Below are 72,089 nucleotides of genomic sequence, written 5' to 3' on the forward strand. Positions count from 1 at the left end.
AAAAACTTCATAGCTTCACATATTATTAATAAATCTGAAAATGGACATTTTTACCAAAATTTAAGCAGAATAACAGCCTGAAAAATGACATTCCTAGATCTGTATAGCATTTACACAACAATTCCCAAACATAGGACAAAAACCATGCTCATCAGGCTCCCAAAATTAACACAAAAATGCCCGAAAACACCACAAAAACACTAATAATCTATCTCAAAAGCTTAACCATGTCCCAATAAATATATTTAGCTCTATTTTAAAATCTTAAAATCTGAAATATATAAGAAAGCAAAATTGATATGAAATACTCAACTGAAAACACCAAACTCTTACAAAAAAAACACACCCAAAAACCCACAAATTTGCATTGTTCGGCACAAGGGAAAACTCTGCATGAGCTTGCACATGGAATTGCTTCAAACTCCTATCCTTATCCTTCCTAGACACCTGAAAACTCTCATCCTTGGGTCTCCTTCTCCACAGGTTTGGCAGCCTTTGAAGAACAACAAAGCAATAAGCGAAAATCAAGTTCTGGAATAAGCCCAAAATGCCTCCAAATCCCTTAAAAGAGGGCATAACCCTAAATCACATCCAAGAGGGGTTAATAAAATATACTTTAATAATAATTTTTATTTATTAGTCCATTGGTTTCCAAAGATTAGCCCCTTTTGCCAAAACTTCACCTTTTTGGAGCCTGCCTGCCTTAGCAAAGTTTATTATTTTTAATTATTTGAAAAGGGGACATGAAAATTTCTCCTCTCCCAAATATTGCTTGTCCTCAAGAAATGAAGGTTGGAATTCTCAAGAATATGTGCTCCTTCCCAAGTTGCATCCTCTAGTGTTAATCTTTTCCATTTGACCAAATTCTCTATGACGCTCCTATTTCTCAATCTTTTCTCTCTTGTATCCAAAATTTCTTCTGGTATCAAAACTAATTTCCCTTCATTATCAAGAGGTGGTAATTCTATAGATACTATAGTTTTCTAGCCTTGAACCTTCTTCAGGCAAGATACATGGAAAATATTATGTATTTTGCTGTTTGGTGGGAGCTCCAATTCATAAGCTACCTCTCTTACCTTCTTGATGATCTTATAAAGCCCATAAAACCTTGGCTTGAGTTTCTCTACCCCACTCCTCTTCAAGGTGCTTTGCTTATATGGATGCAACCTAAAAAATACCAAATCTCACACCTCAAAATATTTTTCAATCCTTTTCCTATCAGCATACAACTTTTGTTGGTTCTGTGCATGTTGTAGATTATCCTTGAGGGACCTTATTATGTCTTGGCTTTTCTTGACAAAATCACTTGTTGCAGGTACTCTACTATCAAAAAGTATTAAATCAACCAATGAAAGGGCATCATAACCATAAAGATCATGAAAAGGAGGCATACCAATAGACATGTGATGAGATGCATTATAACAATACTCCCCTAGGTGTAACCATTTCACCCAAGCATTTTGTTGATTTGAAACATAGTTCCTCAAATATTCCTCTATCCATTTATTAACTATCTCTATTCATCCATCTATTTGAGAGTGATAGCTAGTACTGGGAGTGAGTTCAATTCCTGCCAAATGAAAGAGCTCCTTCCAAAAAGAGCTGAGGAATCTACTATCCTGGTCATTGACAATGTTTCTAGGCAAGCCATGTAATCTAAAAATTTCCTTGAAGAACAATTCGGCCACTTGTGATGCCTTGAAATCAGATGTGATAGGAAATAAATGTGCATACTTAGTCTATCTACCACCACATATATGCAATCCTTACCTTGAACCTTGGGCAACCGAGTGATGAAGTACATGGAAATACTTTCCCATTTTTGTTCAGGAATAGGAAGTGGCTGCAACAACCCTTCAAGAAAATTTTGCTCACTCTTGCTTTGTTGGCATACCATATATTCCTTCATGTGTTTAAGGACATCCTCCTTCATACCCTTCCATGAAAACCACTCTCAAATTTTCCTATATGTCTTGAAGTATCCCTGATGACCAGCCAAAGGTGTGTCATGAAAGGCCATCAATATCCTCTCCTTAGTTTTTGATCCTGGCACTAAGAAGATCCTGTTCTTGTAATAAATCAATTCATTAACAACCTTGTACCTATTATCATCCACTAAATTATCCAAAATCTTGGTGGCAAAGGAATCTTTAGCATACTCTGAAATTATGGAGACTTTCCAATCAACAAAGATAGATGTTAAGGAACACAAAGTGGGCTTTCTTGAGAGAGCATCAACAACCACATTATTCTTTCCTTTCATGTATTCAATATCAAAATCATAAGCTTTCAATTTTCTTACCCATTTTTGTTGACGATCATTCAAATCCCTTTGGTTCAAGAAGAACCTGAGGCTATTATGGTCTGTCTTTACAATGAATCTCCCACATACCAAATATTGTCTAAACATATGAAGTGCATGCATGATTGCCAACATTTCCTTATCATAGATGGAGTAACCTTTCTTTGATTGATTTAATTTTCTACTCTCAAATGCTATTGGATGTCGCCTTTGAGTTAGGACAGCCTCTATACCTTCTCCAGAAGCATCACATTCAACAACAAAAGGTAAAGAGAAATCTGGAATTGCAAGCACAGGGCATGAACTCGTTACCTCCTTAAGCTTATCAAATGTTTTTTGTGCCTCTTCTGTCCAAACAAAAGCTCCTTTCTTTGTCAAATCAGTCAAGGGGGCAGCAAGCTGAGAAAATTCCTTGGCAAATCTCCTATAGTAGCTACACAACTCGAAGAAACCTCTCAACTATGTAAGATTTGTAGGTGGAGGCCAATCCAAAATTGTTTGGATTTTTTGTTGATCAACCTGTACTCCTTTAGAACTTATAATATGTCCCAAATATAGGATCTCTATCAAACCAAACTCACATTTAGATAGCTTAGCATAGAAGGATTGCTGCTTCAAGATTCCCAAAATAGTGTCTATGTGCTTTAGATGCTCTTCCCATGTTTTACTGTAAATCAAGATATCATCAAAAAATACCAAAACAAATTTTTGAAGATGCTGGCTAAATACCTTATTCATACAAGATTGGAATGTTGAAGGTGCATTAGTGAGGCCAAATGGCATAATAAGAAATTCAAAGTGCCCATAGTGACATCTGAAAGTAGTCTTTTCCACATCTTCACCCCTCATTCAGATTTGATGGTACCATGATCTTAAGTCAATTTTTGAGAAGTATACAACACCATGTAACTCATCAATGAGTTCATCTATGTGTGGTATGGGATACCTATTTTTTATGGTCTTCTTGTTTAGAGCCATGTAGTCTATACACATTCTCATTGTACCATCCTTTTTCTTGACAAGTACCACAGATGATGCAAATGGACTAGAGCTAGGCCTTATGAATCCCATGTCCAGGAGTTCTTTAATAGTTTTTTCAATTTCTTCCTTATAACCTCTTGGATGGCGGTATGGGGTTGTTATAACTAGTTTGGCACCCTATTCTAACTCTATAACATGCTCAAAACCTCTATCTAGTGGTAATCTTGGAGGCAAGTCATTGAAAACTATACTATGCTTATCAAGAATATTTTGAATTTCAAAATGGAAATTACCTTGATTCTTTGGAGAGCTTGTTGGATGGATTATGACTCCTGCTGCCCATGCTACTTGTCCTCTTCAAAAAGTCCTCTCCATCCTCTTTGCAGAGATCGCCTTAGGTGCTCGATTCGATAAGCCTCTCAATATGACTTCTTTCCCATTGGAATGGAATTTAAACTCCATAGTTTGATGGTTCATGTAATAGCCTCCAATAGAGTGCAACCATTGAACACCCAATACAAGATCTATCTCCCCAATGCCAACTACATAGAGGTCATCACATAAATCATAATCTCCTAAGGTCATCTTGAGTTGTTTTACCACCCGTGTGCAAGGCATAGTGAATCCATCAGCTATAGTAACATTGAATCCCTCAAAATCTTCTGCTTTAAGCCCTCTTTTCATGATAAATCCCTCATCAATAAAATTTTGAGTTGCCCTACTATCAAGAAGAACTGTCAACCTTTGACCTGCTAGTACCCCTCGAATTTGAAAGGGATGGTATCTTGGGACTCCTAATAATGCTGCTAAAGTGCCATCCTTGCTGATTTCTTTTTCTTTCTCTTCTTCTACCTCCTCCTTAGTGTCATGAAATTTCTCATGCTCATATAAATCAAATTCTAAAGCAACTTCAATATAGTGCACTTGACCTTTCCCCAAACATCTGTGTCCTGGAACCCATGGTTCTCTACAAGTGAAACAAAGGTTTTTCCTTCATAATTCACTCCTAGTCTCTTCATCTACCTTCTTTTTTGCCACATTTATCACATCTTTTGGTGGTAGTGTTGGGAAAGTCTTTTTTTGAAAATTCTCCTTATGTTGCCAAATATTTGGGGGTTTTTGATTAGCGACTGGTTTCATAGACATGCAAGTTACAAGTTGCAAGCTTCTTTTGATAGCTTCCTATAAGGTTGAGGGTGAGAAAGCCTTAACCAAACCGTTAACAGAATCTTCTAAAGAATAAAAAAAAAAGATAAACAATTCTCTTTTCACTCATATCAGGTACCATAACAGCCACTTTTTGAAACTCTTCTATATACTCATTAACTAATTTGGTTTGCTTCAACTTTGACAATTCTGTAAAGTACTCTTCATCATCCTTGAGGTCAAATCTATCTATCACTCTTTGATTGAAATCATCAAATATAGTTACCTGATCATGACCTTGAGTAGTTATTCCATGATACCACCAATCATAGGCTGCATCTTCCAAGTGTAGACTTGCAAATTGAACAACATCACTCTCCTTCATGGGGTTAAGTGTGAAGAAAGTCTGTAATTTTTGTAGCCATGCTCTAGCTGAAATTTTATTTGTTCCATCAAAAGTAGGTGTTGTAAACTTGCTTATTTTATTTTTGAGCTCTCTTCCACTTATGTCATGCTCCCTCCTATTCTCTTTCTTGGGCATCAAAATGTTCATCATATCCACATATTCTCTGAAAGGAACCAAACTGTGAAAGTCATCATCTAAGCCATTGTAAGTAGCTCTTAATGAAATCAAGTTACCTGTAACCTCTTCCACAAGATTAAGGGCTAGATTTGGTACTGGTGTCTCATCTACAGGCAGGAAAATAGTTTTTTTTTGATTTAGAGGGTGTGGGTTTTAGATTTCTTGGCTCCTCTGAAGTGCTCCCTTTCTCATTAATAGATGCAACTCCTTATAGTTTTTCTGTCAATATCCACAAAGCCTCTCTAGTTTCTGCCAAACTATCCACTGTTTGCTTCTGAGTATTTTGGATGTCTTGAAAAAATTTCTTTGCCATCTCATCTTGATCAGCCATGCTTTTTCCTTCCTTGTATTTTGTACTTTTACTTTTAACTGGTGGTTTGATCAAAATTTCTTTATTCTTTTCTCGCTGCAAATATCTCTTTTCTCTTTCAATTGGTTGCATGCAAACTTTTACAAACCCTTAGGCTGGCAAGATCATAGCTCTAATACCACTGTAATATCCTCTTTCAGATTTAATATGATATTTAATGCCTCTAATAATATTTTTAAAATCAAACAACCAATATTTCAAAGATCCACCAATTTCTCAATAAAACCCAAATCGGGTATGCCCGAAATAGTGCCAAAAACTTCATAGCTTCACATATTATTAATAAATCTGAAAATGGACATTTTTATCAAAATTTCAGCAGAATAACAGCCTAAAAAATTACATTTTTAGATATTTATAGCATTTACACAACAGCTCCCAAACGTAGGACAAAAACCATGCTCATCAGGCTCCCAAAATTAACACAAAAATGCTCAAAAACACCACAAAAACACTAATAATCTATCTCAAAAGTTTAACCACATCCCAATACATATATTCAGCTCTATTTTAACATCTTAAAGTCTAAAATATAGCAGCAACCCAAACTGATATGAAATACTCAACCGAAAACACTAAACTCTTACAAAAAAACACACCCGAAAATCCACAAATTTGCACTATTTGGCACAAGGGAAAACTCTGCATGAGCTTGCACATGTAATGGTTTCAAAATCCCATCCTTATCCTTCCTAGAAACCTACAAACTCCTGTCCTTGGGTCTCCTTCTCCACAGGTTTGGCAGCCTCTGAAGAACAACAAAGCAATAAGTGAAAATCAAGTTTTGGAATAAGCCTAAAATGCCTCCAAATCCCTTAAAAGAGGGCATAACCCTAACTCATGTCCAAGAGGGGTTAATAAAATATACTTTAATAATATTTTTTATTTATTAGTCCATTGGTTTCCAAAGATTAGCCCCTTTTGCCGAAACTTCACCTTTTTGGAGCCTGCTTGCCTTAGCAAACTTTATTATTTTTAATTATTTGAAAAGGGGACATAAAAACCTTCTTTTGATTTGATATACATGTTTCTATTATCATCAGTTCTTTCAAATCCTATTTGCACTAGATACTTGTGAAGTCTCTCATACCAAGCTCTAGGGGCTTGGTTTAATCCATATAGAGCCTTATGCAATTTGCATACTTTGTTTTTGTTATTTTCATCAGCAAAACCTTATGGTTGCTCTATGTAGAATTCTTCAAGTATACCATTCAAAAATGCTGACTTAACATCCATTTGGTAGACTTTAAATCCTTTGAAGGCTACATATGCTAGTAAGGTCCTTACTCCTTCCATTATGGCAACTGGAGGAAAAGTTTCTCCATAGTCTAGTCCTTCTTCTTGTGCATACCCTTTACAGACTAGTCTTGCCTTGTTCCTTGTGATTTCACCATTCTCATCTAACTTGTTTCTACACATCCACTTGGTTCCAATCACATTCTTATTAGCTAGTCTTGAGACTAAGGTCCATGTCTTGTTCTTCTCTATTTGTTCTATTTTTTCTTTCATGGCATTGTACCAGTCATCATCTGTTATGGATTCACTTACTATTTTTGGTTCCATTTTTCTGAGCAGACATGTTTCATTTTTGAGTCTATTCCTTGTCATTGGTCCTACCTCTTTGTTTCCAATAATTTGATCTATAGGATGATTTCTTCTTACATACTTTGCCAATACTAGTTCTTTCCTTGTTTGCATGTTATCTCTTTCAAAATCTGAACCCTCATGCTTATTTTCATTAAGTATTTGTTCATTTTCTTCATGTTGGCTATTCTTAGAATTTGAATGAACATTTTTTGTATTTTGCAGCTTGGCTTTTGAATGTGTTTGCTATTCGACATTCACTGTATGTGACTCGACATATGCTGGATATTGATGCTGATTGCCATTTTGAGTTGCAATTTCACCATTATTAGTTATACCTTCATAAAATTATACAAAGGTCTTGTATTCTTCTTCTTTCTTGGTGTTCTCAACACTTTGAACTTCTGCAAGCTCATCAAATTTCACATTTGTGCTTTCTACTATTTTGTTTGTGTTAACATTCAAGCACTTATAAGCTTTTCTTCTAGTAGAATAACCAAGAAATGTGCCTTCCTCACTGTTCGCATCAAACTTTCTATTTCTAGACTCTTTATATATATAGCATTTGCATCCAAATATTTTGAAATGTTTTACATTAGGAGAATGCCCATACCATAATTCAAAAGGTGTTGCATATGTACCTTTCTTGACTTGAACTCTATTGAGTGTGTAGACTACAGTACTTACAACTTCTCTCCAGTACTTGAGTGAAACATTTTTCTCCATCATTAAGGTCCTGGCACAGTCAATAACTAATCTATTCCTTCTTTCTACTATACCATTCTAAGGTGGAGTCCTAGGTGCTGATGTCTACCTTTTGATTCCTCTTTCATTGCAGAACTCTTCAAATTCTCTTGATGTGAATTCACCTCCTCTATCAGATCTGAGACATTGGGCTCTTCCTAGTCTCTTTCTCTACTCTAGCCAAGTACCATTTGAACATTTGAAATGCATTTGATTTTAGTGTTAGGAACATGACTTTCATCATCCTTGAATAGTTATCTACAAATAACATTATGTAGTTGTCACCTTTGTAGCTTTGTACTTCAATAGGACCACACAAGTCAATATGAACTAGCTCTAATTGACTTGGTCATCTTCCCTCATTGGCATTATTTGCATATGGTGTTATCAAGTTTCCTCAACTTTGGTAGACCTCTAATTTTCTTCATTTTTCTGATGCTCATCAGATTGTCAAAATTTACATGACATAGCCTCTTGTGCCATAACCATACATCATCAGTTTGAACAATGAAACAAGAAGCATCTTCCATATCTAGGTAGAACAAATTACTCCTAGTCTGATCACCTTTTCCTATTAGACTTCCTTGAGAATCATAGATCTTTGCAACTCTATTTTCAAATTCAACCTTATATCCTATGTTGCCTAACTATGAGACACTTAATAGGTTATAATTTAGGCCTTCAACATAGTATGCATTCTCACATGTTATCTTTTCAGTAAGCTTGATACTACCTTTTCCTTTGATATGACATGGTGCATTGTTACCAAATCTAACACTATTTCCTTCATATTGAGTAAATTTAATGAACTTACTTTTGTCTCCAGTCATGTGATGAGAGCATCTGCTATCTATGATCCATTTTTCATTCTTGTTCATGTAGGATACCAAGGCCGTTGCTTCATCTTCATCTGATTCATCTTTTATAGCCACATAGACTACTTCATCATCATTCTTGTCAGAGTCTTCTTCAATAATGTAGCATCTTTTGCCTTTACCTCTGTAGTCCTTGTTGTCCTCTTTCTTTTTCTTGAAGTTTCTTCCATCCTTGTAATTTTTCTTTTGTGTGCACTTGGCTGCAATGTGGCCAACTTCGTTACAATTAAAACAAATGATTGGCAGCTCACCTTTGAATTTGCCTATTCCTCTATGAAATCTTCTTGCTAGTAATGCCTCGAATTGGTCCACATCATCGTCATCAATTTTTCTATCACTGGATACATACTTTTCTTTTCCACTCTTTTTCTTTGTTTGCACCTCCTCATTGTCTTTTATTGTCATCCTAGTTTTGAATGTAGATTTAGAGTTTTTTGGCTTGTAGTTGTCAAAATTGGATAGCTCAAAAGTAGTGAGTCTTCCACTTATTCCTTCAAATGACAATGTGTTGCTTGGTACACACCTTAGCTCCTGGATGGCTGATACTCTTATAGCATAGATAAGAAGCAAAGCTCTCAAGTATTTGCTACATACTGTTTCTTCTACTAACTATCCTCCTAGGCTTCTTATGGCACTTACTACTTCCTTCATCCTTGCACCATATTGAGCAGCATTCTCTCCTTCTTCCATTTTCATGTCATCAAAATTTCCTCTTAGGCTCTCTCTTTTGGCTCTCCTAACATTGTCATTTCCTCCATAGATTCTTGATAATGTTTCCCACATTTGATGTGTAGTACCACATTATTTGATGTCATCATACTCAACATAGCTTAGTGCTAAAGCAATATCTAACATAGCTTGATTGTGCTCCTTCTTCTTACTCATGTCATCTGCAGTGAGAGGTCCTGCAAGATCTACATGATCAACTATGATTGAGGTCTAGGCATAGTCACCTATTTATTTGAGGTGTAGCTTCATCAGACTTTTCCATGCAACAAAGTTGTCTTTGTTTAGCTTGGGAACTTCTCTCTTGGACATCTTGATCTTTTTGCTGCTAGTACCTTGAAACAAATCAGCAGTGGGCTTTGATACTAATTGTTAGAATTCTTTAGAATAACGTAGCGGAGAGGGGGGGGGGGGGGGTTAATTAGTTATTCAAGTTTCAATAATGTCCAATACAACTTTTTCTTCTAATCCTTAATGACACATAACTAAAATTATCATGCATGCAATTGAACATTAAACAACCATGAAAGATAACATGCATCACACCATAACACTAAGGATTTTGATGAATCAGAAACCCTCCAGGAATAAGAAGGTAAAAATGGGGTGGGGATGATACCCACAAAATAATTGCATAATTGATTTCAACCACTTCTGATGGTTTGCCCTGTTAAAGGCTACAACACATTGTTAAATGTGACCATGTTAAAGGATTTCTACACCCTATTAGGAGTGTACCCTATTAGAGGACTTAAGAACATTCAACTTGGAATGTCACCTTGTTAAAGGATTTACATAGAGCTATTAGGCTTACCCAATTCCATGGGATTTATAGTCACCTTCTCAAAAGAATCTTTCATCCCTCTTTAAGGATCTCCTATCCTCCTCCTAAGGATCTCTTTATCCTTCTCCTGGGATCTCTTTATCCTTCTCTTGGGGATCTTCTATCCTTTTCCTGAGGCTTATCCACCTAGCTATTAAGCTAACCTAGAATTGTAGGATTTCAATTTCTAATACAATGGTAAGATAGTATTAGAAGGGTTTTGACCTGATAAAGATTTCAACCCTAACCTTGTAGATTTTAGATCACTCTTTAGTTCCTTTATTTGCTTGGCTTTTCTCCTTTGCAGTGCTAACAGCTTGTTCACCCTTCAAGATCTGTCTCCTTGAGTTCTTCTACTCATTATGCCAATGCACTCAATCATCACTTGATCAACTTAGAGTCTTGATGCTCTATACTTACACCCCTTGGCTTCTTTGCACGATCATACTTATGACCAACTCCCTCTCATACATGTGCACTTGATCTCTGACCTATAACTCCTTATAAAGAAGTTATGTTCTTCATTTCTCTCTCAAATCTTTATTTGATCTTGAGAAAATGGTATTGTTTTCCCTCCAAATTGCTTCTTCTAGAAACTTCATGATAAATCCATTAGCATTCACCTTGAATTGGTTTGTATGGTTTACATAGAATTCTGTGACATCTACTCATCTTCCTTATCATCCAACTAATTCACAAAAATTGATGTAACAAACTTATCGTTGCTGATCTGGCAAATCTTTGACTTAACAAATAATGCAGCAACTAAACATCATTGGTTTATTGATGCTCGACACCTGAAGAAATTTTCTCGACATCCATTACCTTTTTCTAATGCTTGACATCTAACCAATTCTATGTTACTTAGCACCTAAATATCACTAAGCTCTTGTATCATGCTTGACACCTGAAGTCACTTAGCACTTGATCTTCACTCGACACCTAAAGGCTGCTCGACACTTGAAGATCACTCGGTACTTGATCTTCACTCAACACCTAAAGATCACTCGGCACACACTAAAGTTGAACTTGCTTGACTTCAACTAAGAATCTATTCGGCTCTAACTAGCTTGCTCAACTCTCTCCAATGAACTTATTTAGGCTTTACAAATGACTTAGTTAAACCTTACATCTTTGATGTGTCTTAGTGTGTCCAACCTCTTAGAGTATGTCATCAATACACTATTTCATCAATGGCTTAGCTGATCCTTATACTTCATTACAACATCATAACTTCAACCTTTCTCTAGGTACTCTAGTTACATCTTATTGATTGCCACCTCCTTGACAATCAACCAATTGATAGTATTTGGATCACTTAAGCAATTGCCATTCCTACAAGTAGCAAGTTTGACATCAATGACAAAAAAATGATTGAAAACATTCTTTACCAGTTCCATTATTCTTCATTCATGATTATTTCAATCATTTCCAATAGAATATCATGGACTTATCCTTTTAATTCATTTAGAGAGTATTTCCATTTAGCTATCTTAACTACTAAGGATTCTTCTATCTACATCTGCTCCTTCTTATTTCTTGTTTCACATTTAAGATATTTGAAATCTACCATACCTCCACCTCCTTTGAGTCAATTCAATATTTCTTCAAAGGTTGGAGTTGACCTTTTGAATGATATCTATTGCTCTTATTCTTCATCTTCTTCTTGAATTCTAAGATTCTTCCTTGACTTGGTGGGTTTTCTAGTGGTAAAGGTAGGTGATGAACTTGTAGCTCTCTGTCTTATTATTTTCCCCTTTTTCTTAGGTGTTTCTTCTTCTATTTCACCTTCTTCTTCTCCATGTTCCTCTACTTCTTCTTCTTCCTCATTACTTTCATCAACCTTAGCTTCTATGAGTAGAAGAGGGGAATCAAATTTCTTATTCTCCTTTTTAATCTTTTCCACTTTCTTCCTTCCTCTCTTTAGAATACTAGGAATCTTGATTTCAAGAAATATTGGTTTTGGATTCTTTATAAGTTTCAAAATAGGGTGCTTGGGGGTCCATAGGAACACTGAAAAGAGCCTTAATGATGTCCTTTATGTCATCAATAGTTACCTCTACCAAGAGGTCTTACTCATGTAACTCTAGGTCTGACTACCTGAATATGAACCTTATCATAGTCTACAAGGAAATGTATGACCTATTCATAATCCTCTACTAGTTGCTTAGGAATCTTGAATCTACTTTGCATCCTTTTCTTGAAAGTTAAAAAATATGCATCCATGATGCCTTCAAAGTTGTCTCCCATTTCAGCTATGTACTCATTGATTTAATATACAATGGGTCTTTCCTTCTTCCATACTATATTACCCTTAGAAGGGAAGAGTTTATGAACATAAAAGAATAAGAAGACTAAAAGTGAACCAAACTTACATGGATTTGTCTTAGATGCTTAGATGCTCTCCATGTTTTTTCTCAACTGGATTAGCTATTATTCAACAAGGTCAAAAGATATATTATTCTTGAATACCTTGAACACCAAATCCATAGATTCACATGGGACACTATTTGGTCAGTTGGAATTGTATATCTTGTGTGCAATCACATGAATACCAAACTTGATCTCCATGTTAGTAGCACCATTTAGTTTCATTTCTCTATCATCCCACTTCACAAGAGTCTTCTTTTATAGCTCAACCTGACTTAGGGTTTTAGTTGTCTTGGATTTTTCAAGCATGGGAAACCCGATAACCCTATGAATCATTTTCTTTGTGAACTTGATGGGTCTGTTGAGCCAGAATTTCATGTCATGAAGATGACTTAGGATGAACCTAATCCACTTAATTTCAAAATTCCATGGCATATGTAAAATATGGGTTAAACCCTTCACTTCTAGGTGTTCATGCTCAAGTTTTAGGTTTCCATCCAAACATAATGCTTCATATACTTGATACAACTCTAGAGTTCCTAATTCTTGAATTGAGTAGTGGTAGAAATATCTAACATCACAAACAAATAGTACATTAGATGGAATATGATAGTGTGCACTGAATGAGTCCAATTCCTCTACAATCATAGGACAAAGCTTGAACTTTGGGGCTTTACATACAATATTCCTTACCAACATCTTGGAACCTTCTTGATCTTGTTGCTAGATGAGGATACCATAATACTCAATGATGGAAGGATAAACTTTGACAACTTCACTTTGAATTTCTTGGGGTCTTAGGATTTCTATTCTCTTTTTGCTTAGAGATCAATGGTGAAAATATGGAATTTTTTGATTCTTCCTTTTAATCAAAATTTATCTTTAAGTTTCCATAAATCTATTGTATGATAGACAACTCAGTGAAAACTTTTTTAACTGGTAGGTGTGAAATGCTCAGCTAAGTCTTCAACTTGGTGGGTATGAGATGCTCAATTAATACCTTCAATCTACAACTTGGTAAGCACAAGCTCTGTTAGGTTGAATTTTGTATATGCCATCTAAGCTTAGTTAGAACTCCAAACTCAATTAAGTCATGCAACTTGACTTTCTCTTGGTTATGTCTAAGTTACTTGACTCAAACTAACATTCAACTTGGTGATCCCAATGCATCTAAAATGCTGATTTGGATCTTCCTATTTTCTTGAGTGGAATTGATATAGGATGTTTCTTCTGAATCATAGCTCTAGTGATCTCCATGGATAACTAGTTTTGAATGGTCAAATCACCCAACTCATTGACTTGGGTGTCAACACTTTCATGACTCTGACTTGCATTTCTTGGATATTTCTTTATGTATTTTTTTTTCATTTGATTTATGATATTATTAGGCTTTGCTTTTTTTCATCTTCAAATATAGCTTGGTTCATATAGTTTTTCACTATATAACCAAGTTCTTTTCATACAAAACATCTCTTTGTAGGGTCTCTTTTCCTCATGTGAGTTCTTATGCAATTTTTTTCTAATGTGTCCATACTCACCACACTACTAACATATGCACCATGTGTTATATAATCCCAAACAAATATAGCTTTCATAATTTGTTCTGCTAGATTCCATCTCTTGGTTTTACATTCTAAAGATTTGTGCCCTTTCTTGTTGCATTTGAAACATTTTCCTTCAAACTTGGTTTTCTCTGTGCATTCACTTGCTCTATGTCCTTACTTTTTACAATTGTAACATTTTCCACTAAATTTTTATTTACCATTTCTCCAACACTTGTTTGATCTATGGCCTTTCTTTGCATAATGATTACATGTAGGCCTTTTTTCCTTCTAAGTTCCTTGCTATGATGATTCACCTTTATCTATATATCCTAATCTTACTTTTCAATTGTGTCAAAATTGAATTTCTCATTCAGTTGATTCATTATTTCTTTATATTTCATCATTCTTTCATTGGTTTACCTTTCTATATTGAGATCATTATGCAATCTTTCATTATCTGTCATCAAGTTGATAAGTTCTTGATTTGCACAATTGAGTTGATTTATCAAATATGCTTTCTGAAGAGATAGGTGATGAATTAAATTATCCTTTTCTTCTAACTTTTTAGTTAACAATATTTTCTTCTCATTTTCCGTGTCCTTTTATTCCATGTTTTCACACATTCTGACTGACTAAATTTCTTGCTCTCTATAAATTTTCTAACTTCTTCATGTAGAGTGAGATTTTTTCAAGTAGATCTATAATTGCTACATCAACTTCATTTGAACTTCTATCCTAGCAAATGTCATTAATTTTTTCTTCTATGTAGAGATTTTTATTGATTTGTGCTTCTAGTTCTTTCCTTCTTTGCAAGGATCTAGGGAGTTTCTCCTTTAGATTCTTGAATTGTTCCATGGCCATTTGTAGATCTAGTTACATGCATGAAAGACTAAAATCAACAAGACATAAGACTTAACACAATAATTGGTAACCCAAAAACCTTCCAAATAGAAACTAAAACTAGGGTGGGGATGATACCCACAAGTTTTAGTATTGCAGTATAAAGTTGTCTTGTTAAGGCTTACAATTTTTCACTTTTGGTGGTCTTCCCTATTATGAGCAATAAGGACTGTTAGGTCCACCTTGTAAAAGGATTTATACAATACAATGAAGTATGTACTTAGTTAGGAGATTTTGCATAAGATTGTTATGTCCACCTTGTTAGAGGATTTGATTGATGCACTTGTTAGGATGACCCAATAGTTGATCTCTTCTCTGCAACTTAGTTTGCTGAATGAGATTCCTTTGATGTAGATTGATCACCTTAATGTGATGGATGAGACTCTACTTTTTCATATACTTCTTGTAGCCTTTAGTCTTCTAATTTTTATTTACACTTATGCTCCATACATATTACTTGATCATTTTGATATCATGAGATATCTTACATTTATACCAATCCAAATAATTATCTTATGGAGTTGGCTATGATACCATATTCAACAATCTTCACCAAGTTGGCTCAATGCAAACACTCAAGTGATGTATTGACACTTGAAATAACTTGAAATAATAGTGAACTCAAGAAGCTCTGGCACTCAATTAACACTGGTGCTCAATTTGCATTAATCACTCAGGAGTAGGCATGAACTTGGTTAACAATGATGACTCAAAAAATATTGTAGAGCTTAGTTGACACTACAATAACTTGGTTAGTATTATAGCTCAGTCAACATTTCTTTTACTTTGCTTGGTTAACATGGCTAGCTCGGTTGAAATTGACTTTCTGTACTGCTCAGTTAACACTCTAGGACTAGCTTAGTTAATACTATCTACAAGGTTAACTCTATGGTGCTTGGAAACAATGCAACCAACCAAATGAATAAGTGTTTTGGAACTAATTGACAACTAGTCTGGCAATTAGGTCATCACATGCATTATCAAAGATAAAGATGGTGAGTTTATTAACACTAGTACAAGATCTAAAGGTAAAGTTTTTCAATTAAATCCTATAGAGATGAATTATTTGGTTGCAAAGGTGGATAAAACATGGTTATGACATAGAATATTCTATCATATAAATCTTGATAACATTGTGAAGGATAGTAGTACATTTTCTATTAGAGATCTACCTAGAATTGTGAACTCTACAAATATTGTGTGCAACGAATTTGTTAAGGTTAAGAAAAAGAAATTTTCTTTTCCTAGCAATAATTTTAGTACCACAACAAAATTAGAGACTATTCATACAAATTTGAGTGTTCCTACTAGAACAAGAAGATTCTATGGTGAAATGTACTTTATGAATTTTGTTGATGATTTCACTAGAATGATGTGGGTAGAATTTCTTAAAGAAAAGTTTGAGGCACTTGAAAAGTTTAAATGGTTCACAAATAGAGTTGAGAATGGATCTAGAGTAAATATAAAATGTTTGATATCACCTAGAGGTGGACAATTTACTTCAAGAGAGTTTAACACCTTTTGTCAAGAAAATGGTATTAAGAGACAACTATCAACACTAAAGACTCTTGAGTAAAATGGGATTACTAAAATAAGAATAGGTCTATAACAAAAGCAACAAGAGCCATGATGTTTAATAATGATTTATCCAAGAAATTTTGGAGAGAAGAATTCAACACAACATTATACATCATGAACAAAATGTAGATCAAAAAAGGTACAAACATGAATTATGGTTTGAGCATACAACTTCAGTAAAATATTTTAAATTTTTTTGGAAGTAAATGTTACATAAAGAGAGATGTTGATATTGGAAAATTTTATGCAAGATGTGATGAATGCATTCTCCTTAGTTATTCATTAAAAAGACAATCCTATGGATTTTTTAATCAAAGAACCAAGGCTATTATTGAGTGCATAAACATGAAAATGGATAAAAAGTTTGGAGTCAAAGATAGAATGATCAATAATAACTATGATGGAGAAGAAGATAATTCTAAACCTGTTAGATAGAATATTGGAGTTTTCTTTGATACTAAAAATGATTTGCAGAATGATGTTCAAGTTACTTTACAAAGTAAATGAAGAATTGTGTTTTATTTCTCAGTTTGAACCAAAGAGTGTAGATGATGCATGCAATGATGATCATCAGATTTAAGTAATGAAGGAAGAACTAGACTAGATTGTGAAAAAATGAGATATGGGAATTGGTTCCTAGACCTAAAGATAAGAATGTTATATGAACTAAATGGGTTTTAAAAAATAAGGTGAATGAAAAAGGTGAGGTTGTGAGGAATAAAGAAATATTGGTATGTAAAGAATATTCAAAGAAAGAATGCATAGATTATAAAAAAACAATTGTCCCTATTGCTTGACTTGAATTAGTAAGAATGTTCTTGGCTTATGAAGCAAGTAAGAAGTTTAAATTATATCAGATGGATGTAAAGGCATCATTTCTAAATAGAGAACTTGAAGAAAAAGTCTACATTGAGTAGCCTAAAGGTTTCCTTTGATAGAAGAAAAAGTTAGGGTATGTAGATTGAAGAAAACATTGTATGGTCTAAAGCAGGCACCTAGAACCTAGTATGCAGGATTGGAGAAATATTTGGGAAAATTGGCATTTTCTAAAGGTACAACATATATTAGTTTGTATCTAAAATAAATTGAGAATGGATTGTTGATTATGAACTAATATTTGGAAGTAATGATGAACCAAGTGACAAATTTTCTGATGAAATGAAGAATTAAATTTGAGGTGAGTATGATTGGTGAGATGAAATGTTTCTTGGGTATACAAATTGTGCAAAATAGAGATGGTATTTCCTTATCACAAGATAAATATTTGTAAGACTTTTTGAAAATATTTGGCTTGGAAAGTTGTAAGCCTATTTATACACCCATAATAATTGGTCACAAGTTATCTAGTAATGACGAGACACCTATAGTTGAGTAGATGAAGTATGGATCTATGATTAGAGGTTTGCAATATATGACTCGCACTGGACCAAATATAGAAAATATAGTTGGGATAGTAGAAAGATTTCAACATGATTCTAAGGAATCACATTATGACAAAGTAAAGAGAATATTCAAATATTTGAATGGTACGCTTGATTTTGGATTATGATATGAAAGATCAAGTGATTTTACTTTGTGTGCATATAATGATATATATTGGGGAGGTAGTGTGGATGAAATAAATAACATGAGTAGTGGATCAATTTTCCTTGGACAAAGACTAGTTTCTTGCCTAAGCAAGAAATAAGACTTTATTTCATAGAGTACAACCAAAGTAGAGTATGTAGCAACATCACATAATTGTAATAAGATCATGTGGATGTAGCGGATGATGAACAATATTGGGATAAAATTATGAAAATATATTGTCATACATAAAGTAATAACACAAGTAAAATGAGTATGTATAAGAATCCAATGTTTCTTTCTAAGACTAAACATATATCTATTAAGTATCATGTTTTGATTGAAACAATTGTAAATAAAGATATTAGATTAGAGTATGTAAGTATAAAAGAGTAGATTGTAAATATATTTATGAATCCTTTACCTAAAGATACATTTAAGTATTTGCAAGGTATGCTTGGGTTTAGGCTCCTTCCTACTTCTTAGTAGATGATGTAGAGAATGTATTAGTCTAGTGGTACATAGAACTACTATTTATCTCAATTGAATGCTAATGATTCCTATATCAGGGAGTATTTGTGATAAGAAGAGTCATCTAAGACTCTTGGTAGTTGGTATTGGACACTTGTGTTGGTTGAAAACTTGGAGCAGATGATTGACATAATGAAGCCTTTGTCATTGATGTTAATGGGGGAGAGATTTTGCATGAAAAAATATCCTATATATAGGGCGAAGTGTTATAAATAGAAAATAAGCTCTCTAACATAATGGGGGAGAGGTTGTAACATAATGGAGAATTGTTCCTAGATAGATTAATGTTAGTGGGGGAAAACATTGACATATATCAATAGGGAAGAAGTGTGAAAATTGATGACTATCCATACCAGATAGATAAGAATGGAGAGTTGTTCTTGTGAGCTAAAGTGTGAACAACTAATGTCAATCCCAAGAATAAGGACACACATAGAGAAGTGTTCCACTAAATTTTTAATTTTATTTATGAAAAGGATTTGAAAAGTAGAGAACAACAACAACATCAACTAAGTTTAATTTGGTATTCTTGGAACTTAGATGTTTTTAATTGATGTTTCCATCAATGAAAAAGGGGGAGATTGTTAGCATGAATGCTAATGGTATTCACTTGGGGGAGTATCCTACACATTGGAGAGACTGTTTAGATGATTGACATGTGGCATTCATCAATGTGTTTGCCATTGATTGTAACATAACATTGTTTCTATGAAGAATGCCATAATAGAAAATAAATAATGAGGTTGCATGAATTGTGTATTTATGATCATATCAAGCATAGTTGAGGATGTATTCTAAACTGTATCCTAGTTCTATGAAAAAGAGCACATATAGAGAGTCAAAGACATGTGAAAGATATTCATGAATTACATAAGACACTAAGCAGACAATGTACTTGATAAGTGGTTACTAATGATTGATTTGTATCTTTTAATTAGGATATAATTTTGATGAGAATAATTAGATAGTGATAATAGAAAGCTTGATAATGATGTCAATAAGTGTGCAAGATCAGAGAGTGCATGTGTGAGAAGTTGCAAATATTGTGAGATGATAATGACTTGTAATTACAAAAAGGCATAATGTTAAGTAATATCTTAATGAGGTCCAATTATAATTAATTGGGAAAGCCTCAAGGCTGACTCAAGGAAATATTTTGAGGATATGGTATATAGGAAGGTTATTTTCCTTATGATGAAGTGTGGTATACAAGTATGAAGTGAAAATTGTACTAGTGATATAGGAAGTTGGTTAATACGTGAAAGCAATCCAAGGGATTATTTGGATGCAAAGTTGGTGATCTAGTATTGAGATCATAAGAGGATTGGTTTGGGCAAGAGGATATAGGAGTTTTAGTTATTTCATTTCTATTATTCTATAAGGAATAATACAAAGGCTAGTTGGATAGTGAGTTCAATGGTCTTTCCCTTGAAGCTATTTGGACAGTGGGTCTGTCTGCCTTCTACAACTCCTAATAGGGTTGGTACAACTCCTAATAGGATTGAAATCTCCTAATATGGATTCAAAGTTTCCTAATAGGGACTAATATGTACTGAATGTATTTCATTGGATCCTAACAAAGTCTATCCTCTTATGAGGAACTTTTATATAAGTACATTATTTTGTGGGCACCATCCCCATTAGGGTTTTCTCTTTGATCAAGGGTTTCTGTAGTTAACATCTTTGGTGTTATTGTGTATGTGTATCTTCTTATAGTTACTAATTATATTATTCATATGGATAAGGATTACTAAGTTGATAAATATTTTAATAGTTGGATAATTGATTCACTCCCCTTCCCCACCTTTCAGTTATCTTGATGGATTTTACTTTCTAACATAATGCACCTACTACTTTCATGAGGTTGATGAATGAAGTTATCAAGACATTTTTGGGTAAGTTTGTGATTATTTGTTTGGATGATATTTTGATATTTAGTAAGACTAAGGAAGAACATCTTGAGTATATTAGGAAAGTATTGCAGAGATCAAAAGAGGAGAAGTTACTAAATAATTTGAAAAAGTGTTCCTTTGTGCAAGAGGAGATTATGACTTTGGGATTTGTGATTTCAACTAATCATTTGAGAATAGATCTTAAGAAGGTTAAAGAAATTTTGGAGTGGTCTACACCTAAGAATTTGGGTGAGGTAATATTATTTCATGGTTTGGTTAGTTTCTATATGAAGTTTGTAAATAATTTTATTTCAATTTGTAATGCTATGCCTAAGACTATGAGAGGAGATACTAAGGATTTCAAGGGGACACATGGATCTGATAAGAGTTTTGAGACTTAAAAAAAAAGGTTGTTGAGTTACCTATATTGGATTTACCTTATTTCAATAAGGTATTTCAAGTTGAGTGTGATGCAAGTGGTAGTGTAATAGGAGCCATGTTAAGTCAAAAAGGTAAACTTGTTTCTTTCTTTAGTGAGATTTTGAATGATGCTAAAGGAAGTATTCTATGTATGATCAAGAGCTCTATGATATTATCCAAGATTGGAATAAATGGAGACATTATTTTGTTCCTCAGGAGTTTATGTTTTATATTGATCATAAAGCTTTATAGTTTTTGAGAATCTAACGTAAGTCTAATCAAAGACATATTAAGTAGGTTGAGTACTTGCAAAGTCTCACATTTGTGATCAAGCATAAAAGTGGAGTCACTAATCAAGTTGTAGATGAATTGAGAAGAAGATATTCTTTAATAACTGAGATGAAGGTTGAGGTTCTTGAATTTTATGAGATGAAGGAGTTGTATGATACTGGCCCTAGTTTTTCTAAGGCATGGAGAGAGTGTAGAGAACCAAATCTATAAGATCAATTGAGAAAGTATGATGAGTATTTCATTCAAGAAAGTATGTTGTTATAAGGAATTTAGTTATGTATACCAAGAAGTTCTATGAGAGATAATTTGATTAAGGAAAAGCATTGTGGTAGATTGGCCAGATATTTTGGAATTGATAAGATATTAAGTTTTTTTAACAATAAGTATTATTGGCCATAAATGTATAGGGATGTTTAGAAGTTTGTTAGGAGTTGTGGAATTTGTGAAATTTTAAAAGGAGGAAGTCATAATACTAGATTGTATACACCTATTTCTATTCTTGAGAAAACTTGGAGTGACATCAATATGTATTTTTCTTGGATTACCAAAGATAGCAAGAGGGCATGATTCTATATTTGTCATTGTGGATAGATTTTCTAATATAATATATTTCATACAATGTAAGAAGACATCAGATGCTATGCATGTTGCTAAGATTTTCTTCAAAGAGATTGTTAGATTTCATGGATTACTAAGAAGTATTTTTTTGATAGAGATAACAATTTTTTTGGCTACTTTTGGAGGACTTTATGGAAGAATATGGATACTGTAAGGCCCACACTCGTATCCTATTATAAACCAAAAGGAATGAATATGATTAGGAGTTAATTAGGTCATCATAAATTTTTTTGTTATTAACAATGATTTATGAGATCCTATTAGACACTAATGTAGATTTTGATTATTATAAGGTTGATATCCTATCCAATAACATTAGATCAATAAGACTAGACCACATGAAAATAAGACTCTATATGTTCAAGCTTGGGACTCGATCAAGGGATTCCTAGAATGATTGACTAGCCAAATTAAGAAAGATGAATTAATATTTTCTCTCGTAAGAAACAACAATGTATGTAGATTATAACAACAAAAAAACATAAATGGTTTCATTTGTAGATTGTTTTTAAATCACGATGACATAATTTTTGAACATTTTAATGGCTTGAAGGATTAAACCTAGAACACACACACCCTCGTAATGTTATAAAGGAGTATTACTAGGAATGTTGTGATGTTTAACTTGATTGAAAGGATATCAATTAACAAGTCTACATATTAGTGATTTTCACTTAGGACATATACTAGGATCCATTTAATTGCTTAAATGATTTAATAGATATGACTTCAGTATTTCATGGTTATGATAGACAAGTATTGAGATAGTGTTTAGAATGGTAATTTCATTATGATAAGAAAGATACATGTTGATACACATATTTTTATATTGCAATGTTTTGAATATATTATGAAAATAATTAGATGGAAGTTAACTGAATATGTTAATGCAAATTAAGTGATATTGGATTATTTTGCACTTATTTGCATGTATTTTTATATTATTTCAGTGGACTACTGACATTAAGTTGAGTGTGTAGGAAAGTGGAACCATGGAAATTATTTGAGGAAACAAGGTTCAAACCTATGTGAACACGATAAAGCCAAGGTGAATCTTTGGAAGATTCAAAACCTTGTTGTATTGTGTTTATTTTGTAATGTGATTGTGCATGGGTGTTATAAATTTAAAGATCATGATTAATTAGAGACATGTCATCATGATGTGTAAAGTGTTTTAATGTGTGTGTGTCATTTGAAACTTGTGTTGTCTATGTGTAAATGACATGTCATATAGGGTTTTTGGGCATGAAGTCACTTAACCAAATTTAATCCCCATTATGAAATTAAGTTAACCCATCTTAGAGAGTGTTAAGATGAGTTACCTCCATGATGGAATTCAAATTAAATTTGATAGGAACTTTAGAGAGCCTAAAAGTGGTTCCCAAGTGTTATTTTGGTGAAAATAAGTCATCGACATGGTAGTAGTATAGGATGGGGGTCAAAATATAACCATAAGTTGGCCAAGGGGACTTAGGAGACCCTCTAAACTAGTCATTTTCAAGACAATTCAAAAATCAAAGTGTCGCATGACTTCTTTCCTCATCCAACCACTTGGTTAAGTTCCTATTGGTAGAAAGGTACAAGGGTGTAAGAGGGGTAGGTGGGGATGGAAGTGGATGTCCTTTTTTAGGGAGCTTGTGCCAAATTTAGTGGTTGTTCACCCACTCTCTAATTGTAGAGACACTTAGGGTTTGGAGGAAGAAACTTGGAAGCCAAGGAAGGAAAAATCTTCATCACCAATCCATAGCCATTAGCTTGGAAGGAGGTTAGTGTTTCATGCCATGTTTTCTCTCATCTCATGAAAGTTGAAGAATGGAAATTAGAAGAGTGTTCTTGTAAGATTTATGTGTTTGCATTTGGTGAATGTAGTAGTTGTTGTGTATGTAAATGTGCATATTGGATCTACTTGTATTTGATTTGGGTTTTTTGATTTTGTGGTGGTGGATTGAATGTTGTGTTGGGTGTGAAGGCTTCACTCACCCTTAGGAGGGAAGATAAGCCTAGGTTGCCAAGGATAGTTGGGCTTTACATTGGAGTTGAGAAATCCTTCTCTTGGAGAGAGGATAGTTTTCATAGAGTATGGGCTCCATTGAAGCCATATGCCTTTCTATTGTTCTATGGGAGGTATAAGTGAGGATATGTGAAGAGGAGTAAGTGTTGATAGCCTTGTTGAGGCATGTGTTATTGATAGCCTTGTTGTGACATGTTTCTTGGAAGTATTATTGAAATATTTCAATTGTAAGATTTGTTGTTTCACAAGGATATTGCATTCTCCTCCTTGAATAGCCCACCTTCACCTATTGTTTATGATTCCATTTGTGAATCATTGTGCAAGCCTTGGTTGGGGATTGTAAATGTGTTGTTAAGCTATGGTATTCATGTTGGTTCTTGTTATTGTGATGTTGTTTGAATGTATCCCAGTTGAGCCTTGTTTCCCCTAGCATGGGAGAGGCCTCCTTGAGTCCTAGGTTGGGAGGTGAGCTTCCATGGTTCCAAGTTTGTGTGCATGTGCAGGTTTTTGTGAAGATGGACTACTTGAGGATATTAGGGTTTGTTCTTGGCAATGCTAGAAATCAAATGTGTGTGGAGATAAAATTCCTCCCTATCATTACAAATTTATTGAAATGTTAAGTCCCCATGGTTATTTTCATTTTCATGATAAGAGGCCTCACTGTATATTGTTGAAAATGTGTAAAGAAAAGAGATTGTATATAGTTCTTGCAAGGAATATGCATTGTAAGTTTTCATTTTTGGTGTTTGGATGTATTGTGTCAGATCATATAAATGAAACATTTCTCCTTATAATTCCATTAGTGTAAAGATTTCATTGTGGTTACATCCCTTTTGATGTAGTTGATTCGATATATAAATGGTTGTAATATAGATATGTATATATTATGCATTTGGGTGATGAAAGAAGGCTACTACATTTCATTAGTTCATTGTTCATAAAAATATGCATTAATTTATTTGGGTTCTAGTTCTAGTAAATTCCTAGATTGAATAACATCATTACATTACCAACTCCTTTCTCTAAAATTTTCATACTAGAAGTAGAAGAGAATTAACCATGACATAATATATGTAGCCAAAATTATATGAGGAAGAAAATAGACATAAGCTGTAGATGCACAATTTATTCTCTAGAATTTGTATGAGAATGAGAAAATTTAAAACTCTTCCTATTATAGACCAATATAAAATTTAGAGGAATGAACCTAAGTTCCTTAGTATAGGACACTAACAAAATAGTAATTTCTATCTAATGAATAGCAACAACTAAAATAAACAACAATATAAAATATAGCTACTCACATCAAAAACACTATACAACATGATGTCCTAAGTATAGGCCTATGAGTATGAAAAGATTATTGATGACAATCATAAGACAAAAAAATAAGACATCCATCCTAAATAATATTATCTAAGTGCCATAATGTAAGATGAGACAAATTTAAATGAAAGTAAATTATAAAAAACACAAAATTAAGGGGGAACATCTCAAAAGAAAAAAAAGGGGGCATACCTATTTTAGGCACTTGTTCCTAAGACAACTAACCACGAGACAAGTGGTGGGAGGGACATGGTCCTCACACAGACTGGGCACATTCACATTTAAAGGAACCCCTATAGTGCATGAGAAGGAGAAAAGGAGTTTGTGTAAAAAGTGTAATGATGGTGGTACTGACAAAAGTCAAAAATTTCCTCCCTAAATTGCCTCCATTCATTCAATAGAGACAATAAATTTTCCTAGGTGATCTAGGTTACTTGGTAAGGAGGAGTAGTGGTAGGTAATCTGACTTATAGTAGACTTGGTTCCTAGAAGAGAACATGGTCTTTTCCATGTCTTGGGAAGAGGGTATTGCGCCTTCCTAGGGGTTCATATTGCTTGGGAATAGAATTAAGATATGGAGTTTAAAGATTATTAAGGAATATAGTAGTAGGTGGGGTTAAAAAAATTGGTAGGTAATTTAGGTGCAGTTTAACATGGATATTGGAAAATAGAGAAAGATGTTAAAAGTAAGTTAAATTAAATTTAAGCGTTTGGGTTCATGTTAAAGAGGATGGCCCTCTTGTATTAAATGTTTTCCTTTTATTAAATGCTTGTGTTTGATGCCATGTTAAGTTAGTGACAAATTTCAATGGTAGTTAGAATGTGTAAAGGGATAGATAAATTTGGACGATAATTGGAGATGTTAATGGAGTGTTAGGATGCTATTAATAGAGTGATGGACTTTATGAACAAGTGATAGATTTTTAGTTAGTACTTAATTATAAATAGTTAGTAAATAAAATAAAATTAGTAATAATAAATAGGGGAATAATTAAAAATATAGCATATTTAATGATTATTCTGGTAACAACCTTAGTTTGTACATGAATTTAATATGTGAAAGGATGTCAGACATAAGGGATACATTAAGTGGTATGTAGATCTTTAATAATAATGTTTGGGTTAAATGTAGGATTGTTATTAGGATTAACTTTAAATATTTTTAGGATTAAATGTATTCGATTTGTTAATTATATATATCTAGTGAATAAGATAATAGAATAATAATAATAAAAAAACATAAATAATTGAGATAAAATATATTAAGGGGAATGTATGACAATTACATTTTAAATGAGTGCCCTAACAACTAACCCACATAATATCAAGATTATGTACACAATACTAAAATATGGAAGGATGCGAAACATGCACGACACATTATAGTGGAAGAAGAAATTTTATGAATGCATCAAAATTAAGGTACTAACAAGATGGTAAATAATAGGGGACAATATAATATTCAAAAAATTAAATAACCCTATGTATATATATGGTGTAGTGATAATAGATAACTTGTTAACATCTTGTTGTAACATATACTAGCTCCTACTCAACACCCTAGTTATGTTCCGAAAATAAGATAAAATTTAAATGAAATTTGATATGCTAGCACCTAACTAATAACTTATCGCTAAAAAATATTTTGGAATACTAGAAAAATAACCCTGACACTTAAGGCCTAGTTAGAATATCCATGTACCTAGAAGTTGTTAAGTATGACCTCCAATCCATGATCAATTTAGTGATACCCTAATGATTCTTAAGAAACATGAATTGTAGATTTCAATCTCTGTGTAGTTCGATAAGGCATATCCATTATACATGGGTACATGTGCATTTATCCTTGATGTACTTTTCCATTTGATACAAAAATAAAATAAAATTTTGTTGTGTTTTTCTTGATTAAATTTAGGGCATGACAAATACTAAGTTAAAGTTTAGTTCTACATTCTATCCAAAAATATATGGGTAGAAAGAGGTTGTGAATAGAAGCTTGAGTAAGTTGTTGAGATGTTTAGTTGGATATATTTTGAGTAATTGGGATGTGGTATGGCACAAGATGAGTTTACATATAATAATTCTGTGAATATGAGTACTAGAAAAATACCTTTTGAGATTTTTATTGGAACTAAACCTAGAGGAGTGTTAGATTTGAGGTCCAAGAGGAAGTGAAGTTGAAGTTGGAATTAATTAATCAGAAATATAAGGAGAATGTAAAAAAGTCTAGAAGATATCATATTTTTTAAGTTGGTGCTGAAGTGATGGGTCATTTGCAAAAAGGTATATTTCCTATTAGATGTATAGTAAGTGGAAAATGAATAAGTCTCAAACTTGTTAGATCTTGAGGAAGTTTGACACTAGTAATGCTTATGAAGTTGAGTTTCTTGATAACATGGATATATCTCCTATATTCAATGCTTCTTATTTGCATAAGTATCATGAGTCAAATGATGAATTTTTTGTATTAGATGATTATCCTAAGAAGGATGTTGAAGAGATTGAACAAATATTGGACAATAGAGTTGGTAAAAGTGCAAGAGGAAAATATTACTATGAATATTTGATGAAGTGGAAGAATAGACTAGTTGAAGATTCTACATGGATTTCTCAATGTGATTTGGATTTAGCTTAGCTTGTAACACTTTCTTGATTTAGGAGAATCATTTCTTTCAACCTTGGTTGCCTAATGTAGGAGCATCCTGGGTTGCCTTGCTCTCTTGATCACCTTTGTTCATTCTACCTATTACCACCAATTTTTAGTGGTTATCGAGTTTCAATTGTGCCGCCTAAGTTTTGATCCATATGTTTTTTTCTTTAGGGTTAAAAGTTAAGTGTCAATGTATTGAGTCTGAGAATAGATTTCCCATAGGATGACATTTCTTCTCATCTTACCTTTGAGATAACCTAATGAAAGAAATCATATGAGCAATACATTGAATCTTGTCTATGTGATTAGGTTTGGGAGGGTTTGTTATGCATTTTCCTAATGAGATGAAGGTTTGAATATCTCTAATGGTTCATATTCTTTGTTCCTAATCATATTGAATACAAGATCCATGTTGAGAAGCAGCTCTTTATGAAAGCATTTCTTCACCTTTGAAAGTGTCTAACTCCATGGTCAAAGATCTATATCTAGAGAAGGATACATTTTCACAGGTATATGAAAAAGAGAACACTGAAGACTAAAGTTGAAGATTGATATATAGATCATGAGAATGGTTTATAATAGAGTTCAGTTGAAATTAATACAGAATGAATGCTTAAAAATGTAGACATAATGAAAGAAAACAGTCAAAGGTGATACCACTTCTTTTGAAAATAAAATTGATGGTTCAGATTCAAATCATAATAAATTACACGATGGAGAAAATTCAAATTAATGAAAAATTGCATGACATTGGCCAATTGACAAGTCAAAATAGTTTAAAGAAAGACTGCAAGTTGTGTATGTTCTTAGCCACCTGATTAAAATAAATCTACAATTCTCGTTGTGTTGCTATCAAAAGTTGATCAATCTTTAAGTAAAGTGACATAGTGAGGGAATGACATGTGTCTCAATGGCCCGTTACATTCTATAGAGTAAAAAGAAGTCAAAGTTAGATACTCCATGCAATTAAGTGATGCCACATGTATGCCACAATGTACCTAGTTGGAAAGGTGGACCCACACTTCAAAACAAAGAGACATAACACCATTTTATCACCATCATCATATTGAGATGGATCCACTATCATTGCTATCTTGCTATTAAAAGTTTCTCAACTATTATTCTATTTGACAAAGAAACAATCCAACACGTGTGCAAGGATGGACCTGCGGTGGAAATTATAAAGGAAAGTCTCAATGTTTAAAATCATGATCATTGATTTAACATCAATAGTAAAAATTTGAAAATGTAGTGACCATTGGAATATGAAATAAGATGTTTGGTGTGAGACAACAAAAATAAAAGAAATGGTGATTTTTCCACAGGATTTTCTGAGGACTGTAGGAAGATGAATGGTCATCATGTATTTTAGAAACATAATGGATTCAAAATCAGTAGTGGAGAAGATGCCACATGTTTGTATGACTGGACAATTTCATATTTGATTTTATTTTTATTCTGTGACTATTTCTTTGCCAAAATTAAGAAATGATAGAGAACTATAAATGTCACTTCATTTAACATAACATAGGTTGGCAAACTTGAGAGGGAATGGTTCTGTAATTCCATTTATAGTATTTTCTTTTCATGTTTTGTAGTCCATGAATTAGATAGTTTTGCACATAGAGTTGATAAATAATTGTGTATAATCCTATAAGTAATAAGATAGATTTCACTTCATTTTGATATTTTTAGTATAGTAATTCCATTTTCTACTTCATATATGGCTCTATTTCTTCTCTTGATAGTTTCATACATGTTAGATATTTCATTGGGAATTAAAGGCTAATGTACGTGGATCTATTGGATACTAGTTGAATTCCATTTTAGTCAAGACTAATAGCCAAAGCAATTCCACTTGCCCCCATATGTATAATCCTTTCTTTCCTATTTTTGCATTTAGATGAGTAATTTGCATTTAGAATAGATTTAAAAATTAGAAAATATCAAGATAATCTACTTCAATCATTCCATGGAGTGTGATAGGTTATTTATATACATCTTGCCTAATTTTTTTGTGCCTACAAAAGAATTAGTTATCCTTTATTTCTCTTAGGTTAAGAGCTTATAATATCAAGAAATTCTAATCACATAAAGACATATTCATTGCATATTATTTCAAGAATTATAGGGAGCTGTACCTAATCAATTTAGAGGGCAGTGATATGATACATACACTAATCCATTTTTTGGTAAACATCCTTTTGTTTCTCCAAACATTAGGTATCAATGAGTCAAGATTATCAAATATAATAGGAGAATAAACTGTTAACCAACAATTTTTTGTGACTCTACTAGGGAAATTTAGAATCTAATTTCTGAAGAATTTCCCTTTATAATTAGTTACACTCTAAATATATTTGATTTGAAATAAATGACTTGTGGTATTTAGGTGTTTTCTATAAGAACTTGATACCAGTTTACAACCTCAACCTACTGAAGAAGTGGAGCAAATTCAAAGTTGAAGATTGGTAAGATAAATTCGAAAAACATCATTTATCTAAACATTTAATATACTCTGGATTTCAAATATATAACGAGTTCCAAGGAGAAAGGAATGATTGACCCAACATATGAAGAGCTCAAGAAGGCTAAGTTTCCTATCCTAGAAGACCTTTACATAAGAGGAAGAACACATGCAAGGGAATCTATATCCAAACAACTTCAAGATACTCTATTGTCTACAATTTTTCCTCCAAATAGAACACAAAAAAGTCAGTCTTCTACTCCTCCTATTGTCAAAAACTATATTCCTTCTATTTTTGATGCTTTGTTGTTGATTGGTACTACTCTTCTTATTTCTATTACTTTTCAAGTAAATCAAATCACTAGACCAGTAATTATGGAACAACATGAGGAAATTCTATTGGTCCTCTTGCCCTTGGGGCTAATAATGATCTGCCAAGAGTTTTAAGGAAGAATTTTCCAAGATTCAATGGAGATGGATCTACTTCTGTAGAATAGAACTTGAGTGATTTCCATAAGGCTTGAGGTGTAGTAAATCCTCACCATGAGGATTTAGCAGTCAAAATGTTTCTAGATACACTAGCAAATAATGTTGTTGATTGGTTTCAAGACCTACCTATAGGATGCATCACAAATTGGAACACCATGAAATAAAGGTTTGAGGAAAGATACAAAAGCATAGAAGATGCACAAACCTTGTTATTATAGTTGGCACAAATAAAGAAAGAAACCTTAGTTTTTATGAGAGATTTCAATGCAAAATTCAATAAACTTATCAAAAGAATTCCTACTACAAGTGCACCTATTATGATAATAAGAAAACTTTCTACATTAGCTCCATGCCACCTAATCTAAGATACCAGATTGAAAGAGCGAATGTAGCCAACTTACAAGCTGCTCAAACACTAGCTATGGAGATGGAGGATGACATGATAGCCTCTAGTAAGTGGAAAAGAGAGTTTCAATCTAGAACTATGAGGAATACACCTAGTACTTCCAATACTATAGAAGCCATGTTTCAAAAATTGTCTAATGAGCTTGTTTAATTAAAAAAACAAATAAGTAGACTTGCTTATCAACCTGATTAGGAAGGTTATAAAAATCCAAATGGAGGAAAATCTTTGCAAATACCACCTATTCAACAAAGATTAGCAATTGAACCTGCTCCAAAAAGACAAAATATGTGTATTTTTCATTTAACAGTAGATCATGATGGAGATAAATGTATTGATATGATTAGACATAGATAGATGGTGGATAACAAAGAACAAACAATTGAATATCCTAAAAGTGAGGATGATCATGCTGATGAGAGAAATATTTGTCCTAAATTATACCATATTTTATCCTCCATATAACCCTTCACACTCCTTTCAATCCCCATTTTATATTTCATTTTATCCTTCTATGTTGCATATGATCTAATATTTATGAGTAATATTTAATATAGTTATTAGGTAGAATATGTGAATAAATAGATGAAATTGTATGCATCTAACAAGTTGATAATATGTTTATGATTCTTCCTATCACCCACTATGCATCTTCCTATAGCTTTTTTATCAATATAAAACTCCATCAACTTCGGAAAAAGATGCATTTCCTGCACATATCATCCACCCTACATTAATATGTGGAAAGGGCATTTGAAGACTAGTGGAGGATATATTTTCCAGCTATATAGGTTTTAATGCACATATTAACTATAATATTTGTTGTAGACTTCATACAAATGACGTTAAAGGAGAGTTACATGCCAAAGGATGGGAATAAAGCTGGACTAAAGATTAATCATTGCTGAGTATTCTAGAGGAAATGACTATTAGAAAATGAATAAAAAATATGGTAGCTCATGAATCACATGAACAACATACCCATCAACCAGATTTACAAGCATATATGCAAGTTTGGACCACAATCTTTGAATAGCTAGAATGCTGCTAAAATAAAAGTCATTCTATTCAAATTGTATAATTTTGAAGTCATGGTGGGAGATGCAATACTATATCATTTGCTGACTACACTCTGAAATGGCTTACATGATTGGTTGTTTGGAACCTTATTCTCCTCATTATAGAAAAAAGATAGACAAACTTGTTTGGTATAAATGATTTCTATTTTATTTACAACCACTTACAACCTGTAAGTAAGGCTGTACATTGACTATTATTTTGTCTATTATAAGTTATTCTATGTTGTAAGTTATGTATATACAAACAACATAATTCATAATCAAAGATATCACATCTTCTTAATTCTATACTATTCCTCTGAGAAAAAAATATTATTGTGCTGATCAACCTTATGTTTAACATTTTCTATCTCACCACTTGATAGACTAAGGAGGGGGCCCACTTCTTGGGATGTCTGGTGTGTTTTCTAGTTTTTATTTTAAGTGTGATGTGTTTGAAGTTTCAATAGTATAGTTTTTTGTTTAAATTAAGAATCAGATTTACATTATCAATATTTCTGAATGTTTTATCTAATTAATTCAGTAAAGAAAATTCCCATTGTATTTTTGGTTTCAAATTAGTCAATACATTATTAATAGTTCCTATCATACTATTATTAAATCATATTTGTATTTTGAATATTAGTATGTTAGATCAATTATTCAACGTGAGATTCTTGTATTTCTTAGTGATTAGGTCCTTTTGAATTGTGAGTTTGATTTTTGGAGTGATTTCTAGAGTTCGTCACTTTCTATTTTAATGTTCTTTTTAGTTTAGTAGGTTTCAATTGAGTTCCTATCGCAAGAAGTGACAGTTCCTGTCACTGATATATCTTTATTTTTTTCCATAGATTCAATTCCATGTGTTGTAGCTGTATTCATAATCCCTCATTTCACAAATATCATCCCTTGATAGCATATTACTTAGACACCTTTCATAAGCTTACGCACTTAGATTGACACATATAGACTAGCCAAACTTCATCATAAAATTGTTAATTATTCTCTTATTATTTTCCCCAATGTTGGTCTATCACATGCTCCTTGTGATGAATCTAAAAATTATTTCTTGGAGTATGAATCAGATCCAAAAATAGGAGGTGATTGTTTTTCTACTCTAGAAGGACCTCAGTTAACAATAATAACCAGAGGTCAAAAAAATAGAAATCAAAACAACAACTCAATTCCTATCAAGAATAATGCACCATCAAATAAAGTTGATAAAGATAGAGGCATAGTAACTTCATGTTCACAGAAGGAGTAAAAAGGTAAGTTTGCTAATTCCTTTGACATAGTACAATATTACAAAGAAATAGGAATTCAAATATCTCCATTGGATTATTTGAAATCTAATCCTCATCAATTGAAAAGATTAGTTGAGCATTACAGTAGTATAGAAACTGATCATGCTAATATTAATGCCAATGTTGAACATCATGAAAAGGCTAGCACCAGTGGAGCCTCTTTTGATAAGGAAGATTTTTCAATTCATAGACTATTTGAAGAAGAAGAATCTACTATTTTAGTTACCTTCTTGAATCAAAAGCCACATCCTTTTTATATTTCTTTGTTCATCAATGGAAATAGATTGAGTAATTACATCATACATTTAGGAACCTTGATAATGTGATGCCTAATTCTATTGAAAAAGCTTTAGGACTCCTATTGACTAAAAATTTTGGTAGATGCTACTCAATGGATGCCAAACAAGTGGCATTGCTAGAATAGATTAAAGATGCTCAAGTTTCCCTTGCTTCTCACCCCTCTAAGAGATTGAAACTTACTATTCTAGTAGAAGATATCCCTGTAAGCTATGGAATGATCTTTTTAGTAGAATTTTTTGCAAAGATATGGGGGGAGAAATAAAATTAGACTGGTCTAGTGCTACTATACAAGTTACAAACAAAAAGGTGAAGCTAGAACCAAAAGACAAAGCAAAATTCACTGTTTTAAGATCAGATGATCCTAAATCTCAAATCTTGCATCATGAAATGTAGTTTGGAAATTATATGTTACTCTTTGGTAACCCCAGAGATCTTAGAAGAATCAAAACCAAATAAAGATGATCAATTGTGGACCCTAGAATTTGATGGTATTTGTGTAAATGTTGGTTTAGGTGTAGGTTTGGTGTTGATATCACCTGATGGAGAAATGACTTGTTTTGCTTAAAAGTTGGATTTTAAAAACAATAATAATACTATAGAATATGAATCTCTCCTTCTTGGTATAATGGAAACAAAAAGGAGTCAAGATGCTTAGAGCATAAGGAGATGCAAAGTTGGTAGTAAGATAAGTCAAAAATCAATATGTTGTGAGGAATTCAGGATTGAGAAACTACTATAGTAAGGTGTGGGATGAAATTGAGGGTTTTTATGCCTTCTCAATTACATCAGTACTTAGGGAATTCAATTCAAGAGTTTATTCTTTAGTAGTCTCTACATCATTACTCTTACCACACCCTAATTTCAAAAATCAAACTTATAAAGTAGAAGCTCTATTCAGGCTATATGTCACTAATAATGATGAGTCATGGAAGCTATTTGAAAATGATAAAAATATACTCAAATTCATTGAAGGGGAAGGTCCTTTTGAATGTTTTTATTTTGAAAGAAACACTAATGCAAAATGTAATGATTTAGTATAGGAGATGAAAAGAAGATAGGATTTGATGTGTTTCAGTTGAAAGGCAATAATATTCCACCTCATTTAATCTCTTTATAGAAAATCTTTGAAAAGAATGATGCATATATAAAGAGAGAAAGAGATAAGAAGGGAAAGACATGTGGTCAATATGATGGAATCAACACAGGGACATAAATTAACCACAATATGATAAACATAGGAAAATGTTGCACACCAGAAGAGAGGGTAGAGATCAAGAAATTACTTATGGAATTTTAGGATGTTTTTTCTTGGACTTATGAAGACCTAAATAATTTCATGGGTGGTAAGCTCAAACATGAAATCCCTCTTAAACAAGATGCAACACCATTTGGGTAGAAGAAGAGGAATTATAATCCTATAGTTGAAGAGGAAATCTTCAAGGAAATTGAAAAAATGTTGCAAGCCAAGATTATATACCCTATTCATCATTCCACTTGGGTGGATAATATTGTACTAGTGAGGAAAAAGAATGGAGAAATAAGAATTTGTGTAGATTTCAGAAACTTAAATCAAGCCTCACTGAAGGATAATTTTTATCTTCCTAATATGGATAATCTTTTACATACTGTTGCAAAATCAAAGATGATGTCCATGTTGGATGGATTTTTAGGATATAATCAAAATTATGAAAATGAAGTAGACTAGTTCAAGACTACATTTCCCACACCATGGGTCACATTTGCATATAATAGAATGCCTTTTGGCTTATTCAATGCACGAGAAACTTTACAACGTGGAATGGATTTGGGTTTTGAAGGTTTGAAAGATAGAATTATTGTCATTTATCTTGATGATTTCATAGTCTTTTATAAGAAGAGAAAAGATCATATTAGGGATCTAGAAATGGTGTTACAAAGATGTAAAGAGAATGGTATCTCATTGAACCCAAAGAAATTAGTATTTTGTGTTACAGAAGGCAAGTTGCTTGGTCATATTTTATCTCAAGAAGGAGTGAAGATTGATCCAAATAGGGTTAAAGCTATTCAACAATTAAGTCTACCATTAAGTAAAATTGGAGTGCAATCCTTCTTTGGCTAGGTATATTTCTTGACAAGAATTGTTCTTGATTTCTCTAAAATAGTTAAATATATAGTTGATATGAAAAAAGGAAATAAAACTTTCAAATGGAGTGATGTTGGGAAAAAGGCCTTTGAAGATATCAAGGATGTCATTGCTAAAGCCCCTGTGCTTGTTCATCCTAACTACACCTAAGAGTTCTTCATCTAATATTATGCTTTAGAGCATACTATGTTAGCTATATTGATGCAAGAAAATAAAGAGAGAATAGAAGTTCCAATAGCTTTCATGAGTATACCATTGAAAAATCAAGAACTGAGATACTCTCAAATAGAAAAACATTCATATGTAGTGGTGAGAACCCTCAAGAATTTCATGTTGATCTTAAATTGTTTTTGACAAGTGAGTGTCAACATACTTAAGACATTTACTTAGTTCATGCCAAACTAGCAATGCATGCTAGGTACAACATGTAAATATTAGACCATGCTAAGTTGCAATGAGTGCTGAGTCACTCAAGTAATGAGTAGGTAGACCATGCTGAGTTATTCAAGTGTTGAGTGAATAGTCGATGCCAAGAAATTTAGGTGCCAAGTCAAAAGAGTGTATGTTGAGCATTAGAGACTTCATATTCCGAGTGACATAGATTGGACATATTTGTTTGTTATGGCACAAACTACTATATAAACCATTTTTTAGCCAAATTAAGGATGGATTTTGATCTTTTAGAGATAAGGAAAAATCTATATGCAGATTCCCTATGCAATTACATGTAGCCAATAAAAAAATGGGAAGGTTTAAGTGGCAAAATAGATGAATCTTAGCCATAGATTCATACCTAACCCTAAGCCACCTAAGTCTTCTTAAGGAGGATGAAGCCCTAAAATTTTAACGATGTTGAGAGCATTGTAAAGGGGTGAATGATCAAATTAGAGGAGCAAACAATATAGTTTGCAGAGCATTCAAGGTGACTTAGTAGCAAGAGTGAATTGTAAAATTAGTTAAATGAAGAATAGAGGATAGAGGATACAACATTGATACATTAGATCATGAAGGATCAATCATAGATTGGATAGAGATGATTTTTTTGTCAAGCAAGCAAGTGCCAACTACAAGATCTATGCTGAGACATTTTGACTGGTGATTTTAGTTAAATCTCTTAATAGAGTAGTATTCTAACAAGCTATATGAAATCCTTTAATCGGGTGCTTTCTTAATTGTAAGTTGAATTCCTCTAACAAGGAACACTTCTAACAAGGTGTTGAAATCCTCTAACAAGGTGTGACTTAATAGTCTTTGTAAGCCTTTAACAGGGTAGGCCTTTTACAAGGAAAATCATAATTCATGATCAAACTATTATAACTTTAATTGGATACACTTTATTACTATAGTAGTGAAGATTTGTGGGTGTCATCCCACCCTAGTTTTACCTTCTCATTTGGAGGGTTTCTTGGTAATCATATCTGGTGTTAAGTGTGTGTGTTTGATTACATGTTTATATGATTGATGCATATGCTTTATATGTTATTTTAGTTTATTATGCATGTGATGTATGAAAGGTGAAAGTTTTATGGGTCCAAGTTTAAACTCCTAATTTACTCCCCTTCTTAGAAGTTTACTACTTTTCCACTTGTAATTCCAACAATTGGTATAAGAGTTTTTTTCTCTAAAAGAGAAGCTTTGTAGCTTAGAGGAAAGATCTTGAAATGGAAGTCTACAAATTGGGAAAGACTATTGAGAACTAGGAGATTGAAATACATCTTATACTACATCAACTGAATGAAGTTAGAGATGCTTTAAAGAGTTCTTTGAAGAGAAGGAAATAAATTGCTATTTTAGAGAATGACCCACTATACAAAGAGATAGACACCACCAAGCTATTTGTAGATGGTAAATCTAGTAAATTTGATGTAGCTATTGAAGATCTAATGGAGAGGAATAGAATCCAAGATAAAGAAATGAAAAATCTCAAGTTGGAGCAAGAATCACAAGCTATACTACTATGTGAGGTGACTGAACAAAAGAAGAAAGCCATGGAAGATAAAGCCATGATTGAAGAAGACAAAAGAATTCTGGAAAACAAATTGGAGGAAAAGTCAACAGAGTGGACCAAGATCTCTAACATGCAATTGGATACTCTAAGTCTAATGATGAATGCCAACTATGAATTGAATGTCAAGGATATTGAGATAACCACATTAAAGTTGCAGAATGAGCAATTGTAGAATGACATGAAAGGAGAAAAGGAATTTACTGAAAGTTTCAACAAGCCAAATGAAGCCATCAAATATTTTGAGAAATTATTGAGATCCCCTAGATCTAACAAAGATATATCAAGATTTGGCTATAGAAGCACTAAAGAAGGAGAACCATCCAAAGTTGCTGAAGAAAGGAACAATAGAGGTAAGAACTCCAAACCTACTTGTCATAGTTGTGGAAAGAATGGACATACTGCTAATGTGTGTAGGAGCAATAATACAAATTAGAAGGTCAAGCCTCAGAACATGATTCATTCTCATAAGTGCAACAAACAAGGTCATCAGGCATGAATATAGAACCAAGACCATACATAATTTTTTTTTTGAAGGATATTGCTACAATTGTCAAAAGAATGGACATAGAGCCTTTGAATGTAGATCCAAGGCCATGTGGTCATCAATCAAGCCAACAAAGGTAAGAAGTTATGGAAACTCTTATAATTAGGATTACAATACAAGATATAGCTACCACTATTGTCAAGAATATGGACATATTCTTGAGAATTGTATTAGGACACACTTTAGTGATAAATACAAAAGGTGGCTGAGTCAAACCACATGCTTTAGCTATTTGAAGACTGGTCACATTAGTAAGCATTGTCCAACTAGGTCAAAGGCACCAAGTTGTGAATTTGATAAAGGAAAAGGCAAGGTATATGTTGAACACACTAGATATGAGAAGAACAAGACATGGAAAAAGAAAGATGCTTGAAACACATTAAATACATAAGGGATCAATTCAATTAATGGGTCAAGTGATCACACCTCATCAAATTAAATAATCAAGAGGTATGTAGGACTAATATTTGAAGTGTTATATCATACATCAGTTCCAAAAGAAGTTAGTACTAAAAGGACTATTTTAACATGAATGAAGATGCAAGATATTGTTGAAAATTCAAGATTCAATCTTTAAGTTTTCATGTTGTTACCAAGCATGGAAAGTTATCAATGGATGTCGAGTGGAATGCTAGTTGATGTTGAGTTTGTAGTAGTTGTCGAGTGATGGTAATATCAATGGATGCCAAATGATTCTAAAATCAAGTTGATGCTGACTTTATAGCTGTAGAAGTACTAAGCATTAAATGCAAGGGTTTTGAAGGATATATGGTCATTTTCACTCATTTTTTGTCATTTAGAATTTGAGCAAAGAGAAAATAGAGTAGAAGGTGATTCAAAAACTTATTTGAAGCATTAGCAAAGATTTTAGTGATGATCTCACACCAGCATATAGATTTATAAGGTATTTATCACAAGTTGAGCTATTCATTTTTAATTTGTATAAACCCTAGTTTGACAAATGGCATCTAGTTCGAGGAATATAGAAGGGAAAGAGGTTTTAAATGTCCAGCTTGTTAGTAACAAAGTCAAACAATGCATATTCAAGGCCATCCCTGACATAGTGTATAAACAAGATCCCTCTGGTTCACTTTCAATGATCTTTCCTAATGTTATTATGGTTCAGGATGTAAGGAAATGTTACAATTGTAAGATTGGTAGAATTGGAGACCTAGAAACTAGAGAATCTTATGATAGATTATGTGATAATAGTGTTTTGAAAGAAGAATATAAAATTTTTTGAGATAAAGGGTTTGACACATGCCTTAGATTTTCCTATTTTTTTCAAGACTGAATGGATTAGAATTTTCTTATGCCAAATACATGATGGATCCCTATCGTTAGAAGGAGGATTGATTAAGATATCAAAGAGAATAATTTATAGGGTTTCTAGCTACTCAACCCTATATTTACCCCTACTCAACCTAAATTGGCCCAAGACTCTGAGGAGAAACTCCAAAGAAGTAATAGAGAGGAATATAGGGGAAAAATAGAACAAGAGAAGAATGACAATTGATACTATCATTGATCCGCTACTGGACTTTACCATTAGAGTAATTTCACACAAATTTTATCAATCTAGTAGACTGAATAGTGTACACTATATTGTAGTAGATGTTGGATATTAAATTGTGAAGAAAGATCATACATATGATCTAGTAGAACTTCAACTACAACAACTGATGGAAAACCTTAGAGCTATAAGGAAAACCAAAAGTGCACAATGAAAATTTGGTTCAATACTTAGCTGTATATTCTTTTATGTGTGGAATACACATCCCTCTTTTGGTACATTTGAATGGAAGACCAATAGGTCAATAGCAGTGTAGATCAATGAGTATATTTCATAGATGGGAGAAAATTTTGAAACATTGATGACTAGCTACTTTGAGGACTTTAAGAAGTCAATGAAGCAAAGAATGAGGATATATGTTTCACTACTTGAGCAACACTACAATGATATATGATTTCTAGTTGATTTTGATTACACCTTTATATAGGTTTCTACACAAAGGGTTAGATGGTTAAGACCACTTGGACATGAGATCAATGTTGATGAAGCATCAACAACAATAACTACACTTCTTGCAAAGGAAGTTGACAAGACTACAAAAATCTTTGGGAACTATGATGTGATGAAATCAAATATTGAAATGGAGTTGAAACCTACCTCCATACTTAAGAAGAAAGATAAACTGGTAAAGAAGCTAAAGGCTAAATTTGGTGAAGGTGCAGGTGAGGAAGAAGAGGAAGAAGATGAAGAGGATGAAGAGGTAGACAAGAGCAAACACAAGGACCTCTTGCATTGAATCAAGGTATGGGAGAGGACAAGGAAGAAGAAGAAATAGAAGGTGAAAAGGAAGAAGAAGCTAAGGAAGCACTCAAACAATTCAAGCCAAAAAAGAGAAAGGCTAATGTACAACCTATGGCTAAGGCAAAGAAAGTTTTCAAATCTATCCCATCCAAGCCTACTACTCCTACCACCAGAGCTAGCACACATGAAAACACATAGAAGGCCAAGGAAAAGACTAAGGCTACAGGTCAAGGAGGCCAAGTGTAAAATAAATAGAGAAGAAAATATTTTGCATAGGTTGACATAGATGAAGAGAGAACTGAATTAGATAATTTAAGTCAATTCAAAGTGGTAAGTCACAAAACACTTTTTGATATTGAATTTTTTTGTGAAAATGTCAAGAACAATGTAGATTTGTTTGGATTTAAGCATATTGATTTTGAGAAACTTGAGAAATAAGAAAAAAAGTTAGTAGAAGAAGCCCTATATGCAATGATGTCTAAATTTAAGACTACACCATTAGAATTTTCTAACTTAGTACCCAAGAAATTAAATGATTTAGTTGAGAAAAAAAGGCATTATTGTTTAAATCTAGAAAAACAAATAAGGAAACTACTTTAGCCCAAGTAATGTTAGAACTGACAAAAGGGTACATTGCTAAGACTACTAAGAAATATGGAGTTAGGTTTACTCCTAAGTATAGATCCTTCATCATACTTCAAAATAATATTGAAGATGTGGTCAAGAAATCAACCCAAGTATGGAAACTAATCTATGGGTTGACCACTGTAAAGCAAGGAGAAGCTGACTCATTTGAGGGTAAAGATGATGATAAAGATGAATATGAAAAAGAAGATGATGATAAACAAGAAGATGAGAATTAAGATAATACAGTTGGGGAAGAAACAAAAAAGAAAGATGATGACACAACTATAGCTCAATAGTAGTATAATGAATAGAGTATGCAGGACACACAAGTGTTGAGTGTTAGTCCCCCACATGACAGAGTCAAGTCAACTGAAACTATTAATGTCAAGGATGTTCTTGATGCTTTAACTTAGAACATTAATCCACTAACTCCAAATGACTTGAATAAAATATTGGACCAATCTACACTACAAGAAAAGTTATGTGATAATCTAGTCTTGGTGAGTGTAGATGAGCTTCAAAAGCTAGTAAATGATATCACAAGGGACAAGGTGAATCCACAAGAACCACCTTCTACAATCCCTTCAGTTATCAAGTGCAACCTTTGATTCAAACTACAATAGATACACCCACTAAGGTTGATACACTTGTGAAAGTTGTTACTCTTGAGAAGAAGTGGACTAAAGAAGAAAAAGATAGTGCAACTAGACAACAAGAAACAAGACAAACAAATTCTTTTGTACCTGAAGCACAAGGACAAGGTGCTATTCAAGTCATTGTATTAGATAAGAGCCAATTTGAAGAAAATGAGAAAATACCTAAGGTAAAGGATCGAGAAGCCATCTAGTCATTGGTAACTCTACCTACATTTGGCACTTCTACAAAAGTTCTTTAGAAGCCAAGCATGAAATCTATACCTTTGCAAATCTTAGTGCCAAGCTCAAGATCTTTAAAAGCTAAAAAGGTAATTCACTATGGTGATATCACTCTTGATGAAGAGATTATTATTCCTAAGTTTGATTATGATACAATGACATTCGATCAAATAAGAATTTTGCAATAAGCTCTAGAGAAGAAAAAGCATCAAGAAATTCTTAGGAGAGAATATAGGTAGAAGAAAGCTCTTCAAGACATAAAAGACATCTTTTTAGATGCATTTAGTCTGCCTACTCCTAAAGAGACCAAGCCACTACTAGAGCAACTGTTAGACATAGTGGAAAAGGTCAACAATGAAGACATTGATACAAGTGCTAAACTTTTAGAGTGGTTAGAAAAGAAATTCCAAAGCTAGATCGATGAGAAGATATTTGGTGAAATAGTAGTGACTCAAGTTACATTAGCAAAAAAGGTTGAGGATGTGAAGAAGGTACTTGAGAACATATTCTCATTGTACACAAAATTGTGTGACCCTACACTCTTCACCCAAGAGACTAGACATCATATTCTGAGACTAGAGAGAAATCTCAATATATCAAGCACAAGATTATCTCAGAACCAAGCTCATAGTGAGAAGCATTTTCATACATTGCTTCAAACACAAAGTCAGTAGAAGAGGCTAGCATAAGAGCCAAATTGACAAGTATATAGGAATCTCTCACCCTTCATATGGAGATACTATACAAGGAGCTAGGCTATGCATAAAATTTGCTAAAAAAATGACCCGAATCTTTCTACTCTAGATGGCCTAGTACAACTTGCTGCCAAGCTTGCCATCCAACTCAAGTCACTAGATATTGCATGTGACAACTAGGATATAACTATTAGAATTATAATGGAGGTACATAAATAATTTTTGGACAATCACACAATATGTGGATAGCCCATTTGACATAAGTGTCAAAAAGTGGGAGAATATCCTATAGGGGAGATAGATAAAAAGGGGGAGACAAAAAAGAGAGAGGAGAGAATAAAGAAAGGGGGAGCAATAAAATGTAGAGATAGAAATAGTGCATGAAAGAGTATATGTGCATTAAAGTCAAAGAGTATCAATCAATAGAGACACATCTACTTAGAATAGAGAACCAATTTTGGATACAGAATAGACAAAGAGTATCAATTAGCAGAGACAAATCTACTCAGAATGGAGAACAAATTTTGTACATAGAATATACAATTTTGAGGTATATAGGTTATTGAAATTTTTTGAAACTTTGAATTTTTGTATATAAGCCAAGTCATGATATGTTGTACTCGAGAAGATTAGATTGATTATGTATATTCAAGTGTTTTTGACACTCATGTCAAAGGGGGAGATTGTTGATCTCAACTTGGTTTTGACAAGTGAGTGTCAACACACTTAAGACATTTACTTAGTTCATGTCAAACTAGTAATGCATGCTGAGTATAACATGTAGATATTAGACCATGTTGAGTTGCAATGAGAGCCAAGTCACTCATGTGTTGAGTCACTCAAGTGTTGAGTAGATAAACCATGCCAAGTGATTCAAGTGTTGAGTGAATAGTAGATGTTGAGTAGTTTAGATGTAGAATAGTGTATGTCAAGCATCAGAGACTCCATATGCCAAGTGACATAGATTGGACATATTTGTTTGTTATGGCACAAAAAACTATGTAAACCATTTTTCAACTAACTTAAGGATAGATTTCAATCTTTAAGAGATAAGGACAAATCTATATGCATATTCCCTATGCAATTACATGCAGCCACTCAGAAAATGAGAAGGTTTAAGCAGAAAAATGGATGAATCTTAGCTATAGATTCATAACTAACCCTAAGCCACCTAAGTCTTCTTAAGGAGGACAAAGCCCTAAATTTTTAATGATGTTGAGAGCATTGCAAAGGGGTGAATAATTGAATTCAAGGAGTGAACAAGGTAGTTTGCAGAGAATTGAAGGTGGCTTATTAGTAAGAGTGAATTAAAGAATCAATTAAGTGAAGAATAGAGGATAGAGGATACACCATTGATACATTAGATCATGAAGGATCAATCAAAGATTGGATAGAGGTGATCTATTATCAGGAAAGAAAGTGCCAATCGTATGATCTATGCTAAGACATTTTGATGGGTGATTTCAGTTAAATCTCTTAACAGAGTAGCCTTAATAGGTTGTACAAAATCCTTTAATAGGGTGCTTACTTAATTGTAAGTTGAAGTCCTCTAACAAGGAACACTTCTAATAGGGTGTTGAAATCCTCTAACAAGGTGGGTCTTAACAGTATTTATAAACCTTTAACAAGGTAGGCCTTTTACAGGGTAGATCACGATTCATGGTCAAACTATTGTAACCTTAATTAGATACACTTTATTGCTATAGTAGTGAAGATTTGTGGGTGTCATACCCACCCCAATTTTAACTTCTCATTTGGAGGGTTTCTGGGTAATCATATTTGGTGTTAAGTGTGTGTGTGTTTGATTACTTGTTTACATGATTGATGCATATGCTTTATATGTTATTTCAGTTGATTATGCATGTGATGTATGAAAGGTGAAAGTTTTATGGGTCCAAGTTTAAACTCATGATTCAACCCCCTTCTTAGAAGTTTACTCCTTTCCCACTTGTAATTCCAACATTTCATATTTTATGTGTTGCATTCTCATTCAATAATATATGTGCCAAACCCTACAGTGAAAAGTATTTTGACACAAAAAGATGTTGGTTGCACTAATAGAGGAGTGCGGATAGCCAAAGTTCAAGAATATGAAATAAATATTAAGCCAACCAAACTTGTAAGAGGGAATGCACTTTGTAAAGCCTTGGCAGAGAACCAATAATTCAGAAGAAGATACAGAAAAAGTTCTTATGGTAAATCTTTAAGATCCTTGGTTCTCAAACATTGCTTATTTTATGACATATGGTAAATTCCCTAATGGATTGAATATTAAACAAATGAGAGATCTAAAAACTAAAGCCTTGAAATATGTAATTCATAATGATGTCTTTTATAAGAGAGCTATTGATTGAACATTTCTAAGATGTGTGGATAAAGAACATCAAGTGAAGTTGTTAAGATCTTTTCATGATGAAGCATGTGGAGGATATTTTTCTAGTACTATCATTGCATTCAAAATTTTGAGACAATGTTATTATTGGCATGGTATGTTTAAAGATGCATATAAGTGGGTGGCTAAATATGAAAAATGCAAGATGTTTACTCGTGAACCTTAGGTGGCTGCCTTACCTCTTAGGCCAGTAGTAATTAAAGATCCTTTCCATCAATGATGTTTAGATTTTATAGGCCCAATTAATCCTCCATCTAGTCAAGGAAATTCATACATACTCATTGCCACAAATTATTTTAGCAAATGGTTAGAGGCAAAGCCAATGAAGAAAACTTCCTCATAGGTGGCATGTGAATTTACAAAAGAACATATCCTAGTAAGGTTTGGAGTTCCTGTGAAATTAGTAATGGATAATGCATCTTACTTTTCCTACTCAGAAATCATTGAATTTTGCTATGATAATGGTATTCAAGTTGGTCATTCCTCTGATTATTTCCCTCAAGGAAATGGACAGGCTGAGTCTAATAATAAGAACCTAATTAATATTTGGAAGAAATTAGTCTCAGATAATTAGAATGGTTGGTACAATAAGATTCATAATGTTTTATGGGCTGGTAAGACTACACCTAAAATATCTATAGGTATTTCACCATTTCAATTAGTCTATGGAGTGGAAGCTAATTTTCCATTACCTTTATAACTTGCTACATGTAGATTAAAGATTATCATTGAAGAAGATGTTTTCGAAGATTGATTAGAGAAGAGAATCATGTATCTCACCAAAGTGCAAGGAGAAAGAGAAGAGATGGTTGACAAAATTACTGAACATCAAGGAAGGATAAAGAAATTGTTTCATAAAAGGGCAAGGCCTAGAAAGTTTATGGAAGGTGATTTGGTGTTGTTATGGGATAAGAGACATGAGCCAAGAGGTATGCATTCCAAGTTTCAATCCTTGTGCAAAGGTCCTTTTTAGATTATTCAAATGAGTTAAAATAATTCCTTTAAGTTGGTATATCTCATAGGGCACACCTGACAATGTTATTACAATGGGAAAGATCTAAAGTTGTATCAAATGCAAAGTTGAAAGTAGGAAACCCTACATAGTAGTTAGATAGGTAGGTTTTCCTTTCTTTCTTTTTTCTTAATTTAGTTTCTTGTTTTCCTTGGGTAGTTCCTTGTTGCTTTCTTAGTTTATCCCATTCTTTTGGTTTCCAAGTTTTCATCCTTTATGTGGAACGAGAGATTGCTTGGATTCTTTCAAGCATTATCATGCTTAAATCCCCATTCAGAGCCAACTATTGCCTAAATTTTAGTCCATATGTTTTTTTCTTTAGGGTTTAAAGTTAAGTGTCAATATATTAAGTGTGAGTATAGATTTCCCATAGGATGGCCTTTCTTCTCATCTTCCCTTTGAGCTAACCTAATGCAAGAAATCATATGAGCAATACATTGATTCTTGACTACGTGATTAGGTTTGGGAGGGTTTGTTATGCATTTTCCTGATGAGAAGAAGGTCTATGTATCTCTAATGGTTTATATTCTTTGTTCCTAATCATATCGAATACAAGATCCATGTTGCAAATTAGTTCTTTATGAAAGCATTTCTTCATCTCTAAAAATTTCTAACTCCATGGTCAAAGATCTATATCTAGAGAAGGATACATTTTAAGAGATATATACAGAGAAAATGTAGAAGAGAACACTGAAGACTAAAGTTGAAGATTGATATACAGATCATGAGAATAGTTTAGAATCAAGTTCAGTTGAATTCAATACATAATGAATGCTTAGAAATGTAGAAATAGAGAAAGAAACCAATCAAAGGTGATACCACTTCTTTTGAAAATAAAATTGATGGCTTAGATGAAAATCATAATAAAATACGTGGTGGAGAAAAGTTAAATTAATGAAAAACTACATGTCATTGGCCAATTGACAAGTCAAATAGTTTAAAGAAATACTACAGGTTGTGTATGTTCTTAGCCACCCAATTAAAATAGATCTATGATTCTCATTGTGTCGCTATAAAAAGTTAATCAATCTTTAAGTAAAGTGACACAGTGAGGGAATGAAATGTGTCTGAATGAGCCTGTTACATTCTATAGAGTAAAAATAAGTCAAAGTCAGATACTCCATGCAATAAAGTGATGCCACATGTATTCCATGATGTATCTAGTTGGAAAGGTGAATCCACACTACAAATAAAAGAGATGTAATGTCATTTTATTGCCATTGTTAGATGGAGATGGATCCACCATTGTCACTATCTTGCTATAAAAAGTTGCTTCATTTTTATTCTATGTGATAAAGTGACAATCCAATATGTGTACAAGGAGGGACTTGAGTGTAAATTATAAAAGGAAAGTCTCAACATTTAATATCATGATCATTGATTTAACATCGATGGTCAAAATTTGAAAATGTACTGACTGTTGGAATATGAAATAAGTAGTATAGCACGAAATTACATAAAATAAAAGAAACAATGATTTTTCCACAATATTTTCTAAAGATTGCAAGAAGATGAATGGTCATTGTGTATTTAGAAACATAATGGATTTAGAATCAGCAATGGAGAAGATGCCACACGTTTGTATGATTGGAAAATTTCATATTTGATTTTATTTTTATTTTGTCACTATTGCTCTACTAGAATTAAGAAATGATAGAGAACTATAAATGTAACTTCATTTAACATAACATAGGTTAGAAAACTTGAGAGGGAATGGTTATATAATTCCATTTACAATATTTTCTTTTCATCTTTTGTAGTCTGTCCATTAGGTAGCTTTGCAATTAGAGTTGAAAAACAATTGTGTATAATCTTGTAAATAATCAGATGGATTCCATTTCATTTTGATAGTTGCGGTATAGTAATTCCATGTGCTACTACATATATGGTTCTATTTCTTCTCTTGATAGTTTCATACATGTTAGATATTTCATTGGGAATTAAAGGATAATGTATGTGGATCTATTGGATACTTGTTGATTTCCATTTTAGTCAAGACTAATAGCCAAAGAAATTCCACTTGCCCTCACATGTATAATCCTTTATTTCATACTTTTGCATTTAGAATAGAATTAGAAGTCAGAAAATATCAAGATAATCTACTGTAATCATTCCATTGAGTGTTGTAGGTTATGCATGATGGGGTCAAGCGAAATAACAAAATGGACACAATAGGGAAGGGGAAATTTTATTAACTATGTAAATATGCTATTACATTTAGTATAGAGAAAATGGAATTTTAAACATGCTCTATGGGATTAGAATAGCATAAATCTAGAGATAAATTCTTCTCCCAGTACCTTCTCTCAAACTCCACTCCGAGCTGCCTTTTACAATGCTAGAACTATTCTTAAATAGACCCCAGAGGGTTAAGGATTAGGAATACATTCTATAAAGTGCTATTTGACATCCACCAAAAAGATAGAAGGCTCCAAAAGTTGCATTAGAAGTTGACACAAAATTAGAAGAATCCAAAAATGGTAACCGAACTTTCGGGACGCATAACTTTTGAACCGTAGCTCCGATTGATGAACCGTTTACATTTTCAAAAAGCTCTCAAAGCGCTCTATAGCCCTATGGACTAGCTTCGCTCATCCCCCATTTTTTTTGACCCTATTCAAGGTCATTTAATGCCCCTAACCTGACTTTGAACCATTCTTAGGAGGTCTCTAGAAATTGAAAAACTGCGATAACTTTCAAACCATGGGGCATTTTGACCTGATTCTTTTTCTAGAATGCTCTAAATTAAAATTACATTCATCCAACCAATTTACACCCTCTAATTTAAAAAAAATATGGCTCAATTACATACTCCTATTTTTTTGGCATTTACACATATCCCAAGGTGTTCAAATACTCTATCCTAGAACACTTATAGTGGAATTGTGAGAGTTGGAACCTTTATTTGACCCAACTGGGTATCCAAAAATGAAAAAACATGAAACAAAAACTAAGTCTAAGTACATTTTCTTTTTGGGTGACACGGGATTGCCCTTATACCTCTAGATGCTCCTGTATCAGACACCCAGGGTAGATTGAAAAGTGACCCTATCACTTTATGAATGGTAGAGGGAATCCCAAATGGGAAACCTCAACTACTGATATCCAAGTTGAGTCCTCTATCGGCCGTCCTTTCCACTTGACTAGATACTCCTCATACTGCCTATTTCTGGTACTCCTACCCATATGACTATCCAAAATCTCCTCTATCTCATCCTTCTTAGAAGTAGGAATTGGAAATGGCTCTGACATCAGCTCCTCATCTGCACCATCATCATGATACTTTGTTAAGTCTGCAATGTTGAAAATAGGAGAAATGTGAATTCCATCTAGCAACTCTACTTCATATGCATTTCCTAAGTCATGTTTCTTCAAAATTTTGTAGGGGCCAAATTTCTTCATTTTCAGCTTGTTGTAAGTACTGGCTGGAAATATTTCTTTTCTTAAGTGTACCATGACTAGATCCCCTACTTGGAATTCCTTATGTCTTTTCATTTGATCAGCCCTAGCTATATACTGTTGGTTCATCTTGGTAATGTGTGCCTGGACCTCCTCATGTAGATGCTTGATATGTTCAACAAATTTTTTAGCTTCAACACTTGTCCTCTCCCCTTGCTCTATCTTCCTCAATTCTGGTGCAGTCCTTGGGCCACTTCCATATACAATTTGGAATGATGATTTACCTATACTCCTATTTATAGAGTTATTATAAGCAAATTTTTCTTGTGGTAGAATCAAATCCCATCCCTGGGGCTTATCCCCAACTAAACATCTTAGTAAATTACCCAGACTTCTATTTACCACTTCTGTTTGGCCGTCAGTCTGCGGGTGATGTGTGGAACTGAATTTCAAGTCTATTCTCAACTTCTTCCACAATGTTCTCCAAAAATACCCTCACAAATTTAGTATCTCTGTCAGAAACTATACTCCTTGGGAGACCATGTAGTCTTACCACCTCTTTGAAAAACAAGTCTGCAATATGGACAACATCATGAGTTTTGTGGCATGGAATGAAATGTGCCATTTTGGAGAACCTATCAACTACCACAAATACTAAGTCATTACCCCTTTGTGTCCTCGGCAATCCAAGAAAAAAATCCATGCTTATTTCCTCCCATGGCTTTGATGGAACATGCAATGGCTGATATAGTCTAATATTGTGACTAAATCCCTTGGCCACTTGACAAACCTAAAAATTCTATACAAACTTCTTCACATCCTGTGACATTTGAGGCCAAAAATAATGTTCTTTGAGAATGGCAATGGTCTTATCTCAACCAAAATGTCCTGCCATCCCTCCACTGTGTTTCTCCTTAATCAAATTTTCGCTCATGGAACTCCTTGAAATGCATAATTGAATGCCCTTGAACAACATAACATCCTAAATCAAATAGTCTAGCCACTTGGTTCTATCTACAGCAACAGGCTCTTTATAAGCTTTCCATGCTTCAACAAAATCAGGATCCTTAGGGTATAGATTCTTGAGTTCATCAAACCCAACTACTTCAACCTACATTACTATAAGCAACAACTGTCTCCTACTTAGTGCATCTACAACCCTATTAGATTTTCTATTTCTATACTTCAACACAAATGTATAGCTCTGCAAGAACTCTACCCACTTCATATGCCTCTGATTCAATTTACCTTGGCTATTTAGGTACTATAATGCTTGGTGATCAGTATATTAAAAAAATTCCTTTGGCAATAAATAACACCTCCATTTCTTTAAGGCCTAAACTATTGCATAGAACTCTTGATCATAAACAGAATACTTCTTTTTTGCATCATTCAAATATTCACTAAAATATGCAATAGGCTTACCTTCTTGGCTCAATACAGCCCCAATAGCACTACCACTAGCATCACAATCCACCTAGAACACCTTTCCAAAATTTGGAAGTGCCAATACAAGTTTTTCTATCACCTTCTTCTTCAGCATTTCAAAACTTCTCATAGCTGCCGCAGTCCATTTGAACTCTTTTCTATCCCCTCTTATTGTGTCAGTCAAGGGTGAACATATTGAAATTCTTAATGAACTTCCTGTAAAAACTAACCAGACCATGAAATGATCTTACCTCAGTAGCAAACCTTGGAGTAGGCCATTCCAAGATGGATTTTACCTTCTCTGGATCCATTTTGAGATCGTCAGGTGATATAACAAACCCCAAGTAGACTAACTCCCTTTTTGCAAAGATACACTTCTTCAGATTAATTAACAGTTTCTCTTCTCTTAACCTTTCAAGGACACTATGAATATGCAATAAATTTTCTTCCAAAGTCTTGCTAAAAATTAAAATATCATCCAAATAAACAATAACAAATTTTCCCAAGAACTTCTTAAGTACCTCATTCATAAGCCGCATGAAGGTTCTTGGGACATTTTTCAATCCAAAGGGCATGACTAACCACTCATAAAGACCCTCATTGGTCTTGAAGGAAGTTTTCCACTCATCTCCTTCTTGTATCTGTATCTGATGATAGCCACTCTTGAGATCTATCTTTTTGAAGTACTAAGCTCCACTCAAGCAGTCCATAAGATCATCCATTCTTGATGGTTATCCTATTGATAGCTTGAGAGTCTGTACACATTCTCCACTCTCCATCCATCTTTGGTGCCAGTACTATAGGTACTACACATGGACTCAGGCTCTCTCGAATCAAGCCCTTCCTCAATAGCTCCTGAACTTGTCTATTTAGCTCCTTAGTTTCAGAAGGAGTCATCCTGTGAGCAGTCTTGTTAGGAAAACTAGCTCCTGGGATTAAATCTATTTGATGACTGATTTTCCTTATTGATGGCAATCCTTTTGGAACATTATCAGAGATGATATTTCCAAACTCACTTAGTAAATTTGAAACTTCAAGTGGTATTTCACTACTACCTTCTTTATCTTTCCTAAGAATCAAAGCATAGCACATACACTGATGTTTCATGCCATCTATAAACTTCCTTCCATCAACAAGACAAATCCTAGCACTGCTACATACCTTTTCACTTTCCTTTTTCATGGGCTTCATTTTGTGGCAAACTCCATCCTTTGTTAGTATGTGTTTGCATGACCATCATGTACTGCATGCCTATCAAACTACCATGGTCTACCCAAAAATAGATGGAAAACATCCATTGGAATAACATCAAAGAGAACTTCATCATGGTAACTCCCAATTTTGAACTTCACTAAATATTGTTTACTTACCAGGACCTTATGATCATCCTTCACCCAAGCGATTCGATAGGGCTAGGGGTGTTTCTCCCTCTTGAGCTTCAGCTTAGAGACCATCTCCTCTGATACCAAGTTATCAATGCTACCACCATCAATGATCACATCACAACATTTATCCTCACACTTGCACCTGGTACAGAATAAACTCCTCCTTTGTCCTAGTTCAATCTCACCACTTAGTAGGATCCTTTCATTTACTAAAGTATCTCCTCTTTCTACATCCTTTGAATGTGATGATTATGCATCCTCATATGCATGAGAAACCCTAGCTTGACCCTCAACTCTCCTATCTGTCCTTCGTTATCATTGAGGGCATTCAAAGGTACGATGACCTTCTTCATTGCAATGGAAATATGTTCCACAGAAGCCTCCTCTTCATTGTCCATGTCCTCTACCTCTTCCTCTCTAATTTCCAAAGCTTTGATCATGGGAGCGGTTGAAACCCTCATTCCTCTGGTTCCTGCTAGTACCCACATCTTCATTTTTCTTTTGGGTTTCATGTTAGCCTCCAGATGACTTACCACTACCCCTTCCTCCTTGACCACACCCTCTTTGTCTCCCTTCAAACTTTTTATTTAGCTTCTCTTCAACTTGTAGGGAAAACTAGTATGCCTCGTCAATGCTGGTCATTCTTACCAGACTTAATTCCTCCTGGATGCTAGGTTGCAACCCAATAATATAATGAGCAACCTTCTCCTTATTTGCTTTTGCATGCCCCGCTCTAATTAGAAGTCAATAAAACTCCTCAGTATATTCCTAAACTGATTTTCTTGCTTGCTTTACCCCATGCATCTTCTTAAGCATCTCAAGCTCATAGTCAACAGGAATGAACTGCTTCTTTAGTTTGTCCACCATGTGATCCCACCTTGTGATCTTATCCTTTCCTCTTCTATTTATTTCCAATTGAACCTCTTGCCCCCAAATTTTGGCATGTCCTTTCAGTTTGGCCTTTGCAAACTTAACCCTATATGGATCCCTCATATCCTCATACTCAAAGTATTCTTCCAGTTCATTAATCCAGTTGATCAACTCATCTAGTTTCAGATTTCCTAAAAATACACCCACATCAATTGTAGGTCTTTTTTCAAAGTTACTAATGGCCCTAAAAAGCCTTTCCTTTGCTTGATTCAGAACTTCCCTATCAAATTCCCCTTCTGGTACAATTTCTTCTTCTTCATTGTCATCCTCACTTTTGTTGCCTACGAAAACATTTGTTCCTCTATGGAGCTCCTCCTGCAACACTTGTACCTACCTTTGGAGGGCTCTAACCTCCTCAAGATTAATAGCTCTGGCCCTTCTACCATGCTCTCTTCATGGAGGCATCTTTTTAACTCAAGCCCACAACCACACAGTCCTGGTGCAAACTGCCTCACAGTCAGTGCTCTATTTACATACTCAGGAAAACCAGCTCTGATACCACTTATGTAGCTATGCTCTGATACCACTTGATGGGGCCAAGCCAAATAATGGAATGGACACAACAGGAAAGGGGAAAAATTTATCAACTATGTAAATATGCTATTACATTTAGTACAAAGAAAATAGACTTTTAAACATGCCCTATGGGCTTACAATAGCATAAATCTGGAGATAAATTCTTCTCCCAGTACCTTCTCTCAAACTCCACTCCAAACTGCCTTTTACAATGCTAGAAATGTTCTTAAATAGACCCTAGAGGGTTAAGGATTAGGAATACATTCTAGAAAGTGCTAGTTGACATCCAGCGACCAAATAGAAGGCTCCAAAAGTTGCATTAGAAGTCAGCACAAAATTAGAAGAATCTAGAAATGGTAATTGAACTTCTTGGATACATAACTTTTGAACCATAGCTCCGATTGATGAATGGTTTACATTTTTGAAAAGCTCTCAAAGTGCTCTATAACCCTATGGACCAGCTTCACTCATCCCTATTTTTGACCTTGTTTGAGGTCATTTAATGCCCCTAACTTGACTTTGAAGCATTCTTAGGAGGTCTCCAAAAATTGAAAAACTGTGATAACTTTCAAACCGTAAGGCCTTTTGACCTGATTCTTTTTTTGGAATGCTCTAAATTACAATTACATTCATCCAACCAATTTACACCCTCTAATTTACAAAAATTATGGCTCAATTACATACTCCTATTTTTTCAACATTTACACGTATCCCAAGGTGTTCAAATGTCATGTCCCCTTTTCAAATAATTAAAAAATAATAATCTTTGCTAAGGCAGGCAGGCCCAAGAAAGTGAAGTTTCGAAAAAAGGGGGTTAATCTTTGGAAACCGTTGGACTAATAAATGAAAATTATTATTAAAATATGTTTCATTAACCTCTCTTGGATGTGAGTTATGGTTATGCCCTCTTTTAAGGGGTTTGGAGGCATTTTGGGCTGATTCCAGAACTTGATTTTTGCTCATTCTTTGTTATTCTTCAGAGGTTGCCAAACCTGTGGAGAAGGAGACCCAAGAATGGGAGTTTGTAGGTTTCTAGGGAGACCCAAGAATGGGAGTTTTTAGGTTTCCAAGAAGGCTAAGGATGGGAGTTTGAAGCCATTCCATGTGCATGCTCATACAAAGTTTGCCTTTGTACTGAACAGTGCAGATTTGTGGGTTTTCGGGTGTGTTTTTTGTATGAGTTTGGTGTTTTCAGTTGAGTATTTCATATTAGTTTGGGTTGCTTCTGTATTTCAGAATTTAAGGTGTTAAAATAGAGCTGAATATATGTATTTGGATGTGATTAAACTTCTAAGATAAATTATTAGTGTTTTTGTGGTGTTTTCAGGCATTTTTGTGTCAATTTCGGGAGCCCGATGAGCATAGTTTTTGTCCTACATTTTTGAACTGTTGTGTAAAGGCTATATGGATCTGGAAATGTCATTTTGTAGGCTGTTATGCTGCTGAAATTTCTGTAAAAATGTCCATTTTCAGATTTATTAATAATTTTTGAAGTTGTGAAGCTTTTGGCACTATTTTCAGCATACCCGATTTGGGGTTTCTTGAGAAATTTGGTGGATCTTTGTGATATTAGTTGTTTGATCTTAAAGATCTGATTAGAGGTTGGAAATATCATATAAAATTAGAGAAAGGGACATTTCAATGGTATCAGAGCCATGATCTTGCCAGCCTAAGGGTTTGTAGAAGCTTGCATGTCAGTTTTGACAACTACCCAGATCTTGCATTTCAGTTTTGAGAACTACCCAAATCTTGCATGTCATAATTTATGGTTGCATGTTGCTTATAATCAGATGCATGTCAAAATTTATTGTTGCATGCTACTTCTAATCATTTTCATGTTAGTTCTTGGTGAATTTAGTGGTTGTAGAAGTTTGCATGTCAGTTTTGACAACTACCCAGATCTTGCATTTCAATTTTGAGAACTAACCAAATCTTGCATGTCATAATTTATGGTTGCATGTTGCTTCTAATCAGCTGAATGTAAATATTTATGGTTGCATGCTACTTCTAATCATTTTCATGTTAGTTCTTAGTGAATTTGGTGGTTGTAGAAGTTTGCATATCAGTTTTGACAACTACCCAGATCTTGCATGTCATAATTTATGATTGCATGTTGCTTCTAATCAGTTTCATGTCAAAATTTATGATTTCATGCTACTTCTAATCATTTTCATGTTAGTTCTTAGTGAATTTGGTGGTTGTAGAAGTTTGCATGTCAGTTTTGACAACTACCCAGATCTTGCATGTCATAATTTATGATTGCATGTTGCTTCTAATCAGTTGCATGTCAAAATTTATGGTTGCATGCTACTTCTAATCATTTGCATGTTAGTTCTTGGTGAATTTGGTGGTTACATGTTGCTTCTAATTAGTTGCATGTCAAAATCTATGGTTGCATGCTACTTCTAATTATTTGCATGTTAGTTCTTGGTGTTTGAAGAAGTTATATCCTATTGGGGTTACACTCTACTTTATCTAGAATGGATAGGTATAGTACAGAGTCTTAGAGGACACAATCTTGGACAATTGATATCCAGAGTCAAAATAGTAGAAAGGATGGTTATTTAGACATTCGAGATAAACTTATAAAAATAAGCCATGCCATGTCTGAACAGTTGGTTGAGCACCACCGTATAATGAATGACATGTTGTTCGACCCAGCTAATGTGGATAAGTTGACTGGATTTCTATTTGGCAAATTTTCTCACAGGACAGATGACACAATTCCCAAGAACTTGCATGAGGAGTTTGAGAAACTAGCTGATAGCCAGGTAGAGGACTCAGATTCTACTTTGCCACAGGAGGTGGTGGGAAAGGATATTACACAGATTGATAGTAATGGTCAACTTGATACTCAAATTGAGACCATTATTTATAGGTTGTCAAAGGGTGATGCCACAGGTATTCAGGATGGTATAGTTACAACAGGCAGTGACTATAGTGTAGTGGGTTCAGATGATGATTATGAGGATGTTGTTGTGCAGGATGGTGAGATACCTGGTAGAGATGAGTAGACATTGAGCATTCATGACTTTGCTGAGAAAGAGTACCAGACACAGTTAGATGCTTCATCACATGAGGTTGAGGCTGGTAGTACTTCACATGATTTGTCCAGCTAGCTGAAGGTGAACAAAGATAGTATTGTGACTTCATTATCTCATCATGATAGGTATGTGGAGTTAGTTGATATTGGTCATATTACTCAAGTGAGGATTTTTCTTGAGTTACCAGCTGATTCTAGTTTATAGATATGGACTCAAGATTGTTATATTGGCATTTGGGATTTAGTTGACAAGAGATCTTTAACACTTTTTGGTAGTAGTGTTTGTTTGGGTGCTATCATGGATTTGATTAGCAGATTGCACAGTGTTGTCTTTTCTTGTGCTAGTAGCTTGTCCAATGTTGGTATTAGTTTTTATACACTGGTGTTGGGTTTTGTTCATATATCCAGTCAACCATAATTGCTAGAATGTGTTGATGATCTTTCATATTTGGCAGTGTGTACAGATGAGTCCCAGGATCATATTGGCATTGATGAAATCCAGGAGGATGTAGTGGGCAGTTTTGAAGACTTAGTTTCTTTGGGTATAGAGGAGTTGGACAGTAGTGCTATAGTTTTTGATACTCCGTATGTTGATATGAGCTTTAGAGTTGATTCACAGGACATGGATGGTAATACTCTAGAGACTAGTAACTTTGAGGATACTCCTTTAGACAGTGCATTAGAGGAGGTTTGTAGGAGATAGTCAAGCCAGTGCCATCATGTGTCTAATCAGTTGAGAGTTAGTGACTGAGACATTGCTATCACTTGCCAGCATTTTGATGTTGCTTGTTAGTTGTTAGCAGTTTATGGATGGGGTTCTCCTACTAGTGATGAGCAGGAAGGCAGTTATCTTTCCTTGACAGAGATCCACTCTTTATGGGAGGCTATTCGGATTTTGAGACAGAATTATATGCAGTTGGTAGCTGACAGAGATTATCTTATGGAGTGGGGTAGTATAGCATATGATGCATTGTTGGCCAAGGAAGATGAGGTGAGTGAGCTTACTGAGTAGCTTGAGGTGACTTCTGAGATTCTTGAGAGTACACAGTTGGCTTTCAAGGAGTCACAGTTTCATTTGGCTAAGGTGACCATGGAGTTAGAGTGACTACAGTCTTTACCTGATTCTATACAGTCACAAGCTGTGGTGTTTGGTGATCCAAGGATTTCCATGGCCGAGATTGTCAGAGACAATGGAGATGGGGATGCATCCATCCTTGATACTAACATTGGCATATCAGGTTCATTCCCACTAGAGTCAGGTTCAGTTGAGTTGGGTGTTGTAGCAGATTGTTGTATGCCTGACATGGTGGTGGCCTCTAGTATTGATGGCAAGAAGACTAGAGATGTATCAAAGATCATGTGTGATGTTGGTGAGTTGGCAGTTGGCATGGTTCCTGCTAGTAATACTACTCCCTTGGTGATATCTTCGGAGGTAGTAGTCAGTTCCAACATGGTTAATGATCAATTGCAGTTAGTTTCATCTAGATTACAGTCTGAGCCATTGACTGAAATTGGAAAATTCTATTGGCATTACACTGTGAGGTACGCTCATCAATTTAACTTTGATGACCATGATGATGAGATGATGATACAGAGATGTACTTTGGTTCCTAGTGCTTATCATCAGTTATGGGACAGTTTTATGCCTCAAGATGAGAGTTGTGATGGGCATGACATGGTAATAGGTTCTGCAGTTGACAGCTTGATAATATGTGACTTAGAGTAGGAGTTTGGGAGTGATGCTTCAGTGGGTGTTGTTATTGATTCTACTCCTTTGACTATGACATCTCCTGACTTAGCTAGTGATCAATCACAGTGGGTTGTATCACTTGTTCATGGTGAGCTATTGACTAAGGTTGGTTTTTTTAATCAACATTATATTGCAGGGTATGTACATCAGTTAGCATTTGATCCTTGTTTTGAGGAGTTGATGGCAGGAAAATTTGGTTTGGATTCCATTTCTTACTCTTTATCTTGTAATGTCTTTTCACCATCAACAGTACATGGGAGTTATGGTTATGAGATAGTGGCTGGTGATTTGTAGAGTTGTGTTGACTGTAGGAGTTGTACAGTGTGTGGATTCTCCATACTTGGTACAGTTTCATTCGAGAGCGTTCACCATTGTTGCAGAGTTCGATTGTACATTCTGTATAGGCCAGTGGGATGCATTGATGGTATTTACTGTGTTGGTAGTTTGATTTGTCCACTTTACTTGGGTTCTGATGTTCTCAGAGTTTGTGTCTCAAGGGTTTTTGACTGTGGTAGTGGTGATTTTGGAGTTTGGTTGAGCTATAATTGTCAGTTTGATTATGGATTCCTCTTGGTCATATTGCAGAGGATATTGCAGGAGCCTGTGTTAATTGGTAGTAGTATAGTTCATGACTACATTTGGGATCCAGGTGGATTGATTGGTTTATTGTTCAGCCATTGCTTGAGGACAAGAAATTTTTGGGAGGGGAGGACTTTTCATGTCCCCTTTTCAAATAATTAAAAAATAATAATCTTTGCTAAGGCAGGCAGACCCAAGAAAGTGAAGTTTCGAAAAAAGGGGGTTAATCTTTGGAAACCATTGGACTAATAAATGAAAATTATTATTAAAATATGTTTCATTAACCTCTCTTGGACGTGAGTTATGGTTATGCCCTCTTTTAAGGGGTTTGGAGGCATTTTGGGCTGATTACAGAACTTGATTTTTGCTCATTCTTTGTTATTCTTCAGAGGTTGCCAAACCTGTGGAGAAGGAGACCCAAGAATGGGAGTTTGAAGGTTTCTAGGAAGGCTAAGGATGGGATTTTGAAGCCATTCCATGTGCATGATCATAAAGAGTTTGCCTTTGTGCTGAACAGTGCAGATTTGTGGGTTTTCGGGTGTGTTTTTTGTATGAGTTTGGTGTTTTCAGTTGAGTATTTCATATCAGTTTGGGTTGCTGCTGTATTTCAAACTTTAAGGTGTTAAAATAGATCTGAATATATGAATTGGGACGTGATTAAACTTCTGAGATAAATTATTAGTGTTTTTGTGGTGTTTTCGGACATTTTTGTGTCAATTTCGGGAGCCCGATGAGCATATTTTTGTCCTACATTTGTGAACTATTGTGTAAAGGCTATACGGATCTAGAAATGTCATTTTTTAGGCTGTTATGCTGCTAAAATTTCTGTAAAAATTTCCATTTTCAGATTTATTAATAATTTGTGAAGTTGTGAAGCTTTTGGCACTATTTTCAGCATACCTGATTTGGGGTTTCTTGAGAAATTTGATGGATCTTTGTGATATTAGTTGTTTGATCTTAAAGATCTGATTAGAGGTTGGAAATATCATATAGAATTAGAGAAAGGGACATTTAATCAAATACTCTATCCTAGAACACTAATAGTGGAACTGTGAGAGTTGGAACCTTTATTTGACCCAAATGGGTATGCAGAAATGAAAGCACATGAAGCAGAAACTAAGTCTAAGTATATTTTTTTTGGGTGACACAGGATTGCCCTTATACCTCTGGATTCTCTTGCATTAATGCATCATCAGTATGATGTCATGAATCTCTGGTTAACTATGTAAGAGACTATTCCATCATCATCAAATCTTATCATGCTACTGTAAAACTGTCTAATACTTGGAAAATTTTCCTTCATGAATAATCATGACTAATCTGTAAAAAAAATATGTTGCCATAAATGACAACCATATAAATTACCTTATCTAATTGACTATTCATATTGCCAACAATCACTCCCTTTGGCATTGATGGAAACATTTTGGGAAAATTGGTTAAGTCCCTAACATGCTATCATACCAATCAAAATAAATAACCATAACACAAAATAAACATTGTATTCATGTTTGAGAGCATCACATCCCTTATAAATCTGATTACAAAGTTTTCTTAAAGTAAAACTTACTACTATACTTCAAAATATAACTATCAATTACACTTTTCCTTATTTCTCCCCCTTACAATTACAATTTTCCATATTTCTCCCCCTCTGACATCAATGAAAAAGGTGCCAATAAAATGAAAAGAGAAAAAAATGTCAAAAACTACATCAAAACTTAGAGAGACAATCACTGAAATCATTTCTCAACTATGCAAAGTGTTTCCTCCAACTATCGTTCAGTGCATCAAATACATTGATTAGCACACATAAGGCATATGTAGCTAACTCTATTGCATTCAAATCTATAGCCATGAAATTGTCATATGAGGACTTTGCTGCCAAGCATTCCTCCAAATAATTTTCTAGTAGTGTTACCTATGATGATAAGTGATCTCTCAAAAGAGTGAATCTTTTCAAAAATTTCTTCTTTTTTGCCTATAAAGCCCCGATGCTATTATGAAGTGCTTTCATTGTATGCTCAATGGTATTGTTGGTCTGATTTTCACTATACAAAGGTTAAGGGAAAATCTTCTGAAAAATCATTTAAGTCTTGAAATTTTGAAAGTTAGGGTTTTGTTCCTTGTGTTTTTCAAATCATTAGATTGCCCTAGTTTTAGAATACCCTCAAAATATTTTTAGAAAAATGCTTTCAATGATATATATATATATATTTTTTCCCTAAGGGAGGGCTTGCAAAAGTATGAGGTCATTATAATTTTATTTAATCCTACGTGACTGTGCTTAGCATACAAATTGCTTAATCATTTTGTTAACAATTACCTCCGATGATGCAAAGTCTTTTTTAATCATTGATCCTATTCAGATCAATGAGTATCACATGCCCACAATTTCAAGACGAAAGGTGCTTAAATAATGAGGGCATGCGACTTGGTGACACGTAGCCTTTACATTCCTAAATTCCAGTGAATTATAAATTGTTAGGAACTTTTGCAAGTTTGTTAGTACTTTTGCACACATCCTAATTTTCCCGTGATATCATTGGTGGATTCGCCAGTAGAGATATGCAGTTTATCACCAAGAAACGACAACCATTGATTGGATCTCAATCAAGGGCTAGCACTTTCCTACAAGAAGGAGATGCTCATCAAATAAATAATGCAGGGAAGCAAAAGTTGAACAAGTGGCATGGTCTGATGAGATGGGCCTGCTGTTCTCTAGAATAAAAAATAATAATGGTGAGATGTCCTCTGTGGTGTGTGTCAGATGAGTTGGAATAGGTGGAGGAACATCATTCATCACTATTAGCCAATATGCTACTCAAATGGAAAAGTTTCTATAACTGTTGATCTATCAGAGATCAAAGGCCAACACATGCCTGCAATTTGAAATTGCACAGGAAATAAATAATGAAGGCAAGCAGATTTTTGACATGTGGCAAGGTGGGGTGGGGTATTTGTAATACAGTGTGCAACACTGTAAATGATTGATGACGTATACTGCCAGATGTTTCATTGAAGGAGTTCAACTACTAAATGGAAATGAAGTCTTATCAACTGTAGATCTTTTGAAGATCTACGGTTAGTGCAATCCCACATTATGAAGCTGCAAGTCAAATAAGGAAAGTGGGAATGCTCCTTTGTGACGCGTGTGACAGTGGGGCTAGACTATGGAAAAATGCAGAATTCATGCCATAGGATCTGCCAATTGTGCTTAGCTAGAGCTACTTATGATATGGGCCAGAAAAGTGTTAGAAATAAATACAATAGTTAGAACATGTGGGTTAAAAGCAGTCATGTCATTGGCCCAAGTGGATAATGTGAGCATAAAATGAAGAGTTGTTTCTGATCATTGATCCTTATCCTAATCGACGAAAGGCATTTCCTGCATTTTGAATTTGAGTGAAGTTTAAACAAAGCGAGAATGCTCCTTGCAGACACATGTCCATGGTGACATCAATTTTTTTTTTTGCTTGGATGACCTATAGGGTAGAATCAGTATCACCATTGATCTTTCAAAGATCAACGACTGGCGCAAGCCCACAATTTGAAGATGCTTGTTAGATAAGGAAAGCGAGAATGCACCAGCATGACATGTGGATTGAATGATGCCAAGTACTTGCTCGCTCAAAAGAAGATATGGGATATGCTGGCATGGAATGTTGTCAGATGGCATGAGCTCATATGGCAATTTCTTATTGGTCAGTATAGCTGACTAGTTTTTATTAGAAAGTGGATTAATCTGATCGTCGATCTTGTCTTGATCAATGAATGACACTTCCCCATAATTCTAAGATGCAAGGAATTTAAATAATATGGGGAAGAAAATTTGTGACACGTAGCATTGTTTTAAAAACCATAAAGCTTGTTAATTTTTAAACTAGAACCGTCTGATCTAGTAAAATCTACGGATGGGATTCAAACTTGGGTGCAAATTGCGGGCAACCATTACTAAGAGTAAATATGATTCAGACCTTGTGCGTGCAATTTTAATGTATGAGAAGAGCCCACAATTTCACCATTAATGAACCACCAAAGCGCAGAGAGAACATCAGGGCATACAAAATTTTCAGAGCCAGGGCACGAAAATTCTTGGTTAACACTCCAGTAAAATTGTAAAAGATATCACATAGTGCAAAAGTGTGAATTCTGGTAGATAAGTACTCTGTGACTTTTTAAGTAAATTTAAAGTATCTATTGTTTTTGAAATTCCTAGGGTTCATTCAAAATGCCTCCCCAAAAAGAGTTTACTAGGCAAACAGATTATTTGAAATGTTCTGTGCATGATGACTTTCTTGAACAATTCCCCTTATTAGTGCATGAAATAAATAAGGGGAGGGAACTCATTCCAAAACATCCTAGAGTAGTTGTAGTAGAAGGTTTTTATGACAAAACTAATTGGGTAAGAGATGCCCAGGTTTGCATGGGAGGTCTAGAGTTGTTTAAAAAATGGTTTTCAGAGCAAAAACTGGACACTCCTATGAGCAATGTTTGGGAGTTTGATATTGGTAAATTAATAGTCCCCATAGTTTTCTTTGATAATGATTTATTGATGGACCTGGCAAAGAAATATGATCCTATTACGAGATGGGTAAAAAATCATTCTGGAGTCAATCTTTTTAGGGTTTTCCTTGAGTTGTTCAGTGAGGTTTTCAACCTTAACCTTAACCACGTTGTGCATAAAATCATTGATATGGATGATTTACAAGCCATATATGATGCACAATGAATTTACCTAAGAACAGGGCCACTATAGGAGCATGTTGCTAAAATTGGCACTTTGCTTGTGATTATAGCCAGTACCCCAAAGCCATTGTTGAGAAGACATTTCAACTTGAGAGCTCAAGCACTGTATTTTTCTCTTTGCAAGATTTTTGGGATAGATGAAGGTGATCAAATTTTAGGTTCTATTGTCCTTATAATAGCTCAAACCCTTCAATTTGGAATGAGTACAATTCTAGATTTTGCCACTTTTCTAGCAAAAGAAATTCGCAATGGTTTGGTTGGAATAGCAAAGGGAAAAGTGAACAAACCATTCAGTTGGTATTCATTACTGATGCATGTATGCTTATATAAGGGATACACTTTCTTCTCCAAGGGTATAGAGTTGGAAATAACCAAGGATGGAGAGAGGAATCCAATGCAGTTGTGGAGTGTGGATATGACTTCAGAAGCCACAGATGCTAGTTATGTAAAATTTGACAGATATTTTGCATCTAGGCTAAGATTGCTTTTGAGAGGTGATAGCCCCAGAATTCCACAAGCATTGTTGGAATTGGTTAGACCTAAAGACCATGCACAAGGACTATTGGTTAGTCATAATTGGGGGGATATAATCCCTTATAATGTTTCAACTGTGATAAGGGTATATGGTTTTTTAGGAAAGCCACATGTGTTTCTTTTTCATGTCCCTTGAAGATAGGGATTGCTGAGCTCTTATGGTAGATTGACACTATAGATGAGAGGGAATTGATTAAGAAGGGCACTTTCTTTCCAATTGTTACTATAGTGCATGATTTTGTCTTTGTCAGAAAAGGATGGAAGCACCTGAATTTTTTTTTGGATAGATATAACATGGCAGAGTCTCATGCCAGATTCATTGACCCTGAAGGATTCTATGACCTTTTAAAAGAAAGGGTGAGAGCTTCTCATATGGTACATGAAGTTTACTATCCAGAAGATATAGTCAGAAATATCTTCACATTGCAGTAACAAGAATTGAGGAAAGAGAAATGGATAGTTTTTAGTAAGACCTTGGAATTCATTAATGCTTTTGAACCCCAATATGACCCATTGAAAGATAAGAAATATCTGGGAGCTAAAATATAAGCATTAATGAATAATTTTTCCATAATAATTCAAACCATGAATGAAAAGAAAGCTATGTATGTTGAGACACATCCAGAAAAGGCTACAAAAGTACAAAGAAGAATAAGCAGTAGAAATGTGGTAGCTCCTGGCCAATATACATTGTAGAAAAGGGCAGGTTATGTCATGATTCAAAATGTGCAACAGGCACCCCCTCATCAGAAGCCAAGGTCAAGAAGTCCATCTACAACCAGCTCTCCAAAAAGGAAAAAATTAGAGTAGGGGTCTTCTTCTTCTCAAAAGGAACAATACTCCCTAAGCCATTCCCCAAGCCAGATAGATGATGAAGCATCTCTAAGGGAACAACTTAGACAAATAGGTGGAGAAGGGGATGTGATTGTCACTTCTACAGACTTGGATGTTGGAGAGCCACAAGAACCTCCTACACCTTCCTTGGACCTAACCATTGCTGATTACCAAGGTAAGGAAATTGACCTAATAGTTGCCTAGGCTTCTGAAAGATTTATTAATGATGAAAATTTTGTAAGATCTAGGGCTTTTGCTCATTTTTTTGTGGAGATTAAATATGGGAAATTTTGAGAAATCCTGTGAGAAAATCAAGGCTGAGCAACCAGATAAAACTGACCCAGTTATTAAGGGAGAGGTGAAATCAAATTTTTTAAATGATTTTTCCCAGTTTACTCCTAAAGCTGGGAGGCAAATAGTTAGACAATTAGGGGTCCTCCTTTTGCCAGAATGGTATATAGAAAATGCTATTGTTTTTGATTCGGTAAGGAAGCAGAATGATGTTCAACTAACAACTGTTGAAGAAATATTACAGGCTCATAGAGGAGTCAAATTTAGTGATGAGCACCAAGCCCTTGTTATATGGTCCATGGAAAAGAGAAAAAATACCAGGATGCATGAGTTTCCCACTGTAGAGCATACTAGTACATTGACAATATATAGGGCTGGTGAAGTGAGTAGTAAGCAAATAATGGGAATGGCCTTAAAAGTGCTAAAATTTGGTGGTGTTGCATCTAGCCAGGAAGAAGATAGATTTACCCAACTCAATGCTAGGTTTGAAGAAGTTTTGAAAGCATATGAGGAAAGGGGTGTATAGATATAGTCACTAGAAAACAAAGTGTCTCAAATGGAGAAGGTACTAGGGAAAAGAAAAATGGGAGAAACTAGCAAACCCAGGATTGCCTACCCCCCAAGGCCACCTATTGAACCCTTCAAGTCTACTCCAATAGTTGAGATACCTGCTACTCTAGAAAGACCTCAGTTCGATACTGCAGATGATTTTGAAGAAGAGAAGAATAAGTTGTATGCCATGCATGTAGAGCTTAACAATCAGAATGGAGAAAAACTAAGGCATGGTATTATGTATTTAATACAAAGAATAGAGTGGCCCACATTATTTGATCAATTGTCAAAGATTTTAGCAATCAGGGATGAATTAAAGCAAAATGAAGATATATTTAGACCCATTGTACAGAAGTGGATAGAGAGAAGCTCAGATATCACTACTATGTGTATATCTGTTATTCATTTAACATATCATCAGATAGAAGAATTTTTTGACTTACTAAATAAGTTGTAGGATTTTGATGATAAACAAGATTCTTTCTATAGAAGATTAAACAATTGCCTTTACAAGTATTTTGTAGAAAAAATTGATTTATTCCCTTGTGCTCTAAAGTCAGTTGATAAAATAAAAGAAAAGGAAGAATGGAAGAAGGATCTAGATGAAGTTATTTGTGAGAGAATAAATAGGGTTATAAATGAAGCTAGCCATCTATTGTGAGCAATAACAAATGAGGAGTTGGTTAAAGTGCAGATATTTTACAACTCTATCCGAAAAGAATTGGTTAATATGGAGACAATTACAAATTCCCTTTTAACTATACAAAGAGAAGTTTTGAGTTTTGATTGGCCAGATGATGTTGTTTATAATAAGTGGAAGGACAAATTCATGTCTATAGAGCAAATGTTAGAAGATGATGAGGTAGAAGATCATGCAGATGTAACTATTACTTTAACAATCGATGAAAAAGATAGAGAAAATCCCCAAGCTAAAGTAAACTTACAGATAAATGAAGGAGACACATCACTTTCAAGCCTCATGGTGACTTATTTCGAGGAATCAGATAGATAATAGAATCAAATCATTATACCGATTCCAGAGGATGTAACAGAAAGGGCCCACAAAAGGAATGTTCGATGTAAAACTTTTTTGTTACTCACATTTTTGTCATCTTGTGATAAGTGTATGCAAATGTTTCTTGTAAAAGACACCTGTCACTTTCTCTTAGCCCGAAGCTTGTTGCATCTCACACTATTTAAGTGAGATTCCAAGGCTAAAGAATGGTCTAAATTCTATTTTTCTAAGTGATATGCTTAGTCTATTTTTGGTCCAAATTTTTGAAATCAAGTTTATGATGTATTTTCTTTGTCAATTCTCTGAGAATACATGAATATACAGTGAGCTGTGTTTCTTTCTGAAGGTCATTTTGAGTCTATTGTAAATGGTATACAATTTTCAAAGAAAATGAATACAAATTGTAAAATGTCCCCATATCATTTCTTTCTAAATCTTGTCTCCTTTTAATTAATTGGTTATCTTGATATTGTATAAGTAAAGGCTTGTGCAATTGAAAGCAATCTAGTTAGGTTGTATATCTGTTTATCACTTCGGTTAATTCAATGGATTAAGTAAAAACTTTGGTGAATGTGATAAGGTTGCTCTAGTAGTGGAAAGGGTTTTGAATGATAAATTCTCATAAGAATTGCTGATAAAATTTGTTGTAAGGGAAAAAATTAGATCTAGAAATTTGTAATAGACTCTATGCCCCAACGGATTAGGCACTAATCAATTTTACTTTTGTTTCCTGTAGATCTTCAAGGCTAGCCAGTACTTGTCTGCATGGAATGTTTTAGTTTAGTTAGCCACTATTGATTGGGAACATCTGCAGATCTATAGAAGAATTTTTGGCCATATCTGTTATATGGGATGTGTTTATCAAGTTATCAAGAATTGTGTATGTATTTGAGGATTTGAGATGAGAATTAGAATGAAACTAAAAATAATCCTCATACATTTTTCCCAGTCTTGAATCATCCCTGGGTATACCCACCCTGGTTTTGCAGAGCTAGAAGAGTAGAAAACCACTCTTGGTTTTGTTGAAGTTGGTCCCAAATACTTTGCACATGCAATTGTTAACAAGAATTGGCTAGTCTTTAGATTGTATGAGTACTATCATCTTGGTATTAAGCATTTTGTTGCTTAGTAGTTTTAGTTCATTTTAAAACACCAATAGGCATCTAACTTCTAATTCTATTTCAGAAAGTTTTCAATGACTTTCTAAAGCTCAGTTACCTTTTCTTTGATTTGATCATCAAAACTTTGAAGATGGATGCATGCCAAGTTGCACTTAGCATAAGCCTATTTTCCTTCTTCTATACTTTATCTTAATGCCTTAATGCATACATTCAAAGTTTCTATATCATTCCTTATATTTTTACACATGGTATTAAGGAGTTTACCATCATGCTCCATTTGCACTCAAATTGTAGCTACATTAGTAAGTGTTGTGAACTCATCATCAATTTTTTTACACAAAATTGCTACGGGCTATTGAATATCTGTAGGTGTGTCAATAGGACTTACAGTCTTTTCTATTCTATCCAGAACTAAAGTCAAAGTATTTTCAATGGACTTGACTGATTTCTTCTTCTCAAGAAATTTACTCAAAGAAGATATAAGATTTTTCACTTCAACATCTTCATTTGACTGAACTGCTATTATTGTCACCACTGCTATTTGAGTAGGTGGTGTAGTTGCAATTGCTAAGGGAATACTTGAAGTAGCTACTTCAATGGTAGATTTAGTTTTCTTTGTAGAAGGTGCATCTAATTTCTTTGGCTCCTGATCTTCTTCTTCATCAGATAAGCTGCTATAATCCATAATATTTCCAACAATGTTGGAACTAAAATCCTTAAATGGGTGATATGTGGTGAATCACTAGAAATTGGTGTTCCAGTTGGTTTGTTAAAATTGTGAGGTGGACTTCCTGTAGTAGGACTTGCTTCCTCTATCTGCACACACTCCTCAGACTTCATAGAGCTTGCCTAATCTGGTTGTACACTCTTTTTTGGCATAAGGCTTGCCATTTTTGGCTGCACACTCTTCTTTGGCATAGTAGTCATGTATGTGACTATTTCCTTTTGAGTTTCTTTGTTTACTTCTTCAAAATTTCCTCCCATGAGGAGAATGGATTTGGTTTTTATTCCTTAGTAGTGGTGTTATTCCTTTCAAAATTTCTATTAACTCTTCCTCATTATTTATAGTACATAACTTTTTCACCATATTAATTCTTATTTTTTCTTCTTCCTCTATCACTCTACTTTTTCTATTTAAAAGTCTATTGTATAGATCTTTTGGTATTTGACCTTTTATAGTATCAAACCTTTTATCTTTAAGAATCATATTCCTAACTACAAAATTCTCTAGGTATCTTCTAACCATATTATTGTACAAATCATAGTATTTGTTTAATTTCAAAAAATTATTATCATTAATAATTTACATGTTGAGATTCTCTACCTTAGGTTTCCATGTCTTTCATCTGGCTGCGATCTTTGCTTCCTGATTAGCTAGCTCTACTGGTCTATCACTAGTTTCTTCTTCTGATTCAAAAAAACTAATCGGTAGAGTTCTTCTCATCTTTCTTGGACCACTTATACCCTACTTGAATTTCTTCTTAGGAGGGGTTGTGGTCTTTTCAAGCCTTGTAGAATTCCTAGGTTTTGATGCTTCCTCAATCTTTGTTGGATTCCTTGGAGGTTTCTATTTCGCAACTATTGCATATGGCACAATAGTTTCTTGTGCACTTGATTGGGCAACTATGACCTCCTTAGTAGGTTCGGCCACTGCAAAGGGTGTAGGGGCCAATAGCTCAGATTGACCATTGGCATTCATTTCCATGGATATTCCTTTCACTTCATCAAATTCCTTTCTTGTAATTCTTGCTTCCTTCAAAATAGAATCAGTCAACTTTTCCACCTTCTTCTTGGAGTCCTTTATTATCTGACTTGTCTTAACATCTCTCATCTATTCAACATATGTCCCCCACCTAGGACATTTAGAATCAACTTCTAAGTGAGGGATTATTTGCACATATCCTTTAATTAATTCCTCACTCATCTCATAACCCATAGGTTCAATAAACCTAACTCGATGAACTACAACCTCCATACAAGCGAAATCTATTTCAACCATGAAGCATAGTTCATCCTTATACTTTTCCACTAGCACATGTGGTATTCTATACCTTTTCTTCATTTTAGCTTGGAAAGATTTCATTATACTATCAATATCACTATCTTTGACTATTTTAGGTTTGGCTCTATATGCATGAGTGATTGATTGCATTGTACACTCACTTCCATCCTAATTCATAATACCTAGAAACTTCTTAGTTGAATAGAAGAATGTGTGAGTTATTAGGGATTCAAACCTAAAGACTACACCCTAGACTTCTTGATTCTTGATATATTATCCAACAACTATGTTTAGATAATGTTGCATAGATTAACATCTTTTCCTTTTACTACCAGGTAAGCTGCATGAAGGAATCTTTCAGGTACTAAATCAATCCTAGATCCATGATTGAATTTATATCCCAAAGTTTTACAAATTAGTCTTACTCCATCATCCTAAATGCTATTGACCTTCAGTTTCTACCATCAAAACATGTGTTGAGATTTTCCTCAAGTATCTTGCGCACATTCTTAATGTTTACTAGATTGCATCCTCCATTCTTTAAACTTGTGACCTTATGAATTAGGTCATTATCAATACATATGATATAATCTCCCAGCCATAGAAGATCATCATGTACTCTACTCAAAATTATCCTTGTCCATTCATGATTGTCGAAGTTCGTATAGAACATATGCTTAACTAGGTTAAGTCGTTCTAGGTATCCATGTTCAGGTTTTAGTGACAAATCATTTCTACACATTTTCTCCAATTCCTTATGAATTTCTATATCACCTATGATTTCAATTTTGCAATGAATATAACATCTTTGATCCTCAACATGAAGAACATTTTTTGAAACTTGTGAAAATTCTCCAATAGAGTCATCAAGCAAAGAAAAAAATGGGTATTTCTTGAAATTGTATCTAGGTCTATTGTTGACATTAAAAACTTGTTGTCTTGCCATTTCTGAAAAAATTATGCTCAACAAATTTAGAAAATATCTTAACTTTGCAAATTAGGGTTTCTGACAAGTTCAAATTTTTGCAAACCTCTTTAACTCTTCAAATCTTCCTTTGATCTTGCACTTAGATTTCACACAAGCATATGATGTTTACAAATCAAATAGTGTCCTTTAAATCTTTCACAATCTATACTTTGCATTAAATGCATATCTGCCACTTGTTTTGTATAGTGTCTTTGTATAACAAAGAGTTTATTTTTCTCATATATCCTTATCTTGATTGTATTATGCAATGCACACTTAGCTATAGACTTGTCTCAATGTCTAATACATACTATTAACTACACAACCTATAATATTCTTTTTAACATTAGCTATCCATAACTGATGCTCAATTTTACTAAGAATACTTAAATCTAGTAGGAGGAGTCACAAACAATAAGTGATTTTACTATCTTGTCAGATACATTAGGATGAGCTTCTTCCTAAATTGTGTGAGAGCTTCCAGCTTCTCTTGCTTTTACAAATATTTCCTTAAATTCTTTTGTTAGTTCTTTTGTTTCTTCCTTCAGACTAT

Source organism: Cupressus sempervirens, chromosome 4 (assembly GCF_028749045.1).
Source record: "Cupressus sempervirens isolate cs-2001-9-10 chromosome 4, ASM2874904v1, whole genome shotgun sequence".
Taxonomy (NCBI): Eukaryota; Viridiplantae; Streptophyta; class Pinopsida; order Cupressales; family Cupressaceae; genus Cupressus; species Cupressus sempervirens.